Source organism: Ranitomeya imitator, chromosome 1 (genome assembly GCF_032444005.1).
Source record: "Ranitomeya imitator isolate aRanImi1 chromosome 1, aRanImi1.pri, whole genome shotgun sequence".
Taxonomy (NCBI): domain Eukaryota; kingdom Metazoa; phylum Chordata; class Amphibia; order Anura; family Dendrobatidae; genus Ranitomeya; species Ranitomeya imitator.
In genome coordinates this window covers 342,008,733-342,080,821 of record NC_091282.1, presented here as the reverse complement: position 1 = coordinate 342,080,821, position 72,089 = coordinate 342,008,733, and positions in this window count along the sequence as shown.

The window sequence follows — 72,089 nt, the reverse complement described above, 5'->3', positions numbered from 1 at the left end:
GGAATCCTCATCAGACAGGAAGAAGAGAACAAATACAAAATGAGTTAGATAGTGTAGTTAGGGAATGGTAGGGAATTTTTAAAGTAAGTATATTAGAAAATAGCTTAGATTATGGAACTACATAGATAGGCTTTCGAACCACTCCTAAAAAAACAATATTATTTCCTGAAGGGACATCTTCCATTATAGGGGCAGGGAGGTTCCCACAGACATTAGTCTGTCACTCAATCTTGAGAACTTTTAGGCTAAGTTCACACTAGGCTTTTTTACAGCGTTTTTTTTAATGCTTTTTTTTAATGCAAAATTTAGCTGCTTTTAAGGCCGGGTTCACATTGTGTTAATAGCAGCCCATTAAACAGATACGTTAACTGGCTGCTGTTAACGCAAGTGCCATTATTGCAGCCCGCTAGCGCAGATGGAGCATCTGCTAGCTCTATCTGCGCTAGCGGTGATGGACCTGGAAACGCTGCAGCCCACATCTCAGGGTCCGTCACTCAATGATGGGCGTGCGCTAGTGATGCGTCCGACATTGCTTTGAGTGGCGGCATTAACAGACTACGTTACACCGCGTTATGCCGCGGTGTAACGTAGTCCATTTAACGGACCACCATAACGCAGTGTGAACCTGGCCTTACAGTAACAGCAAAGCCTATGAGATTTCCGATATCTCATGCACACAGCTTGGTTTTTTTTTACCATTAGGATTTTGTGCTTTGCACGTTTTTTCAGCATTTTTTTCAGCGTTTTTCACCCATTCACCAAAGTATGCAGTTATCGGGTTTTGCTGTGGGTTTTTTTTTTGGGCCAAAACCTGATTCTATAGAAAAAGACTTTTTTTCCAACACTAATCTTTATCAGCAAGTCTAACATGCTAAAAAAAAAAAAAACACAGCAAAAAAAGTAAGAAAAATAATGCTCTTTTTGTTTTTTTGCAGCTTTTTTTCCTGCCAAGAGAGCAAGTTTTTCTGCAGAAAAAAAAAACCGCTGAAAAAGTGCCTAGTGTGAACTAACCCTTACACTAAATTGCATGGTAATTTAAGGTGGAGGCAACGCATATGTAACCTATACCATCTCTATTTGCATTGGCAAATATCAGGAGATTCTTTAGATATCTGTTAAAATGTGTCTAGTAAAAAAGACTGCTGCGTTCACACCTTCCATTCCTAATGAATTCATGGCTAGTATTGCTAGGTAGATGTTATATATTGTGAATGTGAATAGTAAAAACAAATATTATGCGTCATGTTTAGACTAGACATTTGTGGAAAGGTCCTTGTTAATGTGGCTAAATAAACATCCATATGATGTGTGACTTGTAAGTTAGAAAACATAAGCAGCTCTATCTATAATGTGTATACATCCATCCACATCCTTTTATGGAAAGATCTATTGACTCATTGCATTTTCTTGCCAGACAGGTCTCAATGTTTGAGGTCATTTGCAGCCATGCTGTCAACAGCAATTCACTGAGCTTCTGTCACATACAACTGCAAAATACTTGAGACACTCAGAAAACCCACTGGATGGGCAGTGGCCCCTGTGTATAGGACCCCACTAGGGGTAGTGTGTCAGGGCTGACCACACACAACTGCAGCAAACTTCCCATAGCTTCCTATTAAATAGACCTTTAGGCTTCACTAGATTCAATCATGGATAGATGGATTTACAGACTGATAGACAGTCACACACAGAGAGAAATAAATCGATGACATATAAAGACATTTTTCATATTCACCATCCTACATAATATGTCAAGAAGGAAATATTGCATGCCGAGATGTATGATACAGGCTGCCTTCATTAACATGTTAGGTAGAATAATAGGAAAGAGATTCTAGGAAACAGTCCACAAATTGTCATTTATTTTATGACATCATTTACTCTATAGACTAAATGGATGAACAAATGTCTATTTCTACCTATTTATGAATGTATCTATTATTTTATATTAAATAATCTAGATCTCTATCTTTTTTTTCATCTACTTTTTTTATATTTCTTTCTTTACTTTATCAGTCTGTGCAGTCACTATGTATCTACAGTATATCTATCCATCTATCTATATATCTACAGTGTATTTATATACATATACATTCTGACATTTGTTTTTATTGCTTTACTATGTGTAGTCTTTGCAGCTATACTCAGCTCTAAGGTATCTTTATCAATCTATCCAACAATCTACATATCTATTTGTGAATATAATGCATGAGTTTGATAAATAAATATATATCTTTATATATATATATATATATATATATATATATATATTTATATTTATCAAACACATGTATTATATACACATACATACAATTTGTTTCTTGCTTTGTCTGTGTAGTCCTTGCAGATATACTTAGCTGTAACATGTCTCTATCTGTCTATATCTATTTCAATATTTCCATCTTTATCTCTGTCTGTCTGTGTAGCCTCTGTCCTGATCGTTACCTCATTACAGAGATGGAACCAGAATTTAGCCAATCTGAGGCATCAGGAAAGGTCACCACAGGTCAGAATAGTTAAACATATTAAAATAGTTATTGTAATTGAACAGCCTCCTGCAAATCTAAAGTAAGTAAATGAAAGTGTAGGTGCAGTCCTGTGCAAATATCCATGCATGGGGCTGATAAGAGGGGACTGTACAACACCCAGTTCACCTGATATGCAATGATACATATGGTTTCCCACCGATCAATGCGGCTGTGAGAGCACACAGGACGATGATACTAAACATTAATGTGCTTATCATTATACTGCCCTCCTCCTGACTGTAGGATTATTACCAGCTGATCAGAATTACTTGATTTTCCCCCTTTTCTTTAAGATCGAGGAGGGACACCATAAAAATAAGGAGGCAATGTTAGAAGAAGCTCTTTATAGAGCTTTGCTCAGACATTTTGTGTGAAAGTGATGTCATTATTAGCTTACTAAATTGGTAATAGATCTTTCTTTTCATCTATATCATAAAACTCTATTGCACTTCTGTTTTAAGAATAATTAAGCAAAATACTTTGCAAAAATTACGTATCATGATATTCATGATATGTTATAAAAATTTTGTCTTTCCTTACTTTTCTTTCTTTGTTTTTAATCTATATCTATATATCTGTATCTATACATATATATATATATATATATATATATATATATATATAGTTATATATATATAGTTATATATCTGTATCTATACAGATATATATAGTTATATATGTGTTTATGTATGTGTACACATTTATATGTGTATATATATATATATGTGTACAGATAGTTAGATAGATACAATTTATATATATATATATATATATATATATATATATATATATATATATTCTTTTCATTAGATATCAATGTATCTCCCTGAGCAGGTGGCGCTTCTATCTGCCATTCCTCTGTGTTTATACTGTATTGTACTGTGTCCGGTCCATGTTCTTGTGGAGTGGGCGAGGCATACTGTACAGCCTGTGCGTTTATTCCGTGCGGCTATACACCACGCGTCCGTTCACATGCGTCTGACCACGTTCCTGTCCGGAGGCTCAATGTGTCACAGACAGGACGGGGCTGTACCACAAATGGTTAACACGATCAATAGTCGGTATTCCTAAAACATATGGGGGGCTAACAGCACACGATAGAGTTACACGGCCAAACACTAGGAGGAGATGATCGATCATTTTACCAATACAAAATGTCGCAAGCTAAGTCATGTTGTATGGAGGCGTCACGTCTTTGACGTGCGGCTTTCTAGGAAGGAGCAGTACAGACAGATGTCCGGATTTATATACGTATTTATATACTTACAGCACATTTATTTGTAGTCATTACCAGTATTATCGGGCCCATCTCACACATGGCAGGAGCCCCCACATGTCATGTAGGGTGAGGTGGTCGCCCCGACACAGATGGAGCAGTAATGTGATAGTGGCGGAGCTGGAGGACGTGTCTCCGGCAGCCTGGTGAGTGTTAGTTCAGCAGTTGTGAGGAGCCCATACTTCTTGCTCCTGTCATCCTCCTATTGACAGCACTAGGATAAGATTCTCCATGCCCTTCTTCAGGCCGTGGCCCTTTAACCTTCCTTTCTCTGGATTCGACTAAAGTATCAATCGATCGCTGAAGTACAATATGGCATCTGTAACTTGCTTCATCTGCCCAAGTATCAAATGCTTCATGTGTGAGACTGTGGCTAATGCTGTGTCTGATGTGTCACTGACTCCCTCCCTCCATAACCTGGCAGCTGAGGACGACACTCACCTTGTCATGTAATGGAGGCTGCTGCTTGTCCTGCATGCCCATCCATCATGGTGCAGGCACTGCTCAACTCACAGATTCACTCACACACTAGGTGCTTACACTTAGCACATACACTCACTTATATACTAGGGGTTTACACTTAGCATGCACACTCACTTATATACTAGGAGCTTACACTTAGCACACACACTCACTTATATACTAGGGGTTTACACTTAGCATGCACACTCACTTATATAGTAGGTGCTTACACTTAGCCAGCATGCACACTCACTTATATACTAGGTGCTTACACTTAGCCTGCACACTCACTTATATACTAGGTGCTTACACTTAGCCAGCATGCACACTTATATACTAGGTGCTTACCCTTAGCCTGCACACTCACTTATATACTAGGGGTTTACACTTAGCATGCACACTCACTTATATAGTAGGTGCTTACACTTAGCCAGCATGCACACTCACTTATATACTAGGTGCTTACACTTAGCCTGCACACTCACTTATATACTAGGTGCTTACACTTAGCCAGCATGCACACTTATATACTAGGTGCTTACCCTTAGCCTGCACACTCACTTATATACTAGGGGTTTACACTTAGCCTGCACACTCACTTATATAGTAGGTGCTTACACTTAGCCAGCATGCACACTCACTTATATACTAGGTGCTTACACTTAGCCAGCATACTCACTTATATACTAGGTGCTTACACTTAGCCAGCATACTCACTTATATACTAGGTGCTTACCCTTAGCATGCATACTCACTTATATACTAGGGGTTTACACTTAGCATGCACACTCACTTATATACTAGGTGCTTACACTTAGCATGCACACTCACTTATATTCTCGGTGCTTACCCTTAGCATGCACACTCACTTATATAGTAGGGGCTTACACTTAGCATGCACACTCACTTATATACTAGGTGCTTACACTTAGCCTGCACACTCACTTATATACTAGGGGTTTACACTTAGCCTGCACACTCACTTATATACTAGGTGCTTACACTTAGCACGCACACTCACTTATATACTAGGTGCTTACACTTAGCACGCACACTCACTTATATACTAGGGGTTTACACTTAGCCTGCACACTCACTTATATACTAGGTGCTTACACTTAGCATGCACACTCACTTATATACTAGGTGCTTACACTTAGCATGCACACTCACTTATATACTAGGGGTTTACACTTAGCCTGCACACTCACTTATATACTCGGTGCTTACCCTTAGTATGCACACTCACTTATATAGTAGGGGCTTACACTTAGCATGCACACTCACTTATATGCTAGGAGCTTACACTTAGCATGCACACTCACTTATATACTAGGGGTTTACACTTAGCCTGCACACTCACTTATATACTCGGTGCTTACCCTTAGCATGCACACTCACTTATATAGTAGGGGCTTACACTTAGCCTGCACACTCACTTATATACTAGGTGCTTACACTTGGCATGCACACTCACATATACTAGGTGCTTACACTTAGCCTGCACACTCAATTATATACTAGGTGCTTACACTTAGCATGCACACTCACTTATATAGTAGGGGCTTACACTTAGCATGCACACTCACTTATATACTAGGGGTTTACACTTAGCCTGCACACTCACTTATATACTAGGTGCTTACACTTAGCACGCACACTCACTTATATACTAGGTGTTTACACTTAGCACGCACACTCACTTATATACTAGGGGTTTACACTTAGCCTGCACACTCACTTATATACTAGGTGCTTACACTTAGCATGCACACTCACTTATATACTAGGTGCTTACACTTAGCATGCACACTCACTTATATACTAGGGGTTTACACTTAGCCTGCACACTCACTTATATACTCGGTGCTTACTCTTAGCATGCACACTCACTTATATAGTAGGGGCTTACACTTAGCATGCACACTCACTTATATACTAGGAGCTTACACTTAGCATGCACACTCACTTATATACTAGGGGTTTACACTTAGCCTGCACACTCACTTATATACTCGGTGCTTACCCTTAGCATGCACACTCACTTATATAGTAGGGGCTTACACTTAGCATGCACACTCACTTATATAGTAGGGGCTTACACTTAGCATGCACACTCAGTTATATAGTAGGTGCTTACACTTAGCCTGCACACTCACTTATATACTAGGAGCTTACACTTAGCCTGCACACTCACTTATATACTCGGTGCTTACCCTTACAATGCACACTCACTTATATAGTAGGGGGTTACATTTAGCATGCACACTCACTTATATAGTAGGTGCTTACACTTAGCCTGCACACTCAATTATATACTAGGTGCTTACACTTGGCATGCACACTCACTTATATACTTGGTGCTTACACTTAGCCTGCACACTCACTTATATACTAGGTGCTTACACTTAGCATGCACACTCACTTATATAGTAGGTGCTTACACTTAGCACGCACACTCACTTATATAGTAGGTGCTTACACGTAGCCTGCACACTCACTTATATACTAGGTGCTTACACTTAGCCTACACACTCACTTATATACTAGGTGCTTACACTTAGCGCGCACACTCACTTATATAGTAGGTGCTTACACTTAGCCTGCACACTCACTTATATACTAGGTGCTTACACTTGGCATGCACACTCACTTATATACTAGGTGCTTACACTTAGCCTGCACACTCACTTATATACTAGGTGCTTACACTTAGCATGCACACTCACTTATATAGTAGTTGCTTACACTTAGCATGCACACTCACTTATATACTCGGTGCTTACCCTTAGCATGCACACTCACTTATATAGTAGGTGCTTACCCTTAGCATGCACACTCACTTATATACTAGGTGCTTACACTTAGCATGGACACTCACTTATATAGTAGGTGCTTACACTTAGCATGCACACTCACTTATATACTAGGTGCTTACACTTAGCACGCACACTCACTTATATACTAGGTGCTGCTTACACTTAGCACACACACTCACTTATATACTAGGTGCTTACATTTAGCCTGCACACACACTTATATACTAGGTGCTTACACTTAGCCTGCACACTCACTTATATACTAGGTGTTTACACTTAGCACGCACACTCACTTATATACTAGGTGTTTACACTTAGCAAGCACACTCACTTATATACTAGGTGCTGCTTACACTTAGCACACACACTTATATACTAGGTGCTTACACTTAGCCTGCACACACACATATATACTAGGTGCTTACACTTAGCCTGCACACTCACTTATATACTAGGTGGTTACACTTAGCACACACACTCACTTATATACTAGGTGTTTACACTTAGCCTGCACACTCACTTATTTACTAGGTGCTTACACTTAGCCTGCATACTCACTTATTTACTAGGTGCTTGCACTTAGCATGCACACTCACTTATATACTAGGTGCTTACACTTAGCATGCACACTCACTTATTTACTGGGTGCTTAACCTTTGCATGCACACTCACTTATGTACTCGGTGCTTACAATTAGCACACACACTCACTTATATACAAGGTGCTTACACTTAGCATTCACACTCACTTATTTACTAGGTGCTTACACTTAGCATGCACGCTCACTTATATACTAGGTGCTTACACTTAGCCTGCACACTCACTTATTTACTAGGTGCTTACACTTAGCCTGCATACTCACTTATATACTAGGTGCTTACACTTAGCCTGCACACTCACTTATTTACTAGGTGATTACACTTAGCATGCACACTCACTACGTGCTTATACTTAGCATCCACACTCATATACATACTAGGTAATTACACTTAGCATGCACACTCACTTATATACTAGGTGCTTACACTTAGCATGCACACTCACATACTAGGTGCTTACACTTAGCATGCACACTGACATACTAGGTACTTATACTTAACATGAACACATACTTATATACTAGGTGCTTACACTTATCATGCACACTCACTACGTGCATACACTTAGCATGCACACTCACATACTAGATGCTTACACGCAGCATGCACACTCTCTAACATATTAGGTAATTACCCTTAGCATGCACACTCACTACGTGCATACACTTAGCATGCACACTCACATACTAGATGCTTACACGCAGCATGCACACTCTCTAACATATTAGGTAATTACCCTTAGCATGCACACTCACTTACAAGCTAGGTACTTACCCTTAGCATGCACTCTCACATACTATGTGCTTATGCTTAGCATTCACACACACTTACATACTAGGTGCTTACACTTAGCGTGCACACTCACATATTAGGTAATTACACTTAGCATGCACAGTCACATACTATGTACTTACACTTATCATGCACACTCACTTACAAACTAGTTGGTTACACTTAGCATGCCGATTCATGCTAAGTCCATACACTTAACATGCATACACACATACCCACTCATTTACATGCTGGGTCCTTCCACTTAGCATACACTCATATAGATACTGATAATATGTGTAAAGCGCTGCGGAATATGTTAGCGCTATATAAAAATAAAGATTATTATTATTATTATTATGGGCACTTTGAGTGTGCATGCACACTCACTTATATACTAGGTGCTTACACTTAACATGCTCACACACATGCTACCTGCTTACACTTAGCATGCACACTCACTTATACACTAGATGCTAACACTTAGCACGCACACTCACATATTAGGTATTTACACTTATCATGCACTCATTTACAAACTAGGTTCTTACACTTAGCACACACACTCATACTAGGTACTTACGCTTAGCATGCATACACACTCACATACTTGGTACTTACACTTAGCATCCATACTCACATGCTAGGTAATTACACTTAGCATACACACTCACATACTAGGTAATTACACTTAGCATGCACACTCACATAATGGGTACTTACACTAAGCATCCATACTCACATGCTAGGTAATTACACTTAGCATGCACACTCACGTGCTAGGTAATTACACTTAGCATGCACACTCACATACTCACATACTAGGTATTTACACTTAGCATGCACACTCCATACACACTCACATGCTAGGTACTTACACTTAGCATGCATACTCACATACATACTCACATACTAGGTACTTACACTTAGCATGAACACTCACATACACACTCACATACTAGGTACTTACACTTAGCATGCATACTCACATACATACTCACATACTAGGTACTTACACTTAGCATGAACACTCACTCGCTTGTATATTCTACACACTTATTGGGCACACACACCCTGTATTACTATACAAAGAAATAATTGTGTACACCCTAATGATATGATGAGACATGGCCACATACACTCATATCACACACCCGCACATGATTTGCTGTAAAGATTGGATGAAAGGTGCTTTCTCAGTCTCTGATTACCCACCTCCAGCCAGAACTCCATTTCACATACTCCTCTCCTTGCCAAGAGCACTGCAGCTAGTAGAGTGGGACGAGCGAGCGGACGAGGAAGGGTTAATAAATAATAATACCTCGTGCACTGGAGACTCAGCCGAAATCTACCGGCGCCTGCCGCATAGTCAGATAGACCAACCCCAAGGGCTACAAGTGTGTGTGTGTGTGTGTGTGTGTGTGTGTGTGTGTGTGTGTGTGTGTGTGTGTGTGTGTGTGTGTGTGTGTGTGTGTGTGTGTGTGTGTGTGTGTGTGTGTGTGTGTGTGTGTGTTATACCGGACACTGTGATTCTGACGATGTGTGATGTTGCTCGCATATTGCACAGGGTGATGGCATTTTGAGTGACAAGAATACACCCACGTGTGAGCTGCCGCCATTGAATTAATAAGCGGATGTCTGGATGAATGGCTTATAGATTCCTGTAGATTCAGTAGATTCCAGAAATCCACTGATATGGGAAAGGGAGAGAGCGGGAATGGGGCTGAAACGTGGGAGCCGAGGTCAGATCTCTGCCTGTGCCATGACGGGCGCCGCGGACAGAGCGCAGTGGGGGGAATCTGGTTACTGGATTATTGGGGGCGGAATATTCTAGGATCAGGCTAAATAGACATCGGGATCTATTCTTTACCGAATCACTTCCCGGCTCATAAACTCATCACCTATTGGCAACGCAAAATAACATTTAATTACATATGTTGGTAGTTTTTCTGCTAAACTTTTTATTTTAATAACGTCAACACAATTATGATTTTATTAATAGATACATTAAAAAAGTGTCATATTTTATTTATATTTGTTTGTCGTGGGAACGATAAATACACACTGAGATTCGTACAAGGATCTAATTATATATGGTATATACTCTATATAACACTGCACAGTGCGCAGAATACAGTCTGCTGCTATCTACAAGCAGTGCCCATCCTGTATACAGAGGTGTTCACCTATCAGGTACAGATATATATATATATATATATACACACACACACACGCAAAACGTTCCACACCCAGTGTTTTCACCAGATTTGTGTTGTAATGAATTCTTTGTGTGCAGTAAAACATCGCAGATGATTGTTAATTTACATTAAATATAGACAAACGTTCGCAGAATATTGGCAAATACTCCATGGGAACATTTATAGCTAATTCAGAGTACTACTTGTGTATATTAGCCCAGGGCACTATATCTATATGTAGATAGATAGATAGATAGATAGAGATATAATATATATATATATATATATATATATATATGTATATATATATATATATATATATATATATATATATATACACTGCATCCTGAAATTTTAAAATTAATCAAGTTAACATTGCTGTAAAGTTTAAAATGTCTGCAAGGATCCCATGTTTTTGATGATTTTATGTGTGCATTAAAATGTAATATGCATGTTGTAATGATGATAATTACATACAATAATTACACGATGTGCTGTTATATAATACAGTCATATTTTGTGTACAATGCATTGGCTGTTGCAGTCTTTAAGTGAAGCTACAGTCCTAATGTAACGTATCCTGACTGAGATGCAGCTCCTATTCGATCACACCGATCTATGTCGGGCCGGTTTCCCTGATTAGCTCTCAGTGCCATAGTTGCAACGAATTAAATGCCCAAAGTCTACAAATGAATTAGAGTAGGTTCGGGGTGCAAGCGAGATTTAACCACAGCCGACTGGGACAAGCTCAGAGGAGCTGTATGTCCAGGTAAGTAAGCAATGATCTGCACAATTAGACACAACTTATTCACAAGAGATTTATCAGATAACTGCAATCAAAGAGTTCTTTTTGTTAATTTGTAGAAAAAGCACCTTAAAATACTGTACCAAATACTTGCATAATTTACAACTTCTGTATCTTAATTAAAATCTTTGCTCATAAATATTCATTGCAGGGATTGGGCTCTGTCCATCCCATTTAGGATATATAATCTAGCAGCTTCTTCTACATGCTCACAGCTGATCAGTCTCTCATTAGGCAAAATACTGAGACTCATCCAAACTTCAACAAAATACCCCAAGAAATAGTACAATGGGATACTATATATATATATATATATTTTATATTATATTTATTTATATATATATATGAGACAGCAACAAATGTATTAACAATCAAGTGAACATATTATAAAATAACCTTAATTATTACTAATAAAAAAGAATACTTGACGACAAGATAAAAAAAATTACATTGATCACAATTTGAAAACATAAAGTAATCAAATGTATAACTATTCACCCCATTGGACTAAGTTCCCAGGATATGTAGTTGGGGCAAAGTTGATATTTCAGATTTTCTGGAGCATTTCTGCAGGTATTTGGTAAAGTTACTTGTGTTTTTTTAAACGCATGTTTTTTTTGGGGGGGTTATATGCGTTCTTAAAACGTTTTCAATACTGTTGTTTTTGTCACTTGCTGGCATGTCATGTTTTAAATAAAGTAGGGTTTTTTTTATACTTCTTGGTATTTGGTTTTGAAAAAAAGCTTATTGACACGATCAAATAAATGTCTTCCATGCATTTTCAGTGTGTTTCCACAATGGAGATGGCTAAGATTGCATATGCATTTTTTTTTTTGACCTGCACATTTTTCACATCTAATGCAATTCTAGGGGGAACATCCACATATAAAGCTCAATGTGCCAGCAAGAGAAACTGACATGCTTCAGATTTCGAAAATGCACTGTAGGCCAGTGGACGCAACGTAAAAAAAAATAACACAGTGGGTATGACATTTCTATACCTCCGGTTCACTTTGCTGGAACTGTAAGATGCTGCATATTTTTGGCACAGCGAAAACACGCAGCGTCAAAAACTCACCAAAAGCTCATTGTGGGGATGTATTACTTAACCTTAGTTAGGAACACCTACAGCTGAGGTGACACAGAAATGTTGAAAACTGTTTATTACACAGTAATCAAAGCCTTAGCAGAAATATAAGAGGATTCCAAAGGTTATTCTTTATACTCTATGGATGAAAATAAAAGTAATTAACAGACTTATTTTTTAAAAACCAATGAGAAATGCAACCAATTCATTATTTAAGAGGAAATAGCCAGTGAGTTGCTTGGCCGGAACAATTTTTAGAGAATTTTCAGAGATTTTGAATCACCTAACCACATTCCTATGTTTAAAAAGATGGCATGTTAGCAGCAATTTAGCATTAGTGCAGCACATGGAATTCTGAAAATCACATTAGTCCCATGGTCAGGCTGAGATCATCCGTAACTCAGTAAGAACATAATACATTTACTGCAGAATTCTTGTTTCACTTGAAAAATTCAAATTACACTACATATGCTGAAGGATTTTTGTAAAACACCCTTTACATGTATTTTCTGAAAAATGTGGGCAGAAAAATGCATTTTCAAAAGCTGTGGATTTTTTTGTAGATTTTATCCATTCAATGTATAGTGGTGAAATGTGTCTGGATTTATCAGAAATTATTTAATACTCGAGAATCTGAGTGAGTCATCTGTAAGCAATATTAGGTAAAGACAAATGTTGACTTTAGTGAAAGACAATGAAAAGGTTCCCATGCCACTGAATATCCCTCACAGTACAGATTTTCAAGACTCTGATAATGATGAGGATCCTGTTATTTACATTTACGTTCTCATACGGTATACTGCTGGCGCTCCGAACAGCCGATCTAAAAGAGTGTGGGGGGAGGGGAATGTAAGAGCAACCCCAATGATTTGTTATCAGTAGACCTATCTAACACATTAGTCATCAATATCACTAAATATGGAATGACTATAACATACACATGAACAAAATGTTTCAATGTGAATTGAATTTGTGTTGAATTTTTAGGAATTCGTTGGACCCGGTAAATTCAAACAATTTGCAATTCAAAACAGGCAAATCACCTAATATCGTGGCTGTCATTTTACACATAGCAAAAGATTGTATTAGAAAGAAAAGATTCAAATGATGTAGGTGGCAGCTGCATGGGCTTCTCAATAAAGTCACATTACATATTAATAGGCACAGCTAATAAGGAGGGACTATCACAGGCTGCAGAAAAGCAGAAGCAGGGAATGCAGCAGCCAATTTATGGTGAAACTGAACAGTGATAGGACACTACAGCTCACAAATTAAAAGCAATAAAACACTGAATAATCATTTCAGACAGTGTGTGAAAGCACAGCAGTGACAAACACATACTTTCCATTTATTGAAAGCAATATATGTAGAGATTGTTGAGCTTACTATGCTATTAGTATGGGTATGTTTACACTGCGCAATGCGCACTGTTAAGTGACCCCATACGGCTGCATGCTTGCCGGTCAATGGTTGTTTCATAGCTTGTATACACAGGTTGACCTTGCTGTAGATGCACACATCATAATCATTAATACGCTGCCATTCTTCTCGGTAGCACAAGTCCTGTTTACACAGGATGATGCGCTGCCGAGAATTATGATCTTTTGTGAAGCACTAAAAATCAATACACCCTCAGAACAAACATTTGGCTTGCTCATCAAGTGATCGATAGCCCGTTTAGACTGCCTGTTTATCTGAAAATGAGTATTTCTTTGTGTAAATTGAACTTAAGGCTGTGTTTGTGTTAAAAAGCATGAAATTACTTGGATATCTGAATGTTATACACATCTTTTCAGACAAATTATATAATTGCGATTTGCAGAAAATCACATTTTTGGGGAAATATTTATTGTGGTGAATTTGAAACTCAAAAGATTCCCTCGTCTCTAATATGGCACCTTTATAATTCTAATGGAGCCCACAAATCTGAAGTTCTGGTTACTCTGGTTCTACTGTTACTCTAGTCGTAGCTTTGTGCGAGAGTAGCAAGGCGATAACCACTGAAATTAAAAACTCATAACTTTCCAGCTGTTTCACAATGTGCACAGGAGTCAAATTAATTAACGCACTATGGTTCAGTGAAAAAAAAATAATATTACAAAATAGTAGACACTCCAAGCATTGTATATCCAGAGAACCAAACCATCTCCATAAAGCATGGTGATGATAGCATGCCATTCAGATTCCTCTCTCTCGGCTTATGATGGTGATAAAATACATAGATACGTAGATACATGCATTTGTCTGCAAGAAAACTTAGAATATTTATTTTCTAGTGACACAAAAATCCCAATCACAAAGCCATTGCTACACAGAAATGATATGTCCGGTGTGAATGTCCTATAATGAAAGTGAACAAATGACTCCAAAAAGAGATTTTTCAGTTGGATTTAATTTTTTTTTTTATCATATTACTTCTACAGAAATATCAAAAAAGAAAGGAGAACTTACAACAAGCTATAAAAAATTAGTTTATTTTATCATTTGTAAAACATGACATCAGAAAAGATAAAAGACATGGGAGAACAGATAAAAGAAAAACGGTGGCTGGGCGTCACTCCATTAACATATATCATGTATGGAATATACAAATATAGTCACATGCAATGAAGAATTAGGTAGCATGCTGATTAATCGGCCATCAGTTATTCAGTTCCTTATAACCATAAAACATTTACTGACATTTACAAAAAAAAAATATGCAGACGACACTGCCATCACCGTGCCTCAACATGCGTTTTGCCAAATTTCATCAGTTGACTTGAAAGATGGAGCCGCTGCACTATATTTTAAGGGGATTTTCCCAGCTTGACAAGCCCTTCTCCCAAGGTAGCTGCAAAGAGAACAGCTGATCACAGCTCAGGTGATCAGTTAAAAATATCAGGGACCTGCAGGCAACCATACAATTTTGATAGGCTGTAGTATTTCTGTAAAAACAGGCATTTCTACAAAGAATGTGGAGAGTTGTCTGGTGAACAATATGTATTTGCATTAGTTCTCTGATTCTACGGCCGGGATCACACATGCGAGAAATACGGCCTAGTCTCGCATGTTAATACCCGGCATTGCCGCCGTCACTCAGGAGCGGAGCGTACGGCTGCATGTATTGCTATGCGCCACACGCTCCGCTCTTGAGTGACGGCGGCAATGCCGGGTATTAACATGCGAGACTCGGTCATATTTCTCCCATGTGTGATCCCGGCCTACTAGTAATTAAGTCTAATAAAACTGGGCCTGACATATGGGGAGAGTCAGGACAACCCAATACACATTAGATGGTTGGTTAGTCCTGGTAGGTTTGACCAATAGAGTATCTCTAAGGCCGGGTATCACACTTGCGAGTGTGATGCGAGAAACTCGTGGGAGTCCCTCACATCAATACCCGGCACTGCCGCCGGCACTCGGGACCGGAGCGTTTGGCTGCATAGAAATACATGCAGCCACACACTCCTGTCCGAGTGCCGGCGGCAGTGCCGGGTATTGATACGAGTTTCTCGCATCACACTCACAAGTGTGACCCCGGCCTAAGGGCTGCAAATGTAGCAGTTGCCTCAGTGCCTGAGGGCCCCCCAAAGCTCCTCTACCACAAAAGAAGACAAGAGTATGAAGAATGTCACATAGTAGTTTGGGGTCTCTGTTATAGATTTTTCACTGGGGTGAAGGAGCTTCACCTTAGGTCTCTAGATACAGCCACTTTTCATCTAATATGTAAAAGGTATAAAAATCAATCTTATAGTTCATATGTAAAATCTGTCTCCGAAATAAATGTAATAAAACATGACAGACATTGCCATGACCAATGTCCTGTGCAGCAAGGGGTTCACTGACAAGACCTACTAATGTCCCCTTCGTAACTATAAAGTGCTAATCCAGTCCTCCTCCAACCTCCCACATATTGAATTACACATTGATGTAGTGAGTGCACTTAGGTTTGACATTTAACTGCACTTGCAGGAAGGGGGAAGGGGAGTGTTTTATTTCCATATACTTTGTAGTATGTGAATGTTTTTTATTACTTTACCTAGGCCTCTTCCCACCATAATCTTTCTATTGCCTTTCCCTGTAGTGTTCATAGAATACAATAGCCTTAGATCCATGAAGGACAAACCGCCATACACACAAATACCAATGTCCATTAATATTCCATGCCAATACTGTTTAATATCACATGCTAGACTCTTAAGTAGATCATGTCTGTTCATTATCATTACAGATAATGTCCATGAAGCGCTACTGGCATTTATGTAATTTGTAAGGCCATACACAAACACACGTGACTCAACTGAGTGTGCATGTGTTTTTTAATGGGAAGAGGGAAGAAGGCCGCTGCTAGACGTTTCTGGCTGTAGCTTTACTCCTATTGGGAATAAGAGAATCAGGCGTTGAAAATTAACACACCCAATAACTCTTTCCTTCAACATCATCTGTTGGGTGAGAGCCAGTATGTTCATATACACATAAGATGGTCCAATAAAAATCTGTGTATTTTAGTGTACATTGAATTCTGGCCAAACTAATGTGCTGTATGAGATAAATATAGCTCCATACTGTACAGCAGGTCATATACATCGGGGAAAATAAGTATTTGATACACTGACGATTTTGCAAGTATTTCCACCTACAAAGAATGGAAAGGTCTGTAATTTTTATCCAGGTACACTTCAACTATGAGAGACAGAACCTCAAAATAAAAAACAGAAAATCACATTGTATGATTTTTAAATAATTAAATTTTATTTTATTGCATTAAATAAGTATTTGATCACCCTCCAACCAACAAGAATTCTGACTCTCACAGACCTGTTAGGTTTTTTAAGAGGCCCTCCTACTCTGCACTATTGTATTAATTGCACCCGTTTGAACTCGTTACCAGTAGAAAAGACACCTGTTCACACACTCAATCACACTCCAACCTCTCCACCATGGCCAATGTAATGCAACTGTGGAGCAGTTGTGCTCATCCACCACCAGGGGCGCTGTTACGGGAAAAAGGGTCGCACTTACTGTGTAGCACTTTGGTGAAGAAGTGCAGGCCGCCACCAGAAGGCAGCAGAGTAGTCAGACAGGCCGAAGTCAGCAGCAAACAGGGAGATGAAGTACCAGAGGTCACAGCAAAGTACGAGGTCAGAGACGAGCCAAAAGTCAGAGCCAGATGGGAGCTCGGTATCCAAAATGTGAGATGGAAAGAGGAGTCAAGGTACAAGCCGGAGGGTCAAAAGCCAATCGAGGAACGCAGTACCAGAAAGAGAAAAACCGAAGGCAGAGATCAGACTTCAAGCCAAGTCATACACTGTAGGGAAATCACCAAACGTACTCTGAGTCAGGGATAGGGAACAGGTCAGACACACACATGGGAAGTCAGAGGCAGAAGGATCACTAATGACCAGAACTATCACTGACAAAGGCTACCAGAAATAGCACCAATAAATAGCCACCCAAGAACTAAAGAGAGGCAGGAAAGGTTAACCCCTCAATGACCAGGCCGGGGAAAGAGAAGCAAGAAACAAACCCTGACCTGGATCATGACAGCCAAGACCAAATAGCTGTCTAAGGACACCAGGGACTACATTATAGACTTGCACATGGCTGGGATGGGCTACAGGACAATAGGCAAGCAGCTTGGTGAGAAGGCAACAACTGTTGGCACAATTATTAGAAAATGGAAGAAACACAAGATGACTGTCAATCTTCCTTGGTATATAGCTCCATGCAAGACCTCACCTTGTAGGGTGAAGATTATTCTAACAAATGTCAGGAATCAGCCCAGAACTACACGGGAGGACCTGGTTAATGACCTGAAGAGAGCTTGGACCACAGTCTCAAACATTACTGTTAAGGTACCGTCACACATAACGATATCGTTAACGATATCGTTGCTTTTTGTGACGTAGCAACGATATCGTTAAGGAAATCGTTATGTGTGACAGCGACCAACGATCAGGCCCCTGCTGGCAGATCGTTGGTTGCTGAGGAAAGTCCAGAACTTTATTTCTTCGCTGGACTTCCCGCTGACATCGCTGGATCGGCGTGTGTGACACCGATCCAGCGATGTCTTCACTGGTAACCAGGGTAAACATCGGGTTACTAAGCGCAGGGCCCCGCTTAGTAACCCGATGTTTACCCTGGTTACCAGAGTAAACGTAAAAAAAACCAAACAGTACATACTTACCTTCAGCTGTCTGTCCCCGGCGCTCTGCTTCTCTGCACTCCTCCTGCATCCTGTGTCAGCGCCAGCCAGCCGGAAAGCACAGCGGTGACGTCACCGCTCTGCTTTACGGCTGACCAGCGCTGACAGTGCAGAGGAAAGCACAGCACCGGAGGACAGACAGCTGAAGGTAAGTATGTAGTGTTTGTTTTTTTAACGTTTACGCTGGTAACCAGGGTAAACATCGGGTTACTAAGCACGGCCCTTCGCTTAGTAACCCGATGTTTACCCTGGTTACCGGGGACCTCGGGATCGTTGGTCACTGGAGAGCTGTCTGTGTGACAGCTCTCCAGCGATCAAACAGCGACGCTGCAGCGATCGACATCGTTGTCGGTATCGCTGCAGAGTCGCTTAGTGTGATGGTACCTTTAGTGTCACACTGTGCCTTCATGGATTAAAATCCTGCAGGGCACGCAAGGTCGCTCTGCTCTTGCCAGCACATGTTCAGGCCCGTTTGAAGTTTGCCTATGACCATCTGAATAATTCAGAGGAGGCATGGGAGAAGGTCATGTGATCAGGCAAGATCAAAATAGAACTGTTTGGTATCAACTTCTCTCACCATGTTTGCAGGGAGAAGGAGGAGTACAACCCCAAAAACAATGTCCCAATCGTGAAGCATGGTGGGGGAAACTTCATACTTTCGGCGTGCTTTTCTGCAAAGTAGACATGACAACTGCACCATATTGTAGGGAGGATGGATGGGGTCATGTGTTGTGAGATTTTGGCCAACAACCTCCTTTCCTCTGTAATAGCATTGAAGATTGGTCACTGCTGGGTCTTCCACCATGATAAAGACCCAAAACACATCAGCCAGGGCAACTAAACTAAGGAATGGCTCCATAGAAAGCATTTCAATGTCCTGGCAGGGCCGGCGTCAGCACCCGGCGCACCTGGGCAAATGCAGGGGCCCTGGGGAGAGAGGGGGGCCCACTCACGCTGTCATAGATACAGCTGGGAGAGCAGAGCAGGAGATAACATGCTCTCTCCGCCCACAAAGTCACTGCTGGCTGCGTTCTCTTAACCCCTATGTGCCAGCTCTGACACAAGCATCTTCTCACTCAGTCAGTGCAGCCAGGCAGGCACACATAGGGGTTAAGAGAAGGCAGCCAGTGTGACATTGTTTGTGGGCGGAGAGAGCACGTTCTCTGCTCTGATCTCCGCCCCTGGCTGGCTGCCGTGCTGCTGAAGTTATGAGGCAGATTCAGGAGGAGCTCCTAGTCCTACCAGTGCCTGAGTGAGTGGCGCTGCTATATACTACGTGGGCTGCACTGCTATATACTATGTGGGCTGTGCTGCTATATACTACGTGGGCTGCGCTGCTATATACTACGTGGGCTGCGCTGCTATATACTACGTGGGCTGCGCTGCTATATACTACGTGGGCTGCTATATACTACGTGGGCTGCGCTGCTATATACTACGTGGGCTGTGTTATATACTACATGGGCTGCTATATGCTGCGTGGGCTGCTATACACTACATGGGCTGCTATATACTACGTGGGCAGTGTTATATACTACATGGCTGTAGTTATATGCGATCATGAATCGGGGTATGTGTTAAAGGGGGGGGCCCACTGAGACTCTTTTGCCCGGGGCCCTCAAAAACCTGGAGCCGGCCCTGTGTCCTGGAGTGGCCTAAATAGTCTCCAGGCATGAAGTAGAAAATCTTTGGAGGGAGCTGAAACTCAATGTTGCCCAGTGACAGCCCCGAAATCTGCAAGATCTGGAGGAGATCTCTATGGAGGAGTGGGCCGAAATTCCTACTACAGTGTGTGCAAACTTGGTCAAGAACTAAAGGAAACATCTGACCTCTGTCAGGTTTTCTGTATCAAATATTAAGTTCTGTTTTTCAATTTCATCAAATGCAATAAAATGCAATTTAATTATGTAAAAATCATACAATGAGGTTTTCTGTTTTATATTTTTAGATTGTGTCTCTCGCAGTTGAAGTGTATCTACAATAAAAATTACAGACCTCTCCATTCTTCGTGGGAAAACTTGAAAAATCTGCAGTGTATTTTCCACACTGTATGTAGGATTAAAATTGGCAAAACTGATTTGGCAGGATGATTTATAATCTAGTGTGTATGGAGGGCATAGTTAACCTCTGAAGGCACTGATTGTGGTAGAAAAGTATTGGGCATGTTGTATTTCAACAAGTCTGATCCCTTGTTTACAGAGAGATAAGCACTACCATGGGTGCAAAAAAGAAAGTTATCGCCCACCCCTGATGAAGATAAACATGCAAGCTGGACCAATCCAATCATGAATGTGCATGAGATAGTCATTGCCGATAACTAATTCATAAAGGATTATGTACTGAGTGAGTGTCATGTAAATACCAAATTCAATAAATATGTCAGAAATAAGCATTGTTTAAATTTGTATGTCATATTTACTAAGATAATGCTCCATTTTTTACATTAGGTATTGACAGTTGTGGTAGTTTTAAAACAAGGTTATGACTAAACAGTCATCTAATCAGTTTATCATTAATTATAGAATTTTTATACTTTGACACATACAGTATATATGGGAGAATCACAATGAAACCAAATGTGTTGTGTAAGTGACCCTGTTGTTATACGGCCCAAATAGTTGTAATGTCCTCAAAGTACATATTAAAGGCAGGTATATTTGAGTCACCTGGTAAAAGCTCAACATACTGCTTAAAAAATTAAAACTAAATTAAGCATATCTGTGAGGCTATGTGCACACTGAGTCTTTCAATCAGGAACTGAAAGGAAACTCTTAAAATCCTCCAATTCTCAAAACCCTTAAAAAACATTGAATTTTTGCTCAGAAAACTCATGAAAAAAAAAATCCATGTGGACATATTTTAAACTCAGGTCGTCCAGATTAGGTTTTCAAGCAAAAGAGTCTTCAGGAAACTCTGGAGCTATTTTTCCTAAAAAGTCTTTTGTGCTATTTTTTCGGTCATTTCTTCAGCATTTTTCTACATTTTTTTCCAGCTGCCAACTTTTTTGGAGGGTTTTCCCATCGTTTTTGTGAATGGTATTTACTGTGGTTTCCCTGTTGGTTGTTGTGTTTTTTTTTTACGCCATTCAATAATGAAGAAACCACTAGCTTTTCTTGAAGCAAAAACTATGACAAAACGCTCCAAAAAACATCTGGACATTCTCCAGGCATCTTTTGAGTTTTCAAATTGATTTTAACTACTCGGCGTTTGTTAAACCTTGACGTGGTTAAAAGACGTTCAAAAGCCTTGTATCCCTTTTACATAGAGTTGCTTACGCTAATTCTTTTGAAAATTTTTAGAGTTCCGATTAAGGCACTCAGTGCCTATGGCTTTTGAACGCAATATATTCTATTTGATCCAATTCACATGCAATACATATAGACAGAGGCTGGATGGACATTGCAATTTCATGCTATAGAGCCAATGGAACTCCATGTTTCACTTTATGTGTTCTTTATATTGCCACATTTCAATAGAAAATACTGTAAAAAAAATAAAGACTGCACACTCTATGTGCATCCATAGAAAATTGAAGGTGAATGGATGCACTCTAGGTCCCTATAGACCATGTCTTCATTTTGTTTGGGACTGTAATACACTCATGACACTAGGACCTGCAAAAATTGATATATTATGGATTTTAATAATATCAAAGTATTTTTACAACTGTGAAAGCTTGGCAAAAATAAAAGAATCTGTGAAGTGATTGAAAGGAATAATGAAAATTTACATAACTATAGCGTTTCGAAGGAACACGCAAATACTTCATATAAGCTAGAAAAAATTCTATAACCTTAAAATTCATATTAGAAACAATAACATAAAAATCAGAAATGTAATGAACTGGGGGCATGCATGAATTATAAGGCTCTATTAATCATATTCCATGAGCAGAGCAGTCTAAAAAGGCGCCACTTCATTATTGTATTGTATAATGAATTTACTGCTTGCTGAGGAGACCTCTATACATGGATATATGATTGCATTTGAATTGGCTTTTAAAAAGTCAATAAGCCTGGCGGCCTTTATTGGAGTGCCTATACGCATTATGCTGTATGAACTACTAAAGACAATATGTAGGGTTGTGGATATACCTTCGGGTACACGTATTGTATTGTCTTGTCTCTGCACAATGACTCTGGTATGCTGTATGTAGAATGTGCAAATGGAGGTCTTTTATGTAAATTTTTTTTGAGCATAGTTTAATTATTCACCAGATGAGATACTAAACAAAGAATGAAACAAATACAAATGTAATGACGCAGGTACCATCCTATTACAGTGGCTATGTGCAACATAGGCGTATGTTCACACCTGATGAATTTGTTGTTGAAATTTCTAAGTTTCATACATCTGTATGGAGATGGGAAATATCAATGCATACACTACCTAAGCAGCAGCATTCCTGCGCCATAAAGAATTCTACAGCTAAGTTAAAAAATCAAATGCAAAAATGTGTCGCTCAATAGAGTCTACTGATGCATTACCCGTAATGAGTTTTTCCATTTTTTGGTCATCTGATAATGATATATTGTTTAAATCAGTTTTTTTGTGTTACCCTCATAAGGACCAAGTGTCATAAGTTTACAATACTTGGCCCTAGGCTTTAACCTCACTGTTGTAAATTTACAGGACAGGGTTAAAGCTCCTTTTCCTGAAAACTAGGAGACCCAACCAGGGCCCTGGGGAGAAGAGTGAAGCTGTTTGTTAGGCCGGGGTATGTAGTCTCTCTATGTGACAATCAGATGATTATGTTAATGACACTCATTTTGATCAGTTTCAGCTTATTGTGATCCGATTGTCTTGCATGAGATAATCGCAGCACAGGTGCGGAGAAGATGGAGAACAAAACTTCTCCATCTTTTCCATTTTCTGAATCTGCGGAAATCAGACTGCTCTCGGTGTTTTACATATAGATTTAAATGGGTGCATGTGATTAGCTGAGCCACTCATAGCATGATGGATTTTTTTTTTCTCATGCTAAATCGACAAGAGGAAGAAAACACCGATCTGCACTGCCCCATAGAATAACATTGGTCCAAGTTTTATCCAATAAAACATCCTCTAGCACTCGTCCAATTTATGCGCTTGTGTGAGTGAGCCCTTACTGATCTTTTCAATTATTTATTTATTATGCTTTTCTTCAATAGCGCCATTAAATCCACAGCGCTTTTACAGACATAATGCACGCTGTCCCCAATGGGGCTCACAATCTAGACTCCCTATAAGTATGTCTTTGGAGTGTGGGAGGAAACCGGAGTACCAGGAGAAAACCAACGCAAACACGGGGAGAACATACAAACTGCTTGCAAATGTTGTCCTTGGTGGGTATTGAGCCCAGAATTGCAGTGTTGCCAAGCTACATTACTATTCACTGAGCCACCGTGTTTAATATGACTATATCCAACAAAAATCCAAAAATCCTGCAAGATTTCACTTTTGCTGGAAAGGTCTAATAACATGCTGATGCAGCGCCCCAGAGTCCTGGTTGTTGCAGTAATGTCGTTCTTCCACCAGGGGGAGCGATATTACGTCTGATGGCACCAAAGGAGTTCACCCTGCCAGGTATCACAGCCACACACACACTTCACACGCCGGCCACCAGGGGGAGCAAAAGGTTCTATCTATTAGGCCACTAATCACACTTGGGTAAAACTGGGGGTTTGGTTAGGAAGTGAGAGCAGTAGGAGTTGGAGCCAGGAGGAGGAGAGGAGCAAACTGGGCTCGGCCCAGGAAGGGAAGGAAGGACACGGAGCTGCGCCTGCAACCCATGCGGCAGCCTCCTAAGAAAGGACAAGAAAGGAAGTGTGCCGTAGTGTGTGAGCACAGAAGTCGTAGCAACAGGAGTAAAACACCAGTGGGAGACCAGCTAGGGGCAGGCTGCCTCACAGTGAGCGCAGATCCGGTAGCTGGAACACCGAGGGAGTAATAGACTCTACGCTGTACTTCAGAGACCGGCATGACAGTCGATTCCAAGTTGGCTGCCCGACCTAAGAACCTAAGCAGACAAGGTGGCAACGCGGAGGAGGGGTGATACTAGGGTTCCTATAAAATAGCCTCAGGCCACCACGGTCATACGGGTTTGTCCTATCCATCTGGGGGACAGAGAGAAGAGTAACAAGAGTGAGGACCCTATGGGAGCTAATGCACGTAGGGACCTACTACGTTACTGTGCGCAAGGGGTAGGCTACTGATTTCCACCTGGATAAGGGACTCTGGAATTGCCATCAGACCGGCCGGACTCTGCCTACCCCGTCATCCGGAACCCTGGACTGTGGATGCTGAAGCCTTCAGTAAAGGTAAAGAGATTGCACCCATTGTGTCCTCGTTATTCACCGCGCCTTGCACCATCCACCATCCCCATCTACACTTCTGGGAAGCCCTGAGGATATACTTCACCTGTGGGAAAGTAAACCATCTAGCTGCCATTCCATCACCCCAACAGACCCCTAAGCAGCGTCGGTCACCCTGACCGAATACCACAGGTGGCGTCACGAACACTACCATTATCTACAAACTCTACCCCCCTTTATGTTGGGCGCCCCTCATAGGGCCACGGTCCGGGTCGGGACACCGTGACATTCCAGCCGAGGGAATTGAAGGACCCGGTACCAAGTACCCCATTGCCCTTACGTTGGGGTGATCCAATTTCTTGGCGTCACGAACAGGATCTACTTAAGCCTGAGAATTCGGGTCATGTGCGTCTAGGAACTGTGTCAGAATCATAGTAACATAGTTAGTAAGACCGAAAAAAGACATTTGCCCATCCAGTTCACCCTATATTCCATCATAATAAATCCCCAGATCTACGTCCTTCTACAGAACTTAATAATTGTATGTTACAATATTGTTCTGCTCCAGGAAGACATCCAGGCCTCTCTTAAACCCCTCGACTGAGTTCGCCATCACCACCTCCTCAGGCAAGCAATTCCAGATTCTCACTGCCCTAACAGTAATGGTGGTGGAAAAACCTTCTCTCCTCCAGATGCAAAGAATGCCCCCTTGTGCCCGTCACCTTCCTTGGTATAAACAGATCCTCAGCGAGATGTTTGTATTGTTCCCTTATATACTTATACATGGTTATTAGATCGCCCCTCAGTCGTCTTTTTTCTAGACTAAATAATCCTAATTTCGCTAATCTATCTGGGTATTGTAGTTTTCCCATCCCCTTTATTAATTTTGTTGTCCTCCTTTGTACTCTCTCTAATTCCATTATATCCTTCCTGAGCACCGGTGCCCAAAACTGGACACAGTACTCCATGTGCGGTCTAACTAGGGATTTGTACAGAGGCTCTCATCATGTGAATCACGTGAATCGTATTGGAACTGTGGTTTATTGCAAGGCCTGTGTATTGCTGGTTACCGCAAAGATTCCCGCCAAAATCGCCGCCATTACCGCGCCACGAGAAGCACCGGAGAAGAAGGAGGGTGTGCCATGGGAGGAGACCGCGAAAGCGGCGCCAAAGGTAGCGACCGCCCTCTCCGACTACGGCTGCAGGATGACGAGCTCAGAAATGCAGTGTACCAACTCTGCTGGCATCACGGCATGGCCTCACATCTCTCACACAATCTTACCCACTGCTCCAGGCCATGATGTGGTTTCTGTTTCATGCCAGCTCCATGTTCTGTGTCTCTGCTCTGTGCATGCTTCATGGCTATGTGTATAGGGGGCCGGCGCCTGAACTCTCTGGTTCTTATAGGAATCAGGTGCATCTGTCTAATCAGTTCCTGACCAATTACCAAGAGGCCTCCTGTATATAGTGCAGCTCCACCCTGTGCTCTGGGCCTGTGCAACTTACTCCCTCAGTCAGTTCTTAGCTGCTGAGGTGCCAGGTCCTGTCTCGGTTACTCTTTCTTGTCTGCCACCCTGGTCTTGTCCTGTGTAGCCACCCAGTGGGGCTTCATACCCTGGCCATATGTCTGCCACCCAGAGGGGCATCATACCCTGGCTTGTGTCTATGTCTCTGTGTCTTGTCTTGTTCCTGACTCTGTCTTAGTCTAGTCCTATTCCACTGTCTGTTTATATCTGTCTTGGTTTGCCTTTTCTGCTCTGTTCGCCACTGTCTGTGGCTCTGCTTCTCTTTGCTCAGTTCTACCACAACCTGTGCTTCTGTCTCTCAGCTTTTCCCTCAGCTCTGCTCTCTGTAACTTTGCTCTGCACTCTGACCTTGCTTTACACTCTGTGGCTTTGCTCTCAGCTCTGCACTCAGACCTTGCTTCGCACTCTCTGGCTTTGCTCTGTGGCTCCGTTCCTTGCGGTTCTATCTGGCTCCGCTCTTTGCGGTTCTATCTGGCTCCGCCTCCTGTGTTTCTGCACTTGGCTCCATCTCCGCTCTTTGCTCCGCCTCCAGCGTCTCCGCTCTTGGCGTTACCTCCAGCGTCTCCGCTTTTGGCTCCACCTCCAGCATCTCCGCTCTTGGCTCCGCCTCCAGCGTCTCCGCTCTTGGCTCCGCCTCCAGCGTCTCCGCCCTTGGCTCCGCCTCTTGCGGCTCTGTCCTTGGCTCTGCCTTCTCCTTCTCTTCTCAGTTCCACCTTCTACTCGTACACAGCCTCCTGCGTTTCTGTTCTTGGTTCTAGCTCTTGTGCTTTCGCTCTGCATCCGCTCTTGCGGTCTTTCTCTACTTGTTACTTAGTCCTCCTGTCTGAACAGGTTCCTACCTGTTTCACATACCTGCCTGCAGACCGGTCCCTACCGGTTCTCCCTATGTTCCAGCCGTACCCGCCTGCCTACCAGAGAGCCAGCCGTGTCCGCCTGCCCGCCAGTGTCTGTTGTACCCGTCTGCCTGCCTGTGTCCCAGCCGTGCCCGCCTGTCAGCCAGAGTGCCAGCCGTGCCCGTTCCGTTCCTTAGTGGGATCAGCAGCCACAGCCAGACATCACCCTGGAGTGGCACCTGGTAGCTTCCTATTGCACAAGTCTGACCTCACCATCAGAGGCTCCAGCGAACACCTAGGAAGCTACTTAGTTACGCCCCTTCCAGGGAAGTTTGGTCTGTGGTCCAGTGGGGCCACACCCCCGTATGCCCGCGCCAACCAGTCTGGGCGCGTGTGTGACAGTTTGCACAGGCCATGGTCCCCGCTGAGTCCCATGTGCCTTCGCTCTCGGAGCAAGATGAACTCTCTTCTTGCCAGTATTGGCCTCCGAGGAAAATGTTTACCCAGTCTGAAAGCCAGTCCTTCACTGCTCCATCCCCTATTGTCATCTCTAATGAGCTGTTTGATCGACTTTAAGCCTGCGCTCCTAATGACGAATCCAAGCCAGCAGATCCTCCATGCTACTATGGGGACCCAAAGCAATGTCGTGTGTTCCTGGAGCGGTGCTTGCGTTATTTCAAGTGGCATGCTACCCAATTCCCCACTGACTGGTTGAAAGTAGGTTTCTTAATGGCCTACCTTAGAGGAGATGCTTTGATGTGGTGCGACCCCCTTTGGGAAGCAGGGGACCCCATCATCTCAAATCTGCCAGCCTTCCTGGTGGCCTTCTGTAAAGCCTTCGATGAGCCAAGTACTGCATCTCCTAAAAAAAGTATTCCCCTTCAAGCTCACAGATGGTCCAGACGAAAGAAACCTGTAGGTAAACCGTCACTTCCATCCATGACCGTCCAAGACTCATCTGTTCCACAACCCGCCAAAACGGCCACCCGAGCAAGATCCAAGAGGTCTAATAAGAGGGGTCTGGCAAATCTGCAGCCTGAATCTGGTGCTGAGATTGAAATACGGTATCCCTGTGGTTGTAAAGAACATTCAGATGGTCTTTGCCCTGTGAGGCCTGTACTCCAAAACCCTGGGCCAGTAGGAGAGGCTGCCCCTGGCGAGAGTACTTCCTTTCCATCAAAGTTAATGACTGTTTCTCTGCCTTCTGGGAGCTTTGGTGTGTTTGAGCCGCCTATCATTCGGAGTCAGTGTATGGTCTCCGTTCTACAGCTCCAGAACCCGGTATGGGCGTTGCCTGATAATGGCCGAGCCCTGCTAAAGAGCAGTCTAGTCCTGCTAGGACAACTACAGCTCCAAGTTGGAGCCTTATACACGAAGAAGTTTGTCTACCATATGCTGTCTGTTATGCCCATGGGTCATTCTGAGCCAAGGACTCTACCACCCGCTCTGGTCAAGAGTTCCAGTTAAGTGCTTCGTTTGAACTTTCCCAGTCTTGAGAAGTGTCTGGTTCCCATGCATCAAAGACACTCAGCAGTGTCATCTTCTTCAGCTGGTCTGCTAGTCGTCGAGTCAAGGTGTGCTGACGTCACCGAAGATGGGGAAACGGTGACGATGTCTCCACACATCTCCAGCGACTATACCAGTAAACAGTTAGTCGTCGAGTCAAGGTGTGCTAACGTCACTGAAGATGGGGAAGCGGTGACTATCTCTCCACACATCTCCCACGACTATTCCTGTAATCCGTTCCTAGGAACATCCCCGCCACTTGGACGATTTCTCCTGGATAACGGGCAGAAGATGGTTCCTATGTGGATACCTTCAGCGTCCTTGTGGCCGGCTGGTGAAGATTTCAAAACAGAAGTTTGTTCACCCCAATTTTTCTCTGACCCGGTGGAGCTGTTGTTCTCCACTCTCATCTCTAATGACTTTTCTTGTGTTCCGTACCTAAGAACATCTCTGCTACCTGTCGGGCAAAAGTTGAATCCTATGAGAAGGCTTCTAGTATCCATGTGTCCGGCTGGTGAAGATGTCAAGACAGCAGCATTCAATTCCCTGTTACCGGTCTACCTGAAGGAGGTGGTCCAGCTCATTGTGGAAGCTAACCCTGTTGAGCACCAATAGACTTTGTTTTATGAGAATCCTGGTGACCCGCCTGCCTTATTCTACCCTGAAGATGTCATGTTGGCCTGGACTATGTGTGCTCCTATCCTTCTTCTACAAGTTATTCTGGCGGGCTTGAAGATGAGGGGCCGTAAAGGGGGGGTACTGTAACAACTCTGCTGGCATCACGGCATGGCTTCACATCTCTCACACAATCTTACCCACTGCTCCAGGCCATGATGTGGTTTCTGTTTCATGCCAGCTCCATGTTCTGTGTCTCTGCTCTGTGCATGCTTCATGGCTATGTGTATAGGGGGCCGGCGCCTGAACTCTCTGGTTCTTATAGGAATCAGGTGCATCTGTCTAATCAGTTCCTGACCAATTACCAAGAGGCCTCCTGTATATAGTGCAGCTCCACCCTGTTCTCTGGGCCTGTGCAACTTACTCCCTCAGTCAGTTCTTAGCTGCTGAGGTGCCAGGTCCTGTCTCGGTTACTCTTTCTTGTCTGCCACCCAGGGGGGCGTTGTACCCTGGTCTTGACCTGTGTAGCCACCCAGTGGGGCTTCGTACCCTGGCCTATGTCTGCCACCCAGAGGGGCATCATACCCTGGCTTGTATCTATGTCTCTGTGTCTTGTCTTGTTCCTGACTCTGTCTTAGTCTAGTCCTATTCCACTGTCTGTTTATATCTGTCTTGGTTTGCCTTTTCTGCTCTGTTCGCCACTGTCTGTGGCTCTGCTTCTCTTTGCTCAGTTCTACCACAACCTGTGCTTCTGTGTCTCTCAGCTTTTCCCTCAGCTCTGCTCTCTGTAACTTTGCTCTGCACTCTGAACTTGCTTTACACTCTGTGGCTTTGCTCTCAGCTCTGTACTCAGACCTTGCTTCGCACTCTCTGGCTTTGCTCTGTGGCTCCGCTCCTTGCGGTTCTATGTGGCTCCGCTCTTTGCGGTTCTATCTGGCTCCGCCTCCTGTGTTTCTGCACTTGGCTCCATCTCCGCTTTTGGCTCCACCTCCAGCATCTCCGCTCTTGGCTCCACCTCCAGCGTCTCCGCTCTTGGCTCCGCCTCCAGCGTCTCCGCTCTTGGCTCCGCCTCCAGCGTCTCCGCTCTTGGCTCCGCCTCCAGCGTCTCCGCTCTTGGCTCCGCCTCCAGCGTCTCCGCTCTTGGCTCCGCCTCCAGCGTCTCCGCCCTTGGCTCTGCCTTCTCCTTCTCTTCTCAGTTCCACCTTCTACTCGTACACAGCCTCCTGCGTTTCTGTCCTTGGTTCTAGCTCTTGTGCTTTCACTCTGCATCCGCTCTTGCGGTCTTTCTCTACTTGTTACTTAGTCCTCCTGTCTGAACAGGTTCCTACCTGTTTCACATACCTGCCTGCAGACCGGTCCCTACCGGTTCTTCCTATGTTCCAGCCGTACCCGCCTGCCTACCAGAGAGCCAGCCGTGTCCGCCTGCCCGCCAGTGTCTGTTGTACCCGTCTGCCTGCCTGTGTCCCAGCCGTGCCCGCTTGTCAGCCAGAGTGCCAGCCGTGCCCGTTCCGTTCCTTAGTGGGATCAGCAGCCACAGCCAGACATCACCCTGGAGTGGCACCTGGTAGCTTCCTATTGCACAAGTCTGACCTCACCATCAGAGGCTCCAGCGAACACCTAGGAAGCTACTTAGTTACACCCCTTCCAGGGAAGTTTGGTCTGTGGTCCAGTGGGGCCACACCCCCGTATGCCCGCACCAACCAGTCTGGGCGCGTGCGTGACATGCAGGAGCCTGCTCCTCCATTTTCTGGGGTTTCGAGTGTGTGTGCCACCGCAGATCTAGAAGCCAAGATGGCGACCAGCGGGTGCCTGAACGATGACGAAGTGACCCAGGGCCACCCCAGCCCACTGGAGGTGAACCCGAGCTTGCCGCTACTGGAGACATCGAACCTCCCACCCCCGGACGCGGAGCCGGCAACGGTGAAGAAATGGAAGTCGGAGCTGTGCAAGAAGATCGCACAGAGAGAACCATGGTCAGAGCCGCATAGACTCCAGTGTCCTCATCAGCGGAGCCGATCGACATCGGTGGAACCACATCAGACGCAGGTACCAAAAACGACGCTGCCCCACTGACCGATCCTGCTCCGGTGACCGCTCCCCGTCCCGACTGTGACCAGCCGCCCGCTGCCGAGATCATCATAGCACCCCTCAATACAATGGAAGGGATACTGCCTCCGCTTCCGATGTCTATGGGTGAACCGCTTGACGTGAGCCCCGAGGGGGTGATCTTTAAATGGGATGCTCCAAAGATCCGGCCGGACGGGTCCAGACAGGAGGGCTCTTATATCGAATTGCTCACCTGGGAGCAATATAAACAATGCCTAGTTTCGCAATGGAAGGAGCGGAATAAACCGAATGTTCAAAGTGACACATCGACCGCTAGAGCTCGAAGAGACGACAGTCCCCCGGTGAGCCACGGTATAGTGGTGACCTACCATCTCCAAAGGGGGAAAGGCTTTATTCAGGGCAACGGTCCGGGTCGGGCCACCGTGACATCCCAGCCGAGGGAACTGAAGGACCCGGTACCGAGTACCCCATTGGCAATATGGGGCCAATTTATTAAGACTGGTATTGTATGTGCTAGTTTTATTAAACTGGCTCAATGGAGTATGATGCACCAAATTCATTAAGAGTTACATACCACTTAAAGAATTAAGAGCGTCTTTTAACTGCCATGCACCACTTCCGAAATGTACTCCAGTCAATGGCTAGATTATATTTCTGGAGCCAGCTACACCTCTATTTTACACACAGTGGCTCAGTGGTAAGCACTGCAGCCTTGCAGTGCTGGGGTGCTAGATTCAAATCCCATCAAGGACAACATCTGCAAGGAGTTTTATGTTCTCCCCATGTTTCCGTTGGTTTCCTCTGGGTACTTCGGTTTCTTCCCACACTCCAAAGACATATTGATAGGGAATCAAGATTGTGAGCCCCATTGGGGACAATATGTAACACTGTGACGGTCTCCATTAAGGAACAGGGGCCTCAAACTGTTCCTGGAGCTGGCACACTAACTATCCCTGTCACGGGGGTACTTTTAAAAGGTAGAGAGGCCCAAGTCTCCGACCTTACTGTGCTCCTGTAAAACCCTAATCTGTCCCCTCCCCCACCCGGTGAGGCATGGGACAGAAATGAAAGGTAAATCAAGCACAAAGACAAAACACGGATAACAGAAAACCTCTATCATACAAAAGCACTAACCAAAAATAAGGAAGAGGATGGGGACAGGGAGGAATGCACTAAATGGGAACAGGGACCAGGAAATAAACACAAGTACAACAGCAAACTACAGAACGCCACAACTCCAACAACCATGCTGTATGGTTCGAGCCAGCATAGAAATAGTCCTTAACCCTCTAAGCACTGAAGGAAAGGGAAATCCATTCAAATTAGGACATGAATCACACCATCTCTAAAGAGGACTGTGTAACACTCCAGGGTCCTGGTTGTTACAGTGACATTGCTTTCCTCCTGGGGACAGTGATGTCACGCTTGGAAGCGAAGGAAGACCTCTTTCACCAGGTAAGGCCAGGTTCATATTGATTTGGTGCAGTCCGTTCAGTGCATGCGTTTAATGGACGGCACCAACGCTAGTGCTTTTTAAAGATGCAATTGTGCGATCGTGATAGCTCCATCTGCGCTATTAGTGACGGACAAGGAAACGCTGCCGACCGCGTCCGAGGGTCCGTCACAGAATGACGGCATATCGCTAACGCATGCTGATTATGATATGCGTTAGCAATGCGCTACATAGTGGCAGTCAATGGGCACGCTAACGCATCCATTACATGGCGTTAATGCCACTGTGTAACGGATGCCGTCAGCGCATTGTCATTGACGCAATGTGAACCCTGCCTAAACACAATACACACAACGATCACACTCCAGGTCAGAAGGAGGAGCTCTGAACCTGGATTAGGGGAACTTCCCTGATATAGATTCTGGCTTGGGGGGAAAATTAGTTAGTAAGTGCCAGACAGCAGACTGGAGCAGTCTGAGGCAGAGAGACATGTATGGGGCCGTACAGACAGAGTTGCTTTAGCCCCAGGATTGAGAGAACAAGAAGGAATGGACAGTGTTTAGTGGTCATGTTGGAGCGTGGAGCAAAGGAGAGTGACACAAGGGGAGCATAGCAGGGATTTGGCTACCTCCCTGGCTGAGTGCAGATTCCGGTAGCCAGGAGACCGAAGCTGTGTCGGACTCTAAGAGGCACAGCAGAAACCGGCAGGACAGCTGGATTATTACAAGTAACCTGTCTGCCCTAATACCCAGGAGGCACAGTGGCATATAGAGCCCGGGTTGTGATAGAGATCCTATAAAAAGGCTCGAGCCACCTGTCATATGGGTTTGTGTCCTAACCTTTATGGAGGACAGAGAGAACTTTGAGGACATTGCCAGAAGCCATAGGCAGTAAGGGACTACAACATCACTTTGCTGATAGGAAGCCTTCTAACTCCACCTGGTAAAGGGGACTCTGAATTTGCTTCCAAGCCAGCCGACCCTGTTTGCACCTGTGATCTGGTGCCCTGGACTGCGGTTGCCTGAAGCCTACAGTACACCAGGTAAAGAGACTGCAAACCTGTGTCCTCCGTTCTTTACTGAACCTCTCACCATCCTCATCTACACACAGGAAGCCCTGGGGACCTACTTCACTTGTGGGAAGTTATACCATCCTAGCTGCCATAACATCACCCCAGAGGACCCCTTTAAGCAGCGTCGGTCCCCACTGACTGAATACCACAGGTGGCGTCATGAACAAACTTTCTTCTCAAAACCCCTTTAAAGACTGACCTTTAACATGGGCACCCAAGGCCACGGACCGGTTCGCCGCCACCATGACATCTCCCTGTGAGTACCGGCCCTGGTACCGAGTACCCCACAGCCCTGGCGGGCATTACATTTTGGCATCACAAACAGGATGGATTGACCCTGAGAATTGGGTCATGTGCGCCTAAGAGACTATGTTTAACTGTGGAACTGTGAAATGTGAAATAATGTGAAAACCGCCGCCATTACCACGCCATGTGGCATGCGAGAGAAATGGGGCGTGTTGTCGTGGTTGGAGCTGGGGAAAATGGCACGAGAGTAATGGCCACCCCCCATAGATATTATTATGTCTGAGAGATCTGTCCATTCCCAAGAGAAGTCCGCCTCCTGATCAGAGATGGCGAGAATGAGGAAAGAAGAAGCAGCCCACGGAAGGAGGCGGAGAAGGAACAGCAGGAAGACGCCACGGAGAACCTGGTTGGCAAGATGGCGAGCGGAGGTCACCCGGAGGAGGGGAGAAAGCAAGCAGCTGCCCCAGCCAATGGGAGGAAGAAGAGGACCGGCCGTTACCGATGAACCCAGAGGTTCTCAGCGCAGAAGTGGAGGAGCTGTGCTGTCAGCTCTGGCAGTCCTGGTTCCGCGCAGCTGCAAAAGTGTGGGAGCCCACTTCCTGAATCCCAGCCTGCAATGGAGGAGCCCGGCACCGGAGACGATGCAGCGGCAGGTAAGAAGATCGACCCTGCCCCGGTAGCCGAGGACACCCTGATAGGGCCTGTAGATGCCCCGCCACCCTTACCACCCGGTCGGGTATGCAGACTGATCGAGTGGGAGCAGCCCTGGGAGATAGTACATACCTCTGAATCCCCGCTGCAGCTGACGAGGGCTTCGGAGAATGGGTGACCTTCCGGTGGGAGCACTCCAGCACCAACCTGATAGGGTTCCCAAGGGAGGCCCAGGGTGAGGGAGAACACCTGGAAGTAATCACCCAATAGGAGTACTATCAAAGGCAGGCGTTAAAAGAGGAACAGGAGGGCGGGACTTCCAACGCAGGGCCTCAAAAGAAAGAGATCTGCAGGCTAAATCTCAGGCCAGGAGGATAAGCCATGAGGACAGGGGCCCAAGGAGACATGGGACTGTAGTGGCATTCCATATCAAAACCGGCTGGGGATTAATTAAAAAACTTGACGTGCAACAGGAGGTCTTCGTCACCAGGCGTGATGTAGAACCCCACCTATTAGAGGGACACCCGGACAGGGACCTCTACCCAGGAGACTGCGTTACTTACAACACGCACTGGGGAGACAAGGGGTGGTATGCCCTGCATGTGCACAAATGTGCCCCAAAAGGACTCTGGTCACCTGCAAGTGACCCAGAGCCAAAGCCAGTAACCTCGTCTAAATCACCGGCACTATTACCTGGCAAGGTAAACCCTGCCCCTGCCCATCACATGTTCTAAAGCTACTCAAACTGCAGTAGAACAGAATTCAAAATGCACACATACTTCCATCATGGGTACTGATGAGCTATATGTTGTGCCTGGCATACGCTTGAACTCCCAGTTAGGAGATTGTAATATGCAGGTGCTACCCTGGAAGAAGAAAAATTGAATCCGCAAGACAAAGTTTATGCTGAACGTTAAAGTTGTTTAAATTTGAAGAGTTTGATTAACCTGGCAATGTTTTGGCATTAAGAGTTTGTTTGTTTCAAAGACACTAAGGCCATGGACAGTGAATGGTCCACAAACTTTCTTATAAATAGTTGGCGCCTCTTTAGGTGCTTTCTACTGGTTTTACAAAGAACCTTTAAAGAAACTGTTCCCAATGTTGCCTTAAAAGTTTATATTTGTTTACAGACCTGAAGAAAAACCCGTTTGGCATGGCCGAAGACAGTGTCAGGATACTACACCTTGAAGCCCACCCAAGACCTACGTTGGGGGTTAACAAAACGGGTCCCCTCGCATTGTTGCTGCTGTTTAACCCGTTTACCCCCAAGGGTGGTTTGCACGTTAATGACCGGGCCAATTTTTACAATTCTGACCACTGTCCCTTTATGAGGTTATAACTCTGGAATGCTTCAACGGATCCCAGTGATTCTGACAATGTTTTCTTGTGACATATTGTACTTCATGATAATGGTGAAATTTCTTTGATATTACCTGCGTTTATTTGTGAAAAAAATGGAAATTTGGCAAAAATTTTGAAAATTTCGCAATTTTCCAACTTTGAATTTTTATGCAATTAAATCACAGAGATATGTCACATAAAATACTTAATAAGTAACATTTACCATATGTCTACTTTACATCAGCACAATTTTGGAACCAAAAATTTTTTTGTTAGGGAGTTATAAGGGTTAAAAGTTGACCAGCAATTTCTCGTTTTTACAACACCATTTTTTTTACGGACCACGTCTCATTTGAAGTCATTTTTAGGGGTCTATATGATAGAAAATAACCAAGTGTGACACCATTCTAAAAACTGAACCCCTCAAGGTGCTCAAAACCACATTCAAGAAGTTTATTAACCCTTCAGGTGTTTCACAGGAATTTTTGGAATGTTTAAATAAAAATGAACATTTAACTTTTTTTCACAAAAAAATTAATTTAGCTCCAATTTGTTTTATTTTACCAAGGGTAAAAGGAGAAAATGGACCCAAGAAGTTGTTTTACAATTTGTCCTGAGTATGATGATACCCCTTATGTGGTGGTAAATCACTGTTTGGGTGTAAGGGAAGGGAAGGAGCGCCGTTTGACTTTTCAATGCAAAATTGACAGGAATTGAGATGGGAAGCCATATTGTGTTTGGAGAGCTACTGATGTACCTAAACATTGAAACCCCCCACAATTGACACCATTTTGGAAAGTAGACCCTCTAAGGAACTTATCTAGATGTGTGGTGAGCACTTTGACCCATTAAATGATTCACAGAACTTTATAATGCAGAGCCGTAAAAATAAAAAATCATATTTTTTTCACAAAAATGATCTTTTCACCCCCAATTATTTATTTTCCCAAGGGTGAGAAGAAATAGGACCCCAAAAGTTGTTGTACAATTTGTCCTGAGTACGCTGATACCCCATATGTGGGGGTAAACCACTGTTTGGGTGCAAGGGAGAGCTCGGAAGGGAAGGAGCGCCATTTGACTTTTCAATGCAAAATTGACAGGAATTGAGATGAGACGCCATGTTGCATTTGGAGAGCCACTGATGTGCCTAAACATTGAAACCCCCCACAATTGACACCATTTTGGAAAGTAGACCCTCTAAGGAACTTATCTAGATGTGTGGTGAGCACTTTGACCCATTAAATGATTCACAGAAGTTTATAATGCAGAGCCGTAAAAATAAAAAATCATATTTTTTTCACAAAAATGATCTTTTCACCCCAAATTATTTATTTTCCCAAGGGTAAGAGAAGAAATTGGACTGCAAAAGCTATTGTACAATTTGTCCTGAGTACGCTGATACCCCATATGTGGGGGTAAACCACTGTTTGGGCGCAAGGGAGAGCTCGGAAGGGAAGGAGCGCCAATTGACTTTTCAATGCAAAATTGATAGGAATTGAGATGGGACAAAATGTTGCGTTTGGAGAGCCACTGATGTGCCTAAACATTGAAACTCCCCACAATTGACACCATTTTGGAAAGTAGACCCTATAAGGAACTCATCTAGATGTGTTGTGAGAGCTTTGAACCCCCAAGTGTTTCACTACAGTTTATAACGCAGGGCCATGAAAAAAAGAAAATCCCCACAAAAATTATTTTTTAGCCCCCAATTTTGTATTTTCCCAAGGGTAACAGGAGAAATTGGACCACAAAAGTTGTTGTCCAATGTGTCCTGAGTACGCTGATACCCCATATGTGGGGGGAACCACCGTTTGGGCGCATAGGAGAGCTCGGAAGGGAAGGAGCGCCATTTGGAATGCAGACTTAGATGGATTTGTCTGAAGGCGTCATGTTGCATTTGCATCGCCCCTAATGTACCTATTCAGTAGAAACCCCAACAAGTGACCCCATATTGGAAACTAGACCCCCCAAGGAACTAATATAGATGTGTTGTGAGAACTTTGAACCCCCAAGTGTTTCACTACAGTTTATAATGCAGAGCCGTGAAAATAAAAAATCTTTTTTTTCCCACAAAATGTTTTTTTAGCCCCCAGTTTTGTATTTACCCAAGGGTAACAGGAGAAATTGGACCCCAAGAGTTCTTGTCCAATGTGTCCTGAGTACGTTGAGACCCCATATGTTGGGGTAAACCCCTGTTTGGGCGTACGGGAGAGCTCGGAAGGGAAGGAGCACTGTTTTACTTTTTCAATGCAGAATTGGCTGGAATTAAGATCGAACGCCATGTCGCGTTTGGAGAGCCCCTGATGTGCCTAAACAGTAGAAACCCCCCCAATTATAACTGAAACCCTAATCCAAACACACCCCTAACCCTAATCTCAACGGTAACCCTAACCTCACCCCTAACCCTGACACACCCCTAACCCTAATCCCAACTGTAAATTTTATCCAAACCCTAACCCTAACTTTAGCCCAACCCTAACCCTAACTTTAGCCCCGACACTAACCCTAAATTTAGCCCCAACCCTAACTGTAGCCCTAACCCTAGCCCCAACCCTAACCCTAGCCCTAACCCTAGCCCTAACCCTAATCCTAACCCTAGCCCTAACCCTAGCCCTAACCCTAGTCCTAACCCTAACCCTAGCCCTAACCCTAATGGGAAAATGGAAATAAATAAATTTTTTTATTTATTTTTATTTTTCCCTAAATAAGGGGCTGATGAAGGGGGGTTTGATTTACTTTCAGAGCGGGTTTTTATCAGATTTTTATGACTGGCAGCCGTCACACACTAAAGGACGATTTTTATTGCAAAAAATATTTTTGCGTTACCACATTTTGAGAGCTATAATTTTTCCATATTTTGGTCCACAGAGTCATGTCAGGTCTTGTTTTTTGCGGGACGATTTGACGTTTTTATTGGTAACATTTTCGGGCACGTGACATTTTTGATTGCTTTTTATTCTGATTTTTGTGAGGCAGAATGACTAAAAACCAGCTATTCATGAATTTCTTTTGGGGGGGCGTTTATACCGTTCTGCGTTTGGTAAAATTGATAAAGCAGTTTTATTCTTCGGGTCAGTACGATTACAGCGATACCTCATTTATATTTTTTTATGTTTTGGCACTTTTATACGATAAAAACTATTTTATAGAAAAAATAATTATTTTTTGCATCGCTTTATTCTGAGGACTATAACTTTTTTATTTTTTCGCTGATGATGCTGAATGGCAGCTCGATTTTTGGGGGACAAGATGATGTTTTCAGCGGTACCATGGTTATTTATATTCGTCTTTTTGATCGCGTGTTATTCCACTTTATGTTCAGCGGTATGATAATAAAGCGTTGTTTTTTGCCTTGTTTTTTTTTTTTTTTTACAGTGTTCACTGAAGGGGTTAACTAGTGGGACAGTTTTATAGGACGGGTCGTTACAGACGCGGCAATACTAAATATGTGTACTTTTATTGTTTTTTTTGTTTAGATAAAGGAATGTATTTATTGGAACACAATATTTGTTTTATTATTATTTAGGATTTTTTTTTTTCACGCATGTAAAAAAATTTTTTTTACTTTTTTACTTTGCCCCGGGGGAGGGGGGCATCACATTTTATTGACAGAACCCTGATCTGACATTTTGCTGAGCAGGCGCTGGTAAGCCACCTCCCTGCAAGACCTGGATGCAGACCCACGGCCATTTTGGATCCGGGCCTGCAGGGAGGAGGAGGTAAGAGCATTGCTCCGAGCATCTCATGGAAGCACGCAGGGAGCCCCCTTTCTGTGCGATGCTTCCCTATACCACCGGAACACTGCGATCATGTTTGATCGCAGTGTGCCAGGGGTTAATCTGCCGGGGGCGGTCCGTGACCGCTCCTGGCGCATACTGTCGGATGTCAGCTACGATAGTCAGCTGACACCCGGCCGCAATCGCACTGGATGTACTATTCCGTCCTTGGGTAGTAGGGCCCACACCACATGGACAGAATAGTACGTCTAATGGAAGAAAAGGGTTAAATGACATTGAGTTATTGATTTGAATATTGGTTGCACTTTGAATAGGAAAATGCTGATTTGTTGCACTTTATAGAAGTGATAGTGTTTAATGACCCTGTAAGGGAACTAAATAGTGTTTTGTGCAGATACTGTTGAGAATTAGGCCGGGGGTCACACTACAGCATAATACGGATGAGTGTTCATCGATAAAAAAATCGCATAGCACTCAGCCCAATGTTTTTTTTCTCGTTCGTATTACATTTGCGAGTGAAATCGCAGCATGCTGCGATTGTCCGCGTATCTCAGATGAGAAACGCCAATGCAAGTCTATGGGTGTTAGAAAAAAATCGCACAGCACACGGACCATCAGTGTGACTTGCTAGAAATTCTCAGGCATTGGCAAGTGACAGGATATTGGCTCAGCCATTATTTGCTCATTTTGCAAGTGTGTGAGAAAATCACACCATATGAATGAGATACGGATGACACACGGATACTTTTTTGAGAAAAAAACGCATCCTGGCATTGCACACGGATGAGATACGGATCACCATATGGAAAACATTTGTGCGATTCTCAGCAGACAAAATTGGACAGATTTTTTTATACATTGTGTGTGACTCCGGCCTTAGGGTACCGTCACACTAAGCGACGCTGCAGCGATACCGACATCGATGTCGATCGCTGCAGCGTCGCTGTTTGGTCGCTGGAGAGCTGTCACACAGACAGCTCTCCAGCGACCAACGATGCCGAGGTCCCCGGTAACCAGGGTAAACATCGGGTTACTAAGCGCAGGGCCGCGCTTAGTAACCCGATGTTTACCCTGGTTACCAGCGTAAAAGTAAAAAAAAAAAACAGTACATACTTACCTACCGCTGTCTGTCCCCGGCGCTGTGCTTCTCTGCACTCCTCTGCACTGACTGTGAGCACAGCGGCCGGAAAGCAGAGCGGTGACGTCACCGCTCTGCTTTCCGGCTGACCGACGCTCACAGCCAGTGCAGGAGGAGTGCAGAGAAGCAGAGCGCCGGGGACAGACAGCGGTAGGTAAGTATGTACTGCTTGTTTTTTTTTACTTTTACGCTGGTAACCAGGGTAAACATCGGGTTACTAAGCGCGGCCCTGCACTTAGTTACCCGATGCTTACCCTGGTTACCAGTGAAGACATCGCTGGATAGGTGTCACACACGCCGATCCAGCGATGTCAGCGGGAGATCCAGCATCGAAATAAAGTTCTGGACTTTCTTCAGCGACCAACGATCTCCCAGCAGGGGCCTGATCGTTGGTCGCTGTCACACATAACGATTTCCTTAACGATATCGTTGCTACGTCACAAAAAGCAATGATATCGTTAACGATATCGTTATGTGTGACGGTACCTTTAGAGTGACAGTTGGTAAAATGAGAATAAAGCTGAAATTTTGCACTTTGATTAAAGGAAGCCTTAAAGATAGTATACCCGTAAGGGTAGCTGCCGTTTTATGGTAAAGTTTTCTATTTCTGAGAGTTATTTATATTTTTGTAAATATGTTCCAGCAACGTTAAAGTATCAATTACCTCCCATAAAGGGAAGCCATAGTATAACCTGTTTAACCTGTTAACATGCAATTAAAAATTTTGTATGTCTAACGGGGGGAGTGTAACACTCCAGGGTCCTGGTTTTTACAGTGCCATTGCTTTCCTCCTGGGGAGAGTGATGTCACGCTTGGAAGCGAAGGAAGATCTCTTTCATCAGGTAAACACAATACACACAACATATTCACACTCTAGGCCAGAAGGAGGAGCTCTGAACGCAGATTAAGGGAAACTTCCCTAATATAGATTCTGGCTTGGAGGGAAAGTTAGGCTGCAAGTGCCAGACAGCAGACTGGAGCAGTCTGAGGCAGAGAGACCTGTATGGGGCCGTAAAGTCAGGGTTACTGCATCCCCAGGATTAAGAGAACAAGAAGGAAAGGACAGTGTTTAGTGGACGTGTAGGAACATGGAGCAAAGGAGAATGACACCAGGGGAGCATAGCAGGAATTTGGCTACCTCCCTGGCTGAGCGCAGATTCCGGTAGCCGGAAGACCAAGGCTGTTTCGGACTCTAAGAGGCACAGCAGAAACCGGCAGGACAGCTGGATTATTACAAGTATCCTCTCTGCCCTAATACCCAGGAGGCATACTGGCACATAGAGCCCGGGTCAAGACAGAAACCCTATAAAAAGGCTCGAGCCACCTGTCATACGGGTTTGTGTCCTAACCTTTATGGAGGACAGAGAGAACTGTGAGGACCTTGCCAGAAGCCATAGGCAGTAAGGGATTACAACATCACCGCGCTGATAGCAAGGCTTCTAACTCCACCTGGTAAAAGGGACTCTGAGCTGGCAGTACCCTGCTTGTACCTGTGATCTGGTGCTCTGGACTGCGGTTGCCTGAAGCCTACAGTACACCAGGTAAAGAGACTGCAAACCTGTGTCCTCCGTTCTTTACTGAACCTCTCACCATTCTCATATACATCGGGAGTCCTGGGTACCTACTTCACCTGTGGGAAGTTATACCATCTTAGCTGCCATAACATCACCCCAGAGAACCCCTTTAAGCAGCGTCGGTGCCCACTGACCAAATAACACAGGTGGCATCACGAACAAACTTTATTCTCATAACTCCTTTAAAGACCGACCCTTTAACATGGGCGCCCGGGGCCATGTACCAGGTCGCCACCACCGTGACATCCGCCTGTGGGTACCGGACCCATTACCGAGTACCCCACGTCCCTGGCAGGCGTTCCAGCTGCAATTCATTACTTGATGTGACTGTCTAACTCCAAGTCTTCCAGAGGAACGTGACACCCTCATGACACAACACTGATGTCTTTAAAGTGCTTTGGAAATTAATAGCTCTATACAAACGAGTAAAATAAATAACTTTTCATTAAATTGGCGTAACCTTCATGAATTTGATGGACAGGTGTAGCCAAGTCTCTCGCTGCCCAAATTGGCATAACTGGTTGGACCAGAATTGAAATAAAAGTTTCCAAGATGTATCTACTATATAATTGTCTAAGGGTCACTTCCGTCTTTCTGTCTGTCCTTCTGTCACGGTTATTCATTCGCTGATTGGTCTCGCCAGCTGCCTGTCATGGCTGCCGTGACCAATCAGCGACGGGCACAGTCCGGAAGAAAATGGCCGCTCCTTACTTCCCGCAGTCAGTGCCTTTCGCCCGCATACTCCCCTCCGGTCACCGCTAATACAGGGTTAATGCCGGCGGTAACGGACCGCGTTATGCCGTGGGTAATGCACTCCGTTACCGCCGCTATTAACCTTGTGTCCCCAACTTATTACTATTGAAGCTGCCTATGCGGCATCAATAGTAAAAAATGTAATGTTAAAAATAATAATAATAAAAAAAAGCCTGCTATACTCACCCTCCGTAGTCGCTCGCTCTGGCTGCCATCTTCCGTTACAGGTTCCGGTGGCAAAGATGGTATGGGAGAAGGACCTGCCATGACGTCACGGTCATGTGACCGCGACGTCATCACAGGTCCTGCGCCCATACCAACGCTGGGACCGGAAGCTGCCGTGGACTACAAGGGGCCATCGGAAAGGTGAGTATATGTTTATTTTTAATTTTTTAACCTGTGACAAACCTGGCTGGGCAATATACTACGTAGCTGGGCAATATACTATGTGACTGGCCAATATACTACGTGGCTCTGGGCTATATACTACTTCGCTGTGCAATATACTACGTGGCTATGTGCTGTATACTACGTCACTGGGTAGTATACTACTCAACTGGACAATATACTACGTGACTGGCCAATATACTACGTGGCTCTGTGCTGTATACTACGTCGCTGTGCAATATACTACGAGGCTCTGTGCTGTATACTACGTCACTGGGCAATATACTACGTAACTGGGCAATATACTACGTGGCTCTGTGCTGTATACTATGTCACTGGACAATATACTACATGGCTGTGCAATATACTACGTCACTAGGCAATATACTACATAACTGGGCAATATACTACGTGGCTGCACAATATACTACATCACTAGGCAATATACTACGTCACTGGGCAATATACTACGTCACTGGGCAATATACTACGTGGCTGCGCAATATACTATGTCACTAGGCAATATACTACGTCACTGGGCAATATACTACGTGGCTGGGCAATATACTACGTGGCTGGGCAATATACTACGTGACTGGGCAATATACTACGTGGTTGGGCAATATACTATGTGACTGGGCAATATACTACGTGGCTGGGCAATATACTATGTGGACATGCATATTCTAGAATACCCGATGCGTTAGAATCGGGCCACCATCTAGTAATAATTATAATAGTAATAATAATTTTTATTTATATAGCGCCAAGGCACTGTATATATTTATATTTAATACAGAGCTAGATAGCATAAAAGCTGGTAAGACCCCGCGGCAATTTCGAGGTATAAGGGACAATTTTCAAAAACATTCATTGCAGCAGTGCCAGGAACAAGAACTAAAAGAGCCACCTTGTCAGAATGGAGCATTAGTGCAGCACAAGATGGCTCTTTTAGTTACAAATGCCTGGGGGGGTGACAGGTTCCCTTTAGTGGCCCAGAGGGGAACCATGGTTATTGCCCCCCCCCCCCCACCCCGGCTAAAAACATCTGCCCCCATCCACCCCAGAAAAGACTCATCTGTAAGATGCGCCTATTCTGGCACTTAGCCACTCTTCCCACTCCCGAGCAGTGGTGGGATATGAGCTAATAAGGGGTTAAATTAGAAAAATTCTCATGCTAGAGTTCATATGAGTTTATGCCACCAGGGGGCGCAGCTTCTATGACGGCACTGCAAGTCAACAAAGCTGCATTCCATTCATTCCCCAGTTTTTACAGCCAGGGGTGGCTGCATTAGCAGGCTCTTGGTTGTAAATGTATTTAACCGCTTCAGATGGATTTACATCGTGTGAAATGACTGTACGGCGGACAGGTATGGGATATTGTTGCTTTTTTATCTTCCTTTTTTTTCAGAAGAACGAGGGTCGTCAGTTGGATTGAGCATACAATAAAGATATTGAAACCCCATGTGTTTATTTATTTAATTAAAAAACTTTATTCATAATGTGTGTATTTTTAACCCTTTATTACTATTGGATTAATAATGCATAGGTGTCTTATTGAAATCTCTCCATTATTAACCCAGCTTAATGTCACCTTACACCCCTAATGTCACCCCTGGACAAAGCATTTCAGTGTGAAATGCGTGTCGGGTGTGGTGGGTCCTCTTGGTGCGCCTCTCTGGTAAATATACCTTATTTATATTGAATAACTGTGGTATGTCTATACTTTGTTGATTTTGCTTTGTTCACTGTCTCTGTGCCAGCATGGATACTTTTCTATATTAGATTGACCTGCACTTGCAGACTATTTTATCTTGTTATATTTATTCTTTCACTTTATCTCTCCATAGCTTGCACAGGGAGGGTGTTACAAATTGCTTATTTGATAATATCCAATATTTAAATATCTTTATACATTTCTATAATATGTCAACTTGTTTTGGGGGCGTTCCTGTAGGTCTCCCACCGTTTTCTCTTCTACCTGTGGTATTTGCCTTGTTTTTAATGATTATATGTTTTTGAATAAAGATTTATATACATTTTACTTGGCCTTGTGTGAAGTTTTGCTTTTTGTTTTTTTTGTCACCTTACATTAGCAAGGTGACATTAACCCCTTATTACCCCATATCCCACCACTACAGGGGAGTGGGAAGAGAGTGGCCAAGTGCCAAAATAAGCGCATCTTACACATGTGCCTTTTCTGGGGTAGCTGGGGGCAGATGTTTTTAGCCGGGGGAGGGGGGGGTCCTATAACCATGGTCCATCTCTAGGCTATTAATATCTGCCCTCAGTCACTGGCTTTACCACTCTGGCAGAGAAAATTGTGCGGGAGCCCACGCAAGTTTTTTCCGTGATTTAACCCTTTATTTTTACACCTAGAGCCCCCACAATTTGCACCCATGCTACTAACATTATTAGTGAGGAATATGTAAAAAAAATAAGGGATATGAAATGGTTTACTGTATGTAAACCATTTCTCATATCCTGTCGGGTTTGATAAGAAGATAACAAAAGCCGGCAATTGAATTACCGACTTTTAAGCTATCTAGATCTGTATTAAATATAAATATATATATTTATGTGTGTGTGTCAATGACATATATATATATATATATATATATATATATATATATATATATATATATATACCCCTATACTATGTGTAGACATTAATTGTATCTATTCTATTCTAACCTGTCAGTGTGATTTCACTGTACACCGCACTGAATTACCGGCTTTTCTATAGAACACCGCTGCGTATTTCTCGCAAGTCACACGCATGGTCCGTGTGTAATCCGTATTGTTCTCACCCCCATAGACTTTCATTGGCGTATTTTTTTAGGAATACGCTGACAATCGCAGCATGCTGCGATTTTCTCAGCCCATAAAATACGGCCGAGAAATATACAGCTGATGGAAGCTGCCCCATAGAGAAACATTGGTGCGTGTGCAATGCGTTGTTTTTGCGCCTCTCCCTCGTCCGTATTTCTCTCTAGTGTGACCCCAGCCCAACATGTAGGAAACAGAGGAAATGGGGACCACGCTTTCCAACCTCATCAATATAACCTGCAAACAGTGAAGCCAAGGTTCAGTCACAGAGCCTTTATGTCCACTATTTACAGCCATGAGTTTGCTGCTAACCTTTTCACCTGATTACAAGGCTGTGTGCACAAGTCACATTTTTGCTGCGTTTTTTTTCCCTCGTGGATTTCTCACACAACCTGAAGGGACTCCTGATGCCAGTATAAGCAGGTTGCGGGATGTAGTGATGGATAGGAGGTAGATCAAGGGTTAGCAAGGGGTTTAATAAACAATAGTTACTCGGCACAGGGAGATATGTACACAAGGAGCAAGGTTATACTTAATACAGAGAGAACTAATAGGGGGGAAGGTTTTTTAACGAACAGGGGAGAATAATACAAATAATACTCTTAACACTTTGGGCATCAGCCACGGGTGTGCGCCCGCCTGTGACTGAGGACTTTTAGATTACATGACAAAAAGGGACCTGTCACAGTTCTGTGAAAAAATGGGGGAAACTTCCCTGGCGTTAACGGTGTCCTCCTGATGATGGTAGTGTCCTCTGAGAGTCTTCACTCTCCTTCGCTCCTTCTCCCCTTTCAGTCTCCTACAGACTGCTCTGTATCTCCTTTCTATTCCAGAAGCTGCAGAACCACATGTCTGCACGCCCCAGCTTTCCACTCCTCACTCCTCTCTCTGCTCTCACCAACTAACTCCTCCTCCAGCCAGAATATTTAGGGAAGTTCCCCTGAATCTGGGTCTCGAGCTCCCCCTTCTGGCCTGGAGTCAGAACAGCATTGTATGTACTTGTTACATGTTAAAGGGATCCTTTCTCACTTCCAGGCATGGCATCACCCTCCCCGTGAGGAAGGCAATACTATTTTAACAACCAGTTACCTGGGGTGTTACAATAGTCTGTGGTATTATCCCTGCATGTGTTGCGGCTGTCGAACAGCCACGAGATATGAAGCTGTAAGAACTCAAACATATTTTTCTGAGCACATCAAAGTCACTCTGTTAGTACACAAGCATGCTCTGATAACACCTTATTCATGCACATTGGCTCAGGACTAATACCATAGATAATAATATCCTATTTGGCCTCAGTGTCAATATGCCCTGGATGCCCTGTGGTACATATGGTAACTATTCTCCTGCATTATTTACAGGTGTATTAAACATATTAATGGTTATGTGTGGTTGTTATTTGATTTTGCACCTTGATCTGCTCATTTGTTTGCACTGGCTTAGTTCTCCCTTTGTGAGTCTCCCTTACTGTCACACATTGGAGCATTATTTGCAAACAATCTGTTTGCTTTCTTTTGTTTTTACCCTAATTCTAAGGCTCCATAGGCGTTACCAGAGCAGGAAGACCAGGCGCCTCTGCAGACTGGTGACATCAATAATGTCAGTAACGTCACTGCTCTTCTGACGTTACTGGTCGCTCTGTGCTCTGGACTACATGGGATTCAGTGGACTACGTTTTTGGACCTGATTTTTTATACTGACTTCATTGAAGTCAATGGTGAAAAAACACTGAAAAAACGCTATAAGAATTGACATGCTGCAGATTTTAATCTGCACCAAATCTGCAAGGCACAAATAAGCAATGTGTGTATGAGACCTCAGTTTTCTTATTCACTTTGCTGGTATCAGAAATCCTTTCAGGTTTTTATGACAAAATCCATGAGGTAAAAATGCCACAAAAACATGATATGTGCACACAGCCTTACTGTCCGACATTTAAAGAGAACCTATCAGCACGACTCTGTAATGTACAATAAAGACATGGCTGCTATGGTGCTGTAATACTGATTACATTCATACCTGCTGGCTAATAAGATTTCATTGCACAGGGGCAGGATTTAAAAATGGGTCTTCTCCTCCCGTTCAGTGAGTCCTGCTTCCGGTCTGTGAATTACCTGCCTCCGGACTGTGAATGAACTGTCAATCACAGACTGAAGGCAGGCGGAGGGAGCGGGAATCACAGGTAGGCCGAGGTCACACCTGCAACTGCAATGAGAGAAACTCGAGAGAGTCTCTGGCCTCAATACCTGGCACTGCCGCCAGCAGAAATACATGCAGCAGCACGCTCCGGTCCCGAGTGTCGGCGGCAGTGCCAGGTAATGAGGTGAGAGCAAACCAGCGCGGCGGAGGATACAGTCCTGAGTATGGAGGATGTGAGTGTCATTTTAGCTATTTTTTACCTCATTAATAAGGATTTGTCCAAGAGTGGACAACCTTTTTAATGTTAACATTTATTTTCAGGTTGCCCAGGCCTAGTACAAAAGTTTGCAGCTACTCTTTGACTGCAGAATCATGGCAGCATGTGATACGCATCCTCTCATCATTTCCAGTATTGCCATTGGAAGCGTGTGGTCACATAACAGCTACATGTGAGTGAATCGAGAGAATACGGACACATCTAGTCCATGTAGAAATGCCGTGACTGGCAATACAGTGAATCGTGACAGGATGCACATCACAATGTCACGATTCAGCAATTTGTAGTGACTGCAGTCAGCAGTGACATGGGGTGGCTTTTATCCGAAGCCTGGACAACCCCTTTAATATGAGAATGTGCTTGATACAAACAACTCACGCTAACAGCAATATATGATTTGTATAAGTCTTACCTTAAATGCCTTTCCCTCCCTTTTCTAGTGTATAATTAGAATTAAGTAACCTGGAATATGAAGTTATATTGTGGCTTATCAGTTTGAGGCCCTGTATTGTAAGACATAAGTAATGTGTATAGTGCTCTTTATCTATGGGAAAGACAATCAGTCACAGCTTACCTGTGCCAAATATCTGCACCTGTACTCCAGGATTTTGTGATGCTTGTAAAATAACAAAATCATAACAAGCGAGTGGGAAGTCAGAACACTGTTATTTTCAGCACAATCAGATAAATGCCATTAAAATAATGAGCAGAGCAGGACTGTTTTGTCCTAGTAGGCTTTGATATTATATACCCTTCCTGGTCTTAAACAGATTAAGGGAGGTATGGATTTACAGAGACAGAAATGTGGACGGCAAAGTAGTTAATGCAGTTGTATTAGACTCTGTGAGGAAGAGCTCTGTATTCTCTTCTGCTAATCGTGTACAATGTGGGGCCGACCAGCTCTAGTGTTCAGAACATCTGCTTACACCATCTCATTAGCTCTGTGTCTCCACTAGGCTCAAGCAGACCCTCAAGAGCCTTATGGAAACATCGCTAAAAAGCTCCTTTATAATGGCTTGAGCGGTCCATGGCGACCCTCGGTTAAAATAGGGACACTTAGCTCTACAAGTGGTAACTGTTTGAACTTTACCAGTGACATTTGTACACAGCAAATAGTAATGTGCATGGTATCAATTTTTCTGTACATGGGAATTGGACAGTTTTAGGAAATGTATCAATTTAGCTTTATTTTGAATTAATAACATAAGCAAAATTGTGTAAAAAACATTTTAACACTTTCAATAGGCAAACATTCATGTAGCACATAATCATTATTCAGGCATGGATCTAGAGTTTATCGTCCCCTTTCAGTAAATCAATTGCTGAGATTGACTATAATATAATTGTCTGAAACAAGCGGTGGACTCTGCATCTGGTGGTATACACGCCTGCACCTTATTCTCCTAAAGTACCTCTCTCCGCATATCACGGCTGCATCTCCCCTTCATAGATTTATTCTAGCCCGTTAACTTCCGGGCACATTCATCATATGAATCCCGTATACGTAACTGAAGAAGGTTCATGTTGAACCGAAACGTTTTGAGTATACTGCAAAATAAAATTCTTCTGTTCAATCATCCCAAGTTGAGTGCTAAGTTCTATGTTAATTTAGTATATGGCATAGGAGCCTAACTATAGCACCACTTAGTAGCTGTGCTCACGGTGTTGTTTCACCTATGTATGGGTTATGTCCTGGACAATCCCATTGTTTATTATCACAGTTTTGAAAAAATGTTGCATTATCTATTATAAAAATACATAATTTAATTGTAGGCCACCCTTTTAAAGAGTCCCTTTCAACAGGGAAAAAGTGGACAGAGTATTATGATTTTTTTTTAAATCTTTGCCAAATTGTTCCTCACATAAGGTTGAGATGAGCGAACCCAAACTTAAAAGTCAGTGTCCGGTGCTAAAAGCCGAACATGGACTTCTCCTAGAAGTCTGTTGCAAAGTTCAGTGTTCTCGGGAAGTCTGTTGGAGAGAGAGAGAATTTTTTTTCCAGATCCAACGTTTGGGTCGCCATTGTTTTCAATAGGGTTTGGGTCCTGGTTGAAGTTCGGGTACAGTTCTGGTACCCAAACCGAACTTTGGACTAAAGTTCAGGTTGGGTACCAGAACCCGAACTTCCATGGGTCCGCTCATCCCTAGTCTTTTTTAGTGCACACAATGTGCTAATTTTCATGGTTTTTAACAAAAAAAGTGTGGCTCACAGGGTAATACAGCAGAGCAGCCTAAAGATACGCCCCAGAGAATCATGTGAACAACGCCTTCTTGTTAAAGACCCATATCTCTAAAACCATATGGCAGATTTTAAAAAAAGAAAGAAAAAAATACTCAGAGGATCAGCAGGAATAATGAAAGAGTTAAAACTGGTCACTTTTGACCTTGTGACAAGTCCTTGGCCATACACATTACATGATTGTCGGCAGAATGATGCTTAGGCCAGTCGTTCAGCTGATAGCCATCTCAGCCAACCCTCCCATGCACAGGAGTGCTCACTCGGTCAAGCGCTCCTATGCTCTCTAAGGCCAGTCTCACACGTCCAGATAATTCCGGTACCGGAAAAATCGGTACCGGAATTATCCGTGTGTGTGTCCGTGTGCTTACGTTGAACATCAGTGTGGCACACGTGCGGCAGCCGTGTGCTGCCCATGTGCCGACTGAGGGCCACACGGACCGTGCAGGATACAGCGCTAGAGTTAAGGCTGTCCCCTGCGTGTGGTGCTGAAGCCGGTATTCATCCCTTCTTCCCAGCAGCGTTCACTGGAAAGAAGGAATAAATAATCTTTTTTTTTTAATTTATTTTTGTTTTTAAAATAAAGTTGCCGGTATAATTAAAATACTTACCCAGCTCCCTCGGCGCTTACATCCATTCAGCGTCGCTGCTTGTCCTGTATGAGCGGTCACGTGGTGCCGCTTATTATAGTAATGAATATGCGGCTCCACCCCTATGGGAGGTGGAGCCGCATATTCATCACTGTAATGTGCGGCACCACATGACCGCTCATACAGGACAAGCAGCGACGCTGAAAGGATGTAAGCGCCGAGGGAGCTGGGTAAGTATTTTAATGCCAGCGGGGGGAGGGGGGGCGGGGCGGGCGCGCAGGGGTTGGGGGTTGGGGGTGGCAGATTACCGGCAACTTTATTGTAAAAACAAAAATAATTTTAAAAAAAGATTATTCATTCCTTCTTTCCAGCAAACGCTGCTGGAGAGAAGAAATGAATGGGGCTTCAGCACCACACGCTTACAGTAGCGCTGTCTCCTGCACGGCAAACGGACTGCACACGGACAACATCCGTGTGCGGTACGTGTTTTACTCGGACCCATTGAATTTAATGGGTCCGTGTGATCTGTGCGCTCCCACGAACACTGACATGTCTCCGTGTTTTCCAAACGGACACACGGTCCGTGAAAACATGCTGGCATGTGCAGAGACACATTGATTTTAATGTGTCTACGTGAGTCAGTGTCTCCGGTACGTGAGAAAACTGTCACCTCAATTACCGGAGCCACTGATGTGTGAAACCGGCCTAAGGGTACCGTCACACTATACGATTTACCTACGATCACGACCAGCGATATGACCTGGCCGTGATCATAGGTAAATCGTAGTGTGGTCGCTGGAGAGCTGTCACACAGACAGCTCTCCAGCGACCAACGATGCCGAGGTCCCCGGGTAACCAGGGTAAACATCGGGTTACTAAGCGCAGGGCCGCGCTTAGTAACCCGATGTTTACCCTGGTTACCAGCGTAAAAAAACCAAACAGCACATACTTACATTCTGGTGTCCGTCAGGTCCCTTGCCGTCTGCTTCCCGCACTCACTGACTGCCGGCCGTAAAGTGAAAGTGAAAGCACAGCACACCGCTGTGCTCTGCTTTCACTTTACGGCCGGCAGTCAGTGAGTGCGGGAAGCAGACGGCAAGGGACCTGACGGACACGAGAATGTAAGTATGTGCTGTTTGTTTTTTTTTTAGTTTTACTCTTGTAACCAGGGTAAACATCGGGTTACTAAGCGCGGCCCTGCGCTTAGTAACCCAATGTTTACCCTGGTTACAAGCGATCGCATCGCTAGATCGGTGTCACACACACCGATCTAGCGATGCCAGCGGGAGATCCAGCGACGAAAGAAAGTTCTAAACGATCTGCTACGACGTACGATTCTCAGCAGGATCCCTGATCGCTGCTGCGTGTCAGACACAGCGATATCGTAACGATATCGCTGGAACGTCACGAATCGTACAGTCGTAGCGATCAAAATGGCAGTGTGTGACGGTACCCTAAGAGAAAGTCACCGACTGTCATATCAGCTGGTCACTTGTCTCAGGGAGAACAACGCGATCATCAGATATGCATAATCAACATCTCAGCACACAAAAAACAATGAAAACAACTAAGAATAAAAATAACGCACATGATATATGCTGTTAACCCATTCTAACTCTAAAGATGCATTTACACCTAACAAAGGTAAAGATGTATTTTTATCTGTGTTACAATGGCTTTTGTACAAATATTGCCCTTTTCTTAGATGTTACTGCAGTGCACTAATAGATAGTTGATAGTTATAAATAAATTTGAAGCTTCTATTAATAAATCATTGTTTTAGAACCCTTTTCATTTTATACAGCCATCCTTGTTTTCCCCTTCAGCTTGGTACAGAAATGCTGGAAGGAAAATAATGTGGGAACTTTACTTTACTTTGTTACTACTCAGTTTGTACACTCAAGGTGGCCATTAGTGGTGAGCGAACGTTCTCCAATAAGGCATTATCCGAGCATGCTCGTGTGCTAAACAAGTGTCTTCAGCGTGCTCGAATAATATGTTCGAGTCCTCATGGATGTTCGACAGCCACAACATCTGCAGGGATTTCCTGTTTGCTAGCAATCCCAGCATGTGTTGTACCTGTCAAACAGCCACGAGACATGCAGCCGCAGAGATTCGAACATAGCATTCGAGCACGCCGAAGTCACTCTGTTAGCACACGAGCATGCTTGGATAAGGGTGGTTTCACACTTGCGTTTTTGTCTGCAGCGTTTTTTACCAAAAAAACGCATGCGTTTTTTTTCCCTATATTTAACATTGAAAACGCATGCTTTTTTTGGTGTACGCGTTTGTGAACGCATGCGTTTTTTTACTGCATGCGTTCATTTTCTAAAATGCAACTTGTAGTATTTTGAGGGGCGTTTTTTTCCCCAAAAAAAACGCATGCGTTTACATGCGGTTTTTTTTGGACAAAAAATGCATTGGAGTCAATGGGGACGCATGCATTTTTTTGGACATGCGTTTGCATGCGTATTTTTGACGCATGCGTTTTTTTTGGCACCATTGAATTAACTGTAGATAAGGATGTCTAGACACTGATAAGCCTCCCCCATAGCAGCAGGGTTATAAAAGGAAGGTTGGGGGAAGTTTCTGGTCACTTCTCATCAGACTCCAAAGAAGACAGCACCCTGCCCGGACGCATTGTTGGACAAGACACAGAGCAATGTGAGTATATCCTAGCCAATGCATTCATTTTCAATTTTTTGGATCTACATGTCCTAATTTCTTCAATTTTTTTCTTTCAACACGCATCAGAATGTCTTCTCCGGTTTCTTCGTCTGATGAGGAGTTCCAGCCACGGCAATCAGAAGTGGATCACGTGAGCGAGGTAATTTTTTTGTCCGTCAGCTTGGTAAGTATTGACTGTCAATTTTTTTTTTTTTAATTTTATAGAGCACTTCAACTGAGGGACAGAGAGGTACTGAGCAGCGGAGTCAAGGTCCAGGTGGAAGACGGCAGCGGGTATGTATACCAGGCAGACTGTCCTTATTGTAATATTCTTTCCTTTTCTGTACCCTTGTTTTTCTTTACATTTTTCTTGTATCATCCTTTTCTGAAAGTTGTCTTTCATATTCCTGCCCTTTCTCATCTTCGTGTCTTATTTTTTCCAAATGTGATTGAGCAAACTTAAATGATTTTCTTTTAATTTTAGGTTTCACAACGGGATGACGACCGGATTGATAATGACCTGCTGATCAGTCTGGTCCAGGAGCGAGTCCCGTTGTGGGACAGCCGGGATCAACAGCACTCCGTCAATAGTGTTCTCCGTCGTTTGTGGAGTGAGGTGGCCCAAGCGTTGTGGGATAGCTGGGAGAATTCCCCGCCACGGGTCCGTAATGCATTTGGTAAGTATTGCACGGTAGTGTGAAGCAACAGACCTTGGCCATGCTCTCTTGACTGTGTGTGATGAAAGAAACTTTTCGTAGTTTCTGTCATCACACACAGTCACGAGAGCACGGCCAAAAGTCCTTATTCTGACCATTATATTTTATTGTTATTTCACAGTGGACAAAGTAAGGACACGTTGGCGTTCCATGAAGGACCGCTTCAACAAGGACCTGCGTGCAGAGAAGAGTGCAGCTAGTGGTTCCGGAGCAAGGCACCGGCTCTACAAATACCACCGTGTGTTGGCCTTCCTGAGACCGGTCCTTCTCATGAGAACGTAAGTATTTCTCACATGCCTCCGGTTGTATTGCATAGACATAATCTGTCATTTTTAATTCCACAGGATGTACCGTCTTGTTATAGTTTGGTATTAATTTTCTGTTTTCTTTTTTCACAGCACACACTGCACGACTGTCGCCACAGGTTCTGGAGCGGTCCTTCAGCCGGCAGCCACGGACCCGTCCCAGCCATCCAGCAGCGCAGCACCAGGTGGGTCTTCCACACTCACTGGAGACCAGGGGGCTGGCCCATCAGGTCTTCCCCTTTCGCAGTCCTCTTTCGCTGCACCCATTTTTGCGGGCTCATCCCGGCAGCGACAGAGGGCTTCGGATAGGTCCCTCATGCCCGAGTTTTTGCACTTGAGCTCGGTTTTACACGAAGCTATCAAGGCTTTAGGTGACAGAATGGATGTGTCCCATAACCTGTTAGAGTGCCGCATCCAGGATGTCGCCAAAAGCGTTGATCAAGTGAAAGCCGACCTCCAGAAGCCAGCTCATCATTTTTTTAATCAAATCGAACAGGGCATGTCGGAACACCTTAGCCCTGATCTCCAGCTGAGTGTGATGCAGGCCTGCAATGTTGCTTTTGTGCAGGCTATGCAGCAGAGTCAGAGTCGTAATGTGGCGGCATATCCAACTGTGCCGTCACTGTCACAAGTAAACACTATTCCTACCTCTGCTGCATACCACTGCACGGCCACCTCTATTCCCTCTACAGGTGTACTCCACTACAGCGCCAACACGATGATGAGTGCTGTTGGACATCCCACCGCCACCACCATGACGACCGCTGCTCCGGCTTGGACCTCCTCCGCTCACACCACGATGACGCAGGACCCTGGCGTGGCTTATTGGCCCGGCACCCTCCCGATGCAGCAGGACCCATCCATGCAATATCGGACCGGCCCACCCCCGATGCAGCAGGACCGAGGCCTGGCATATCGGACCGGACCCACCCCGATGCAGCAGGACCGAGGCGTTGCTTTCCGGGCAGGACACCCCCCGATGCAGCAGGACCCATCCATGGCGTATCGCACCGGGCCCCCCATGATGCAGCACGACCAAGCCATACCTTTCCGGACAGGACCCACCCCGATGCAGCCCACCCCGATGCAGCAGGACCCATCCATGGCTTTAGGTCCCCCCCCCCAACGATGCACCAGGAACCTGGGAGGGTGTTATGTTCCCCCCCCCCCCCCCCAACGAGGCACCAGGATCCTGGGAGGGTTTTTGTTTCCCCCCCCCAACGAGGCACCAGGACCCAGGCGGGACTTTATCTTTTCCCCCATTGGACTCAGACATTGCCGAGCGCTCCACAATGGATACTGACTGTTTAATTGTGGAGCCGGGTCCTGATGTGTCTCCCGCCTACACTTTACAACCTAGCCCCAGAAGACTTCCCCCAACCCGGAAAACCCAACGTAAAACTGGCAAAACTCATAAAAAACAAAAAACTTTGATTATTCCTCCCCCATCACCTACCGATGTGTCTCAACCTTCCAGTGTGTCTCAAGCCCCTCATGTTTTAAGCCCCATCCCCGAACTTCCAGACCCTTCAAGTTTTCTTGCCCATTCTCCTGCCACCTCTGCCTCCTCCACGGTGAGCCAGGCTTCAGTTCTGAATACCCCCCAGTTACGTCACTCAACCCCAAGCCGGCGTGGTTCAACCCGGCGCGGTACCAAAAAATAAATTGTTGTTTTTCCTCAATAAAAAAAAAGATTATTTGCAACAATTATGTTTGGTTTATTGTGTCTTTCACCGCTCTCAATACACACCAATAAAGTTCGTCACACACTTATTCTTTTGGCCTACACATATCTCCAGTAGTATAAAATACCAGACAACATCTATATGTGTTTCTTTAGTATACAGATATGAGTTGGCCAAAAAAATAGCAGTTATTTCCATACTCTTATTTTTAACTAGTGTAGTGTCACTGTCCAAAGAGAAAATGGTGGCAATCAAGTTCAGAACTCAACTGAACCGGTCAGATGTCAAAATAGACACCTGACCTGTTTAGTTGATTACTGACTTGTATATTCACCATATTCTATATAGCACATTATGTGACAATTTTTGTCAAACTGATGGGACAATGGTTGGCACACGCTAACTATCTATCCTCACCTGGGCAGGTGTAAGAAATTTTGAATTCATGATCATGTATATGTTCATCATGAATTCATTATTTCTTACACTTGACTTGACGGGTATAGAGAGCGTGCCAGTCTTGACGCAATGACGTCAAGAAGATTACCAATAAATAAATTTAAATCTGGTTACATTATTATAAGTATGCGTGTTTATATCATTCTTTGTAAACCAAAATAGGGAGTGCAACAGAGGTCAATTATGATTAAAAAAATCTAATTATTACCTCATCAACTATCACCCACTCCTGGTTTTGGATTACAAATTATGATATACATATCTACTGCCCATCTTTGTTCAACCTTTTTTTAGAGAGGAAAAAGACAGGAGACCTGGTGAACACAAAAAAGTTTATTAATTAGAAAAATTGGTATCAGTATTTAATAATTGGTAAACATTAACATACAACAGGACATTTAAACAACATTGTCCTGCCATGAAACCCGTCCAATATCGGACACAAAATAGGCCGCAAATTGGTCCCGCATAAGACCAACGGCTGCAGTTGACCGTATCGGGTGATGCTGAAAATCTGGCAATGGGTGTGAAACTGGTTCATCAAGTTCAATGTGGGGTCGCTCCTTAGCCATTATATAATTGTGTAGAACCACACAGGCTTTGACCACCTCGTCCACAGTTTCCACTTTTAGATTGATGGCTGTTGCAAGAATGCGCCATTTAGCAACCAGAATGCCAAAGCTGCACTCTACGGTTCTTCTGGCCCTGGTCAGTCTGTAGTTGTATATTCTGCGTGTGTGGTCCAAGTCCCTACTAGAATAGGGCTTCAGGAGATTTTCACACATCTGGAAGGCCTCATCCCCAACCATAACAAATGGCAGCGGTGGACCTTGAGTGTTGGGGAGAGGCTGTGGAGGGGGAAAATTAAAATTGTTGCCATATACCCGACGGCCCATATCCGAGCTCTTGAATGTCTGGGAATCATTGCCACGGCCAAAAGCTCCAATGTCCACGGCGATGAAGCGACACTCCGCATCCGCTATTGCCATGAGCACTACCGAAAAAAAAAATTTTTTATAATTAAAAAACTCAGATCCGGTTCTGGCAGGTTTAACAATGCGGATGTGCTTCCCGTCCACCGCCCCTAAACAGTTTGGAAAATCACACACGTTCAAAAATGTTTGTGATATTTCCCGCCACATGTCCACGGTGGGTACGGGTATAAACTCCTCACGGAGTACATTCCATAACGCACGACAGGTGTCCACAACAATTCCGGACAGGGTTGAGATTCCAAGGCGGTATTGGAAGTGCAGGGAAGATAAACTCTCTCCTGTGGCCAGAAATCTAGAAGAAAAGGAAACAAAAAAAAAATTAAAATCTGCTCTTAATGGTGTTTTTAAATAAGAAAAAGGTAAAAAAAAAAAAAACCAAAATACATGTCATAACCAAAAATTTGGACTGTCATTGGTTTAGTTTTGGAACGTACCGTAATGTCACTAACAGACGTTCCTCGGGTGGAATTGCTCTACGGAGCCGTGTGTCCTGTCGCCGTATGGAACCTTCTACACGAGACAGTAAATCCCGGAAAGAATCCTGAGACATTCTGGTGTAATCCTGGAATTTCTCCGGGTTGGCATTCAGCTCCGCATAGAGCGTGTGATATGCTCCACGGGTCTCACGCACTTCAATGATGGGGTGCCTCCAAAAACGCCGACGCTGTCTCCTTCTCCATCTTTGGCGGTTTCGGTCTTGCTCCCAAGCAAAAACACAGGCAAGGAAAATCTTGAAGCTGAACTCCAGTTTGAAATAAAAGTTCGCCATTGAAAGATCCATCATGACACCGGAAACAGTAGCAAGCTCTGAAAATTTCTGTTCCCCTAGGGTCTATATATTGATTGCCAATCATGTACGCCCTCTCTATTCCCATTGGTTGTGTCTGGTAACCTTTTTTTTTATTTTTATTTTTTTTTTTTAAATCCCCAAAAAAACGCAAACGCATGCAAAAACGCATGTAAACGCGTGTAAACGCTGCGTTTTTTTGACGCACGCGTTAAACGCATGCGTAAAAAAACGCAGCGTTTACACGCGTTTACATGCGTTTTTGTACCATGCGTTTTTTTAAAAAAACGCATGCGTTGAAAAACGCAAGTGTGAAACCAGCCTAACACCTTATCTGAGCACGTTCGCTCATCACTAATGGCCATACATTTTGGATGAAAGTCGTCTGGAGCCGCTCATCTAAATAGCTATCGGATAAATTGAGTGTGTACGTGTTTTAGGTAGAAGGGACTGAATGATCAATTTCTGGTCGAATGGTAGCTACTGAAGGTGACAGCGCTAGTATAAAATTACAAAGACAACATAATAATTTGGCAAAGTGTACACATCTATGATTGTGACAGTCTGCCCTCCTAAAAATGAGACACCATAGCTTGTGTTGATATATTGCTGCTGTTACTGGGATGCAGTGAAATAAAGCACCTTCAACTACTTCAGACAAGATCTTATCTTGCAAACTAGTTAAGCATAAAGTTGCTAAAGCAATTACCCGCAATCCTGTTATGCATTGAAGGTAGGAGGCTTCAGTAGTGTCGCCTGCCTAATTGCAACATTGCTTGAACTGTTATCAACCTTTGTGCAATATTCCTAAAATTATTCCACAGCACTTGAGCAAACTACAAAATCCGAAAACATCTTGCGTGTAAAGGTACCGTTACACTAAACGACTTACCAACGATCACGACCAGCGATACGACCTGGCCGTGATCGTTGGTAAGTCGTTGTGTGGTCGCTGGGGAGCTGTCACACAGACAGCTCTCTCCAGCGACCAATGATCAGGGGAATGACTTCGGCATCATTGAAACTGTCTTCAACGATGCCGAAGTCCCCGGGTAACCAGGGTAAACATCGGGTTACTAAGTGCAGGGCCGCACTTAGTAACCCGATATTTACCCTGGTTACCATTGTAAAAGTTAATAAAAAAACACTGCATACTCACATTCCGATGTCTGTCACGTCCCTCGCCGTCAGCTTCCCGCACTGACTGTGTCAGCGCCGGCCGTAAAGCAGAGCACAGCGGTGACGTCACCGCTGTGCTCTGCTTTACGGCCGGCGCTGACAGTCAGTGCAGGAAGCTGGTTTTTTTTTTTACTTTTACAATGGTAACCAGGATAAATATCGGGTTACTAAGCGCGGCCCTGCACTTAGTAACCCGATGTTTACCCTGGTTACTAGTGAACACATCGCTGGATCGGCATCACGCACGCCGATCCAGCGATGACAGTGGGTGATCAGCGACCAAAAAAAGGTCCTGATCATTCCCCAGCAACCAACGATCTCCCAGCAGGGGCCTGATCATTGGTCGCTGTCACACATAACGAGATCGTTTGCGGGATCGTTGCTACGTCACAAAAAGCGTGATGTTGCAACGATATCGTTAACTAAATCGTTATGTGTGAAGGTACCTTAAGCAACAGTAACATGTTGAGCCTGTTGTCTGGATGTGCTGTTTTTTTCTGAAATGCTGCATCACTTTGATGAATACAACACATCACGTGCAGAATGTAAGTCCGCCAGGACAGGGTCCTCTCCCCTGGAATGGAATTAATGGAATTAATGGTGCTATATAAATAAATAATAATAATTTTGTTAACGTGACTTTCAAGAAGTAAAGTTTCAGCGAGAGCATTGGCGTAACTGCCATTGAGCAGCAATTAGGAAACTAAAGATCAGTATAAAAATTAGAGAAACATGCCTATTTCCTTGGGACCATGTTATGTGTATGGGGACCTTCCTACTCTCCTGGGACAGATGATGTGGGGTAAGGGTGGGAGTAGGGGATTGGACATGTTGAGGGTTTGTAAAAATCCCACGTGGAAGGGTCTTCTCTCACAAAAAAATGGTTGTCCGTGATTGACACATTGATGTTATGGGATAGGTCATCAATATGAGATTGGTGGGGTTCTTATTTCAGGTACCCCTACTAATCAGCTGAGAGCCACCCAGGAGGTGGCCAGAACAATGAGATGTATGAAGTGGAACACAGCAGCGCTGTACATTGCTCAGAGGCCGCAGTCAAGTACTGATCTTCGCCTCCCATTCACTTTTATGGGAGATAAACAGCTTAGGCTACTTTCACACTAGCGTTTTTTTCAATACGTCACAATGTGTCGTTTAGGGGAAAAAACGCATCCTGCAAAGTTGTCTGCAGGATGCGTTTTTGCCCCATTGACTAACATTAGCGACGCATTGCGACGCATTGACACACGTCGCAACTGTCATGCGATGGTTGCGCCGTGCTGTGGGGGTCCGCCGGGAGCAAAAAACATTACATGTAACGTTTTTTCCTGCCGACGGTCCGCTTTTTCCGACCGCGCATGCGCGGCCGGAACTCCGCCCCCACCTCCCTGCACCTCACAATGGGGCAGCGGATGCGCTGGAAAAATGCATCCGCTGCCCCCGTTGTGCGGCGCTTTCGCTGCTTGCGTCGGTGCGCCGCAACGTCGCATGGCGACGTGCGGTGCACGACGCAAGTGTGAAAGTAGTCTTACTTCAGGCTTTTGCTAGAAAAGATTTCAGCAAATCAGTGGAGGTGCTGGGTAGTCATCAATATGTCAGTCAATATTTTAATTCGGTACAACCCCGTTAATCTCTATAAATGAGTCAGGTATCAGCTGGATCGGTCAACAGTCCGATCAGTGTATGAAGGTTTCTGTGATGTCAAGGGGTTGAAGGATCCAGTATGTCGGATTTCTGACTGTCAATTATTTTATAAAGTGCCTAAAATACTTCATCAATTTTCTGCATTGCTTATGCGGCATTGTTAACCAAATTTGAGTCAGAAATGTGACACTGTATGACATTAACATTTCCACTGTGTTTACCCTAATAATAGGGATTAAAGGTCAAGTTTCCATATATCTGGCCCATCAGATTTTTTTTTTTTTTTGCCCAAATGATAATAACATGTCAAAACAGCATTAGTTGTCATCAGGCTTTTTCACCAGCTAATAACTGGTGAGCCAGATCAAAACTGCAGTATGTAGCATTTTCTGAAGTGGCTCTTTGAAGTGTCTGGCGTAACAACTGATTATGGGATCCATTCTTGTGTCAGATTCATCTGTGCCGAAGGATGGATCGCCGGATATATGGAAATGGTGTTGCACCATATTTAAAAGGGAAAAATGTACCGTATATAATTTTCTACTGAAAAATCCTTGTAAATTTCAACAATTTCAAGGAGCTCATGTAGCTGGTAAATTTGGTAGCAATTTGGTAGCAAGAATAGATAATAGTAGGATATAAAACATAGCTTTTAATAAAATCATATAAAAACAGGGGAACACATAAAAATCAAACAAAACCACAGAAAGTGCCCAAGTCTATTCCTGTCCCAAATAATGTCTCTTAGTTCCCTCATGACGTGTTTCATCTGCCAGTCAAGGGGGACTCATCAGGATAAGGAATATATGGAGACCTACAGGGTTCAGATTTTAGGAACTATAATAGAATCTTTGGGGACTCAGAATTTTTTTAGGGTATCCCTATGATGGCGGGCCCTATCCTGTCTGCAGAGTGCTGCACAACTTGGTAAAGGTGATAATCTTTCCCTTACTATCTAGTAGAGTCATATTTTGAGCTAGGCACTGGAGGTCCGGTTCCTAGGGCGCTGGGTTGTGGGGGCGGCACTTGCTTGACAAATGAGTAAAAAATTCTTTAAACTTCCCCTTCCTCCTACGAGAGGGCATGGAGGTAGCATCGGAACTTCTTTGCATTTGTTTGTTTCTATAATTTATTTCTATTATATGCAAATACAAATGAATACCAGAGTGTCTGCACTTCCAGGATCATATTCCTGCCCTGTATGTGCAAAGTGATGAGGTCATCTCATTACCTTACTTCAGAGCACCGCAGAGGACAAGGGGACTCGGGAGAGCCAGCTGGGAGGAAGTAAGTGCATCCTGAAGACTGGGCTTATTCTAAACATAGGGAGGTTCTAAAGCCCCCGTCTCACATAGTGAGATCGCTAGCGAGATCGCTGCTGAGTCACAAGTTTTGTGACGCAACAGCGATCTCAGTAGCGATCTCGCTATGTGTGACACGTAGCAGTGACCAGGCCCCTGCTGTGAGATCGCTGGTCGTGTCGGAATGGCCTGGACCATTTTTTGATCGTTGAGGTCCCGCTGGGTAACACACATCGCAGTCTTTGACACCTTACCAACGACCTCGTTGACAGGACGTCCCATTGAATCATCATGAAATAGCATCGTTCTACAGGTCGCTACAGGTCGCTACAGTTCGCCGCATCGCTGCTGCGTCGTTGGGGAGATCGCACTGTGTGACATCTCACCAGCGACCACATAGCGACGCAGCAACGATCCCTGACAGGTCGTATCGTTGTCGGGATCACTTAAGCGTCGCTATGTGTGACGGGGCCTTTAGTTCATATGGTGGGAGCTTTGTGTGGAACAATATACAGTGGCTCAGAATGGAGATGTGGCAGTATAGGGGGCGGTCTGTATGGAAATAGGGCAATATATGGGACTCAAAATAGAGGAGGGGCAGCAGAGGGGGTAGTCTGTTTGGGGATTGGGCAGTTTTGGGGGCTCAGAATAGAGAAGTGGCAGTATAGGGGATGCCCTGGAGAAGGGGTAGTATGAGGGTGCTCCGTATGGAGAAGTGGCAGTATGGGGGTGCACCATATGGACATACGGTAGAACTGTGGACTCCATATGAAGATGAGGCAGTATGAGGGGTGCTATGGAGATGGGGTTTCTGTATAGACATGGGGGCTCCGTACAGAGATGGAGGAGTATGGGGGGCTCCGTATGGAGATGGGGCAATATGGGGGGGGCGCCTTTTGGAGATGAGGCAGTAATGTGGACCCCTCATGGGTATAAGGCAATATGTTTTTCTCTGAAATGCTGCAGTGTTTCATGGTCAAACATAGCTGGCTGAATTCATACAGCCAATATCCATACATTCTGGCCATGGATTGAACAGAATGTATCAGCTGTCAGGCTGTTTTAAAAGGGAACCTATCACCAGAAAAAAACGCTGTTAACCTGCAGATATGGGGTTAACCTGCAGGCTCATAACATTACTAACCTGTCCAACTTCTGCACACAGCAAATGCTGCAGGGAAAAAAGGAGAACATTAACCTTATTCTCCCTGGCAGCATTCGGTTTCCGTCACGGAGGCGAGGATGGCACTGGTTCAGTCACCGCTCTGAGAATACAGACCATCGGCTGTAAACACATCTCCGGCACTAACTGACAGCCGGCCCCAATGCAAAGCCAGTGTCAGTCAGGGCCGGGTGCACGGTTACAGCCGCCACTTAGAGCGGTGACTGAATCCACACCCGAACCGCCTCCACGACTGAATTCAAATGCTGCCGAGGAGAATAAAGTTCATTTTCTCCCCACAGAGTTCAGCTATGTGCAGGTGCCGGGCAGGTTTGTAACACTATTGACCTGCAGAGTAATCCCATATCTGTAGGATAACAGTGTTTTTCTTCTGGTGACAGGTTCCCTTTAAGCAAGTTTCAAAATAATTTGATGAATGAGCAAATTAATGTCTTCCTCATGCATCGGGTGACTGACAGCCCGTTTAGATAAGCCTTTATTTGGTTTCTGATTATCGGTCAGTGTTAATGCACCTTAAAGAGTACTAAACTTTTGGTAGGTTTTTTGTTTTAGGGCCAGTAATTCTGGGCACATTTGTGATGGTCACAAGAATGGATCTCCCACCATTCTCAGAACTGATGGGCTTAAAACATAAAAATTATCCTGAAAGTTTAGCACTGTTTAAGGTGCATTAACACTGTGATCGATAATTGTTCAAAAGACCTGTTAGAAGAGTGCAGCTCAGGAGACAAAATAACATAGAGCAGATGAAGTAGGAAAATCATAGTCCTATCTCCTGAGCTGCTCACTTCTAAGTGATCTTTTCAGTGATTGGTGGAGTTTTCAGTTTCCAGACTAGCACCTATGTGCTCAGAATTAATGAGTCTAAAACATATAAGATTTGTCCCAAAAGTTACTCTTTAAATGTTTAAGAGTGTTACTGCATGCATCTCACCAGTACTGTGGTTCCTGTATGGTCAGCAGTCTTGTGATAGCTGATAACAACAAAAAGTCTCTATGTTCTCCTTAACATTGTTACGGAAGTACTGGGATTGATAGTTTCATATGATACAATTGTATTTTCCTAATCTGACATTGCAATAGATTGCCGTACTAAGCTTATTGCTGTAGTCATATACTGATGAAGGTTCTCTTAATGAATTCATGTACTGATGATAGTTCTGGTGATGTATTTATATTATGACAGTGATTCTGGATACATTGTCTTGTACTGACATTGGTTGTGATGAATTAGTCATGAACTGATGGTGGTTTTAGTGATTTTTTTTCTAGTGCTGCTGGTTCTGGTGTTCTATCTGTGTATTGTTGATGGCTCTGTGGATGTAGTTGTAAACTTATGTTGGTTCTGGTGATGTATTCATTTACCATTGGTGGTTTTGGTGATGTATTTGTTTACTGACTGTAGTTCTCGTGATGCAGTTGTGTACTGATGGTGGTTCTGGTGATGTAGTCATATAATGATGGTGGTTCTGGTGATGTTTTCATGTATGGACAGTAATTCTGGTGATGTAGCCATATAGATAAAGTATTCTTTAATTTATAGATATGATGATAGATCATTATAGGGTCAATGTGTTCTACTAAAAATATAGCCTTCTGAACGATGCCAAATATGTCAGCTGAACCAATATCTGACTTTAGTCTCTCCCCATACGCTTTAGACACCTGTTCGATCCTTCTGCTGGTGACTCTCTCGCCTGACTCTCCCATATGCAGGAACACTCACTCTACTGAGCGCTCCTGTGTTCTGCATGAAAGAACATCTGCTAGACATTCTTATTACTCACAGAAAAAAAAGGATTCACAGTCCAAAATCGGACATGCTGGATCCTTGTCTTCCAAAAAAATTATCAGTCAGGGGCTCCCATACACTTTAAACTGTCTATTTTGGCAGGTACGGCCAATTTTAATCTAATGTATATGTGTCTTAGCTACTATCTAAAGGGTATGTGCACTGTTAAGGTATATGCACACACGTTATTCAGGTGGAAGACACTTCAGGGCATGCCAGAGTCTCTTGTCCTGAACCAACATTTTTTTGCTTCATTTAACTCATTTTTTCCATTTTTGTTTTAAATTGTATTTGATAAACTGAAGAATGGTCCAGTCTTTTCTTTTAGAGGTTTTTGAAAACAGATGCTGTTAAAGGAAGGTAAAAAGACAGAACATTGTAAATATGCAAATTGTCTCTTCCAGAGAGGAAGAGGACTTAATAATCTATAATAATAATAATCTTTATTTTTATATAGCGCTAACATATTTCGCAGCACTTTACAGTTTTGCACACATTATCTTCACTGTCCCTGATGGGGCTCACACTCTAAATTCCCTATCAGTATGTCTTTGGAATGTGGGAGGAAACCGGAGTGCCTGGAGGAAACCCACGCAAACACGGGGAGAACATACAAACTCCTTGCAGATGTTGTCCAAGGTGGGATTAGAACCCAGGACTTCAGCGCTGCAAGGCTGCAGTGCTATCCACTGAGCCGCCGTGCTGCCCTAGGACTTAAACTCTAGTGTCACCTATTGGAAGTAGCAATCCTACAAGTCAATATTAACCCTTTAATGAGCCTTGCCATATGACTTCGGATACAAGCCAATTCAGAATCTCAATTTGCAGACACGGTGATTCTGGGTATTGCCCCTCGCCAGCATAAAGTATGAGATCTGATTTGGCTGGGTGAGTGGCTAAGACTGGATCTAAGCTCAAAGTCATCTACTTCTCAGGAGAGACAATTTTCATATTTAATTTCCTTGAAAAGCATGTAAGGGTGTTTAAGTCTCCTCATACTGGCGTGCTAAACCTCGCATATCACTTTCCACAATGAGAAAAGTTACCCCTTAGATTGTAAAGTCATTTTTACACTGCCGTGCATGTGTTCATTATTTTTAGTATTTATTTTGTGTTTTTTCAGGGGTTACAGAGCAGGATTGCCTGAAATAGACTTTGTATCCACATACACTACTCGCTCACCAGTAAGGCTACGTTCACACTAGCGTTCTGCTAGTGTGCGTCGCCTTAGCGTCGGGCGACGCAGCGGCGACGCACGCGTCATGCGCCCCTATGTTTAACATGGGGGACGCATGCGTTTTTGTGTGTTGCGTTTTGCAACACTTGCGTCTTTTTTGCCGCTAGCGTCGGACCAAGAAAATGCAGCAAGTTGCATTTTTGTTGCGTCCGATTTTCGGCAAAAAACGACGCACGCGTCGCAAAACGCAGCGTTTTTGCGTGCATTTTGCCGCGTTTTTGTGTGCGTCGTGCGTTGCGTCACCGACGCAGCGGCGCGCAACGCTAGTCTGAACGTAGCTTAAGGGGGTTTCTCAATGCTCAGTCCTAGGCCCCCTCCTCTACTGTTTATACACTGCCTTTAGGCTACTTTCACACTAGCGTTAATTGCAATACGTCGCAATGCGTCGTTTATGGGAAAAAACGCATCCTGCAAAGTTGTTTGCAGGATGCGTTTTTGCCCCATAGATTAACATTAGCGACGCATTGCCACACGTCGCAACCGTCGTGCGACGGTTGCGCCGTGTTGTGGCGGACCGTCGGGAGCAAAAAACGCTACATGTAACGTTTGTTGCTGCCGACGGACCGCTTTTTCCGACCGCGCATGCGCAGCCGGAACTCCTCCCCCACCTCCCCGCACCTCACAATGGGGCAGCGAATGCGATGAAAATCTGCATCCGCTGCACCCGTTGTGCGGCGCAAACAACGCTAGCGTCGGTAACCTCGGTCCGACGCACTGCGACGGGCCGAGCCCGACGCTAGTGTAAAAGTAGCCTTATTGGACAAACCATCAGCAGATTTGGTTTCCAGTATCATCTCTATGGTGATAAAGTTTAATTATACACCTCTTTTCCTGACATCACCCCCACTTTATTACAAAATACCAATGATTGTCCGCTGTCTCAAATATTATGTCCTCCTGCTATCTGAAACTGAATCTCTCCAAAACCAAACTTCTCATGTTTCCTCTCTCAATTAACCTACATGGATTGCATTTGCTTTGGGTGGTTCAACCATAACTTCCAAGCTACACACTCTCTGTCTTGGGGTCATATTTGCCACAGATCTTTCCCCTATTCACCATATCCAATCGCTCATTTGCTCATGTTACCTGTGTCTAAAAAACATTTTCAGAAACCAACCTTTTCTCTCCTTTGAAACTGCAAAAACTCTTAGGCCATGTGCACACGTTCAGTATTTTTCGTGTTTTTTTCGCGTTTTTTTCGCTATAAAAACGCAAAAAAAACGCTTACATATGCCTCCTATTATTTACAGTGTATTCCGCATTTCTAGTGCAAATGTTGCATTTTTTTCCGCGAAAAAAATCTCATTGCGGAAGAAAAAGCAACATGTTCATTAAATTTGCGGAATTGCGTGGATTCCGCACACCTAGGAATGCATTGTTCTGCTTACTTTCCGCATGGGGCTGTGCACACCATGCGGGAAGTAAGCAGATTATGTACAGTTGGTACCCAGGGTGGAGGAGAGGAGACTCTCTTCCACGGACTGGGCACCATATAATTGGTAAAAAAAAAGAATTAAAATAAAAAATAGTCATATACTCACCCTCTGATGGCCCCGGAGTCCTCCCGCCTCTCAGCGGTGCATGCTGCCGCTTCCGTTCCTATAGATGGTGTGTGTGAAGGACCTGCGATGACGTCGCCGTCTTGTGATTGGCCCGCTCATGTGACCGCTCACGTGACCGCGACGTCATCGAAGGTCCTGTACACACACACCATCTATAGGAACAGACGCTGCTGAGGAGATCGGCTGTCTGCAGGTGAGTATAACCATTTTTTTAATTTTTTTTATTATTTTTAAACATTCTATCTTTTACTATAGATGCTGCATAGGCTGCATCTATAGTAAAAAGTTGGTCACACTTGTCAAACACTATGTTTGACAAGTGTGACCAACCTGTCAGTCAGTTTTCCAAGCAATGCTACAGATCGCTTGGAAAACTTTAGCATTCTGCAAGCTAATTTCGCTTGCAAAATGCTAAAAAAAAAAACGTGAAAAAAACGCAAAAAAAAAATGCGGATTTCTTGCAGAAAATTTCCGGCTTTCTTCAGGAAATTTCTGCAAGAAATCCTGACGTGTGCACATACCCTAAGGGTATGTGCACACGTCAGGATTTCTTGCAGAAATTTTCCTGACAAAAACCGGACATTTCTGCAAGAAATTCGCATGCGTTTTTTTCGCGTTTTTTGACGCCTTTTGACGCGTTTTTTGTGCATTTTTTCCCAAATGCGTAGAATTGCGGGAAAAACACAGAAAATCCACAAAAATAATGAACATGCTCATTTTTTTACCGCGATGCATTTTTTTCGCGGTAAAAAACGCATCCATGTGCACAAAACATGCAGAATGCATTCTAAATGATAGAATGCATAATGTATGAGTTTTTATAGCATTTTTAGCGCAAAAAAAAACTAAAAAAAAGCGGAAAAACCTGAACGTGTGCACATAGCCTTACTGTTGCTGTTATTCATTCTCATCTGTACTATTGCAACTCACTACTAATAGGTCTCCCGCTAACCAAACTTTCTCGTCTGCAAGCCTTCCTGAATGCGGCAGACAAGGTCGTATTTTTGTCCACCTTGTGTAAGCCAATGTTGCCCATTCTCTACATACAATGCAAATATATTTATGTCACCCACAAAGCTCTCCAATGTTCTTCACCATCCAATATCTCCTTCCTCATTTCTGTCTACACCCTACCCATGCTCTCTTTTCTGCAGCTGATCTAAAACTGACATTCTCTTTAATCTGAACCTCCCACTTCCATCTCCAAGACTTCTGTCGTGCTGCACCAGTTTTCTGGAATGCACTACCCCCGACCGATCAAACTAAAAACTGGAGTCCACAATATTAGGCATGTTTTAAAACACATCTTTTTAGATAGGCTTATCACCTCACTTACCTAATCTAATGCTTCCCTTTTCTCTATTTCTACATTTTCTTCAGAATCTGGTTACTTTTATTCATCTGTCTCATCCTCCACACCCAGTAGTACTTGGTAATTGTACTTAGGCTACGTTCACATTTGCGCTGAGGACAGCCGCGGAGGGCTGCGTACTTCCTTGTACTTCCTCCATTAAGCCCCGCCCACTGCCACAACTCTTCCTTTCAGCTCCGCCTACGTCTGCATGCGTCCTACGCACCTATCTTTAACATTGGGCACGCAGGCCATGCGGATGTATGCGTCGTTTTGACACTGTGCCGACCGCAACAAAAGGCAAGATGTTGCATTCGACCAACGCAAATGTGAACGTAGCCATAGACAGATATTGCCCGATGATTGGATCATGCAGCTTATTTGAAATGCCCCATTTATTATAATGATGGCTGGACCCTACATGACAAGCACTTTTTACCTATTTTGTCCCACATATTTCCTTATAGATTACAGGCTGACGAGCAAGACCCTCGCTCGTCCTATAACTGTTGAACTGTGTTACATTGTAATGTCTTTATTGCCTTTACATATTCCCTCTTAATTGTAAAGTTCTATATATACAGTGCCTTGCGAAAGTATTCGGCCCCCTTGAAATTTTCAACCTTTTCCCACATATCATGCTTGAAACATAAAGATAATAAAACTTAACTTTTTGATGAAGAATCAACAACAAGTGGAACATAATTGTGAAGTTGAACGAAATTTATTGGTTATTTTAAATTTTTGTGGAAATTCAAAAACTGAAAAGTGGGGCATGCAATATTATTCGGCCCCTTTACTTTCAGTGCAGCAAACTCACTCCAGAAGTTCATTGTGGATCTCTGAATGATCCAATGTTGTCTTAAATTTAGATTGTGAGCCCTAACGGGGACAGCAATGATAATGTGTGCAACCTGTAGAGCGCTGCGGAATATCTTAGCGCTATATAAAAATAAAGATTATTATTATTAAATGCCTAATGATGATAAATATAATCCACCTGTGTGTAATCAAGTCTCCGTATAAATGCACCTGCTCTGTGATAGTCTCAGGGTTCTGTTTGAAGCACAGAGAGCATCATGAAGACCAAGGAACACAACAGCCAGGTCCGTGATACTGTTGTGGAGAAGTTTAAAGCCGGATTTGGATACAAAATGATTTCCAAAACTTTAAACATCCCAAGGAGCACTGTGCAAGCGATCATATTGAAATGGAAGGAGTATCATAC